At 42.2% G+C, this 60,948-nt stretch overlaps 1 protein-coding gene across 2 annotated transcripts; it reads left to right on the forward strand.

Moving 5' to 3' along the window:
• The first annotated feature begins 13,355 nt into the window (after window positions 1-13,355).
• GCLC (glutamate-cysteine ligase catalytic subunit) lies at window positions 13,356-47,445 on the forward strand. Of its 2 annotated transcripts, XM_063125056.1 has the most exons (16): window positions 13,360-13,838; window positions 22,946-23,058; window positions 23,969-24,151; window positions 26,585-26,698; window positions 27,366-27,424; window positions 27,511-27,647; window positions 29,340-29,414; window positions 31,327-31,443; window positions 32,995-33,133; window positions 33,730-33,842; window positions 35,032-35,124; window positions 35,907-36,011; window positions 43,498-43,579; window positions 43,726-43,829; window positions 44,315-44,435; window positions 45,473-47,445. In XM_063125056.1, exons 1-16 carry the CDS (start codon window positions 13,689-13,691, stop codon window positions 45,679-45,681), a joined length of 1,914 nt encoding a protein of 637 aa, XP_062981126.1. In that variant the 5' UTR covers window positions 13,360-13,688; the 3' UTR covers window positions 45,682-47,445. The 2 variants fall into 2 exon arrangements, 1 of the variants encoding a protein (XP_062981126.1); XR_010025392.1 differs by lacking the exons at window positions 44,315-44,435; window positions 45,473-47,445 and adding an exon at window positions 36,562-36,620 and having other exon boundaries at window positions 13,356-13,838; window positions 43,726-43,811.
• Window positions 47,446-60,948: the final 13,503 nt, after the last annotated feature.

Raw genomic sequence — 60,948 nt, forward strand, 5'->3', positions numbered from 1 at the left:
TACTAAAAGAAAACCCACAGAGGAATATTAAAAGAAAAAGTTGGTTTTCAATCATTGGTACACGTTAACAAGTAAACCTTATGATATAGGCTCAGATCTGGAAAGCAAAATCCTTCCTGTTTGATTGACAACTGCATCTTCTGAAAAAAAGGACATTCATTGTAAGCATGATGAGTACTGAAATTAAGTGATGCCCCTCTTTCCAAGTCAAGAGATATTTTCACCAGCAGCGCCCTTATGTTGAATTTCACCATTTGCACAATATCTCTAGACACCAATATGCCAAGATACTTTATCACTTCTTGACGCCAAGGAAATGGCCATTTAGTACTTTGGTTGTTTTGATACTACCTGCAGGCATTAATTCAGATTTTGACTAATGAATAGTATAATCCAAAAAGTGTTTCAAAGTTATCAATTAATCTTATTAATTTCAGTATAGAAGAATCTAAACTAGTGGTAAATATAGATAACAACAAATCATCTCCATTTTGCATGAAGCCATTTTATACTCCACCTGCTTATGCACAAAACTGAAACTCTCTTTACTCTGCCTAATTGCTCACGCCAAGGGTTCCAAGCACAAATCAAATATCAAAGGAGGGAAAAGGACAGCCCTGCCTTGTACCCTGCTCCAGACTAAAAAAATCCGGAAAGAATTACATTGTCATCACTCGTGACACAGGAGAGAGAAAGATAAAATTCTAATCCTTCTTAAAAATTCCAATATAATTTGTCAAGCACTTTCTCAACATCAAGTGAAATAATTGCAGCCAAGTCCATTCTTTTAGAATTCAACGTAGTCAGATTTACTACAGGCCCTAAATTATTTCTGGTGAATAAATCCAGAGGCATTCTTGGAAATAAAGATCATGGTTGAGGCCAAAGTGTTGCTTTCCAACATGAAAGCCTCTCAGTTTTTTAAAGTCATTTAAAAAAAAAGAGGGGCAGGAAGTCGGAAGGGCACCATGGGAGGTTCTGCTGGTACATTGTTGCCCATGGGCACAATATTGGGGATACGAGCTCCAGTGCCCTTTCTACACTTATTATTATTATTATTATTATTATTATTATTATTATTATTATTATTATTTATTTATATAGCACCATCAATGTACATGGTGCTGTACAGCGTAAAACAGTAAATAGCAAGACCCTGCCGCATAGGCTTACATTCTATTAAAATCATAGTAAAGCGATAAGGAGGGGAAGAGAATGCAAACAGGCACAGGGTAGGGTAAACAGGCACAGGGTAGGGTAAAACTAACAGTATAAAGTCCAAACAGCATCAAGTTTTAAAAGCTTTAGAAAAAAGAAAAGGTTTTAGCTGAGCTTTAAAAGCTGCGATTGAACTTGTGGATCTCAGATGTTCTGGAAGAGCGTTCCAGGCGTAAGGGGCAGCAGAAGAAAATGGACGAAGCCGAGCAAGGGAAGTAGAGACCCTTGGGCAGGTGAGAAACATGGCGTCAGAGGAGCGAAGAGCACGAGCGGGGCAATAGTGTGAGATGAGAGAGGAGAGATAGGAAGGAGCTAGACCGTGAAAAGCTTTGAAGGTCAACAGGAGAAGTTTATATTGGATTCTGAAGTGAATTGGAAGCCAGTGAAGAGATTTCAGAAGTGGAGTTACATGGTCAGAGCGGCGAGCCAAGAAGATGATCTTAGCGGCAGAGTGGTGGACAGAAACTAACGGACTGATGTGAGAAGAAGGAAGGCCAGAGAGAACTAGTACTGATCTTTCCATATAATGGGGCGGGGGGCAATACATGGTCCCCAAGGCTTTGAATGTGGCCCTTGCCACCCCACCACTGCACTGCATTGCTGAATTTCAGCGGTACAGTGACAACAACCCCCAAAAAACCCCAGCAGTTTGCTGTCGAAATTCAGTGGTAAACGGCTATGGAGGTTCAAAATGTGCCAAATGTATCTTGATTTCAAGCTAAATGTGGCCCTTTTGAGTCTCTGTGGTAGTTTGCCATCATATATTTATTTATTTATACAAGCCTATTATAGTCACTTATGGTAGGAGTGGGGAACCTGTTGCCCTCCAGATGTTGTTGGACTAGATGTCCTATCATCCCTGATCATCAGCCATGTTGGTTGGGACTGATAGGAGTTAGAGTCGGAAAACATCTCAAGGGCCACAAGTGCTCCTGCCCTGGTTTATGACTTAAATAAAGAATAATACAGCCAGCTTTTGTAAAGCTTCCCTGCCTGGTTGCCTGCAGGCAATTTGTAGTCGCCAGAGATAACCAGACTACCTAGTGTTCTTCTGTAAACTGGACTTGCTATCTTGCACAATGTGGAAAACCTTGCATACTGGTTGTATTTGTAGCCAGTGTGAACTCCAAGGACAGGTTTACATGTGGCCGAGGAGATGGGTTTCTTTCTGGACAAGTCTAGACTAGTAATTAAGCAGTGATGGCATGTTTGTTCACCCTTGATCCGACTAGGATATAGTGAAATTCTGCATTGTACTCACTGACAACAAAAAGACAGGTGGAGCAGGAACAAAAACACATCCATAAGAAAATGCAGAGTTTGTCCTCCCTGCTCCCCAGAACGGGAAATAAGTTAATACTAGCAAACAATAAGAAGCAATCTTACTAGCACTGATTATTGACGCATGTGGCAATTCAATGTACACTACTGGCTGATTGATCTTTTATGTCATTATTTGAATCATGCATTTATTTGTTTAAGCTGTAAGGAGCAACAAAGGTTGCATGCTGGGAACGTGTGGCTGCCATTTTGAATATGCCCACCTCTCTGATCGGGGGTTGTGGCGTGGTGTGTGAACCCAGCCTTTCTGGGATATTCAAGGTTTAAACCACTAATTGAGGGTTATGCAAGGGTTGTTTAACCCTCAAATAACCCACAATATCCAGGTTCGCATGACATGCTGCAACCTCCAATTAGGGCTTCCATAAACAGTGGTTGAACTTGGCACTCACCACAGCTCATTATGGGTGTGTACCAATTAACACACCCATAATTAACACTCATCATTAACACACGATGACCCAGCTGTGTCATGCAAACCTGTTCAGAGCTTTTTTAATGGAACTTTACAAGGTGTCCAGATAATATCATCTTCCGTTTGTAACTCTCCTGTTTCCATCACTTCTTGTCTATTTTCTTACTGCATACAGCTATTAAGGAGAAAAAGACAGAACAGCTGCACAGTTTTGTTTGATAGGTAGCACTAGGAACCCTCTGGCTGGAAGCAGACAGAGATTTGGAGTTATTGTAGCATCATGTGAACCGTAGGCATGTTTGGTTCTGTTGCTATGCATGATTTGCAGTTCCATCTCCCAATACGTTGACCATTACCTTCTTAAAACATGACCCCTGAATGTCAGCCATTAGGGAAGGTGTGCTGCTACGCTGTGCTATGTGATCATATAGTCTCTAATAGACATGAGCTTCTGTATATAAACCTACTATACCTCCTCCCTTTTTGCTAATAAATTCTACTTTAGTGGGTTGTGCATGTGGTCCTGCTCCTCCTTCACAAGTGAACCAAATGTGTGTGGGCAGCAGGGTTGTATGCCACTCTTATCTTTTCAGGTATGCAGACTGAACACAGACTAGCATGAGATGGGTGCCTCCTGTCAGCCTGTCCTGGCTGCAAGGCATATAGGCCATACCTAATTCTGACCCATGGAACTCATCAGGCCCGCAGATGTATCTGCCCTCTTGACTTCAACAAGGTTGAGACATTCATATAGCCCTGATGGTACCAGACACTGTTTCCGCTTGCTTCACAATTACATAACTGTTTTTTCTAGAGTATCCATAACTATCTATTTATGGCTACCATCTCCAAGATCATTTCTTGCATCTGATTAATTGGGTTCTTGCCTATGAAAGCTCATGCCACAATAAATCTTTTAGGCTTTACACCTCCCGTTTAAGATGCTGCAGGACCTTTTCATGTTATAGCATTAAGCAATGAAGTACATTACAACGTTTGTCATTCATAATGTAAACTACCGTATTTCTTCGATTATAAGACGCCATTGATTGTAAGACGCACACTCATTTCAGTACTACCAACAGAAAAAAAAACCCTAAGACACACCCGCGATTCTAAGACGCACCCCATTTTTAGAGATGTTTATATGGGGGAAAAAGTGCGTCTTAGAATCGAAGAAATAGGGTAACCCCTTTTATTTTTGTAAATAAAAACCCTTATTTAATAGTAGCCTCCCCCTTAATTAAAAGAGTGCATATTCCTGGAAGTCTACAGTAACTGAGCCAAATACTTTCACTTAGATTTACTGCAGACACATGAAGAAGTGAACATTTAAAGCATAAACGTATGCATGTTTATGTGGAAATGAATTCTACTGTGTTGAGACTTACTTCCAACTAAGTTTGCATAGGACTGCATCCTTATGATGCAATTCTGTGCATCTTGTACACGGATGTAAATCCCACTGAGTTCAATGCGACTTCCTCCCAGGTAAATCTCCATAGGACTGCAGTCTAAGGCCTTAGCTAGACCAGGCAAAATCCCGGGGCGAACCTGGGATCGTCCCTGTGTGTCCAGATGGCACACAGGGGGTCCCGGGAACAGGGAGGGATCATCCCTCCCTTGCCCCAGGATATAGCCCTCCCTTTTGGGCCTGCTTTTTCCATGGTCTCGGGCTGAGCCCGAGACAGCTGAACGTCTGGCCCATTTCCGTGGCTTGACCCCGCTCTGCACAATTACTAGCACGGAGCCGGAAGCTGCGCCCCTTGGGGTTAGGGTGGGGGGAGCGGGGAAACCGAATTAAATTTTAAAAAAGACTTACTGTTCGCGCACAAGCGTTTGTGTGCTGCGTCCTCTTTAAAAAATTAAAAATGACAGGCGTGACGCCGCTCTTCCTGAGGTCGTCACACCTTACATATAAATGGGGGCAAGATCTCGCGTTAATCCCAACGTTGAGGTCTCCCCTCCTCTGTCCCAGACTTTCAGGTAGGTCTGGCTAAGGCCTTAGTCTCTCCTGGCAAAACGTTAAATGTCAGTCCTGTCATTTAAACCTTCCATTACTGTGTAGTTAACTATGGAAATGATCCTAAGACTGCTATTCCAGCTGGTTCATGAATTTGAATGCACTCCAGCTGGTGCAACTGAAGGCTGAGCTGCCTAAACCATTCTGTCTTCTTGAATAGACATCGTTTGTGTATGTTCCTGCACACAGTAAACAGTCTCATCTTGAAACCTCCTGGGCAGCACAGTCCTATGCATATAACTTAAGAGTCTCACTGCCTTCAGTAGAATTTACTTCCTAGTAAGCGGGTATAGGATGGCAGCCTGAGTCTGCCCTTTGCAAGTGACAAAGATTAATTAGGCTGCAATCCTGTGCACATTCAGACAGAAAAAAAGTTTTATAAGTCCCAGCATTCCTCAGTCAGCATAGCTGGCTGGCAAAAGCTGGAAGTTATAGGACTGATTACTTTTTTCTGTCTTAACGTGCATAGGAATGGCCGTTGCTAGACGAGGAGTTAGCCCGGTGTGAGGCCCGGGCTCCCTGTTGTGCATCCAGATGACGCACAGGGGATCCCAGGGTCAGGCCAGGCTAAGTCCTCCCTTGACCCGGGATAACCGGATCCGCTTATGGCCTGGCTTTTCCGCAGCCCCAGACTGAGGCCGGGGCTGTGGAAGGTCTAGCTACTTCCATGGCTTTTCCCGGCCGCTCGCTTACTCGCGAGTAGCCGGGAGAAGCCGAGCACTGTGCCCATCGGGCTGGGGGGGGGGGAATCACGGGGGGGGAGATGGGGGCCGGGGGAAAGAGCGGACCGGCAGGAGAGATGGGGGGAACAGCGGAGCAAGGGTGGGGAGACCGCGGATGGGGGGGCGCGTAGGGGGCATCAGACATGGCAGACGGGTGATCGGGTGGGCATGGCGAGCGGGGACGGGGGGAGCGGGCAGAGGGTGGGCATGGTGAGCGGGGACAGGGGAGCGGGCAGGGGGTGGGCATGGCGAGCGAGGATGGGGGAGCGGGCAGGGGGTGGGCATGGCGAGCGGGGACGGGGGGAGCGAGCGGGCAGGGGGGGCATCAGACATTGTGAGGGGGAAATCAGGGGCAGGGGGAGTGGGGAACCCTTTTTTTTAAAAAAAAAAAACTTACTTTTCCGTTGGTGCGCTCCTGCGCACATGGCCCTTTAAGTCCAAAAAAAAATGGAGGACGCGACGGGGCTTTCCTTTACCCTGTCGCGTGTTACGTGTAGAAAAGGGCAACGGCCCGCGCTGGCTGTAGTGCAGCGTCGCCCCTACTCCCCACCGGATTATCAGGTAGGTCTAGCAAGGCCCTATGAAATTAAGAACATGTTGGATTTAAATCTTAAAGGCTGTATTTGTATACATGGTTTACCCTTAGACAAAATGGTTGGCAAAGTCACTGTTTCTCAGCCTCAGGTTCCCATCTGGAAGATGGAAATTATTGTGACTTTGCTCACAGGAGGAAATGTCCTACAAGAGAAAATTGTTTTGAAAAGGGTTATGTTGGATTTTCACAACTTTTCATTTTTATATTGAAATCTGCACTTTCAGGGTGGGGAACAGGATTTGGTTGTTGTTGATGACAGATCTAAATAGTCCCCCCACTTTTTTCAAAAATCAATGTTTCATTTGAAATTGTATTATTATTAGCTGCCTTGACTGCTATTTTCAGAGGAAAGGCAGGATATAAAATTAATATATAATAAAAATACTTTGTGCTTCTTTTTTATTGTTGTTGCAATTCACATAATTGCACAGTCATTCAGAAACTATGCATGGGTCCTGCAACAGAATGTTGCAACGTGAAAAAAGCCACTCATGCCCTTTTTCAGCATATTCCATTCCATATCCAGTCAATCACCATTTTGTTGACCCCCACCCTTGCCCCAAACCTTTAGGAAGATTATATATATATATATATATATATATATATATATATATATATATACATACACACTTCAATTAACCTTTGGGTTCCCCCAAACTTGTTGATATCTCCCTCTTGGGTGTGTAGTGCTGTTTTGGTTACATACAGATCCACACTTGGAGAATGAGTTCACTTTTAGTATTTTGGATCTATAAAACACGATAGTGATGTGTGACGTCACCAGGACCCTAGCTGCACAGCAACTATAAATCACTGTCAAATGAGATTGAGTCACCCCAGATGATTCAGTGAACAGATTAATTTTCAGCTGGGTCTAAACGTCTTCCATTTTTCTTATGCTGTATGACATGAGTGCAACTAATCTGTGCATTTCAACAACATAGAAATGCAACATAGCAAACAGACATGTAGTTTTCTGAAATGCTGAGTGCATTGAGCATTTTGTTATACACTAAGTGACAGCATGGGTTATATTTCTGGGATTCGAGACACTGCTTTTAGTAGTCACTTGAGTAGTTTTATGAATGTATTCTTGGTATATGTTCAAGAGCTATTAGGTGGCTGCTCATCAGTATATGTGCTTTGCTTTTGTGAATACTTGTGCTTAGTGGTTAGCTGAGATCTTGTGTACAACTTATCATGTAAAATAATTTCATGACAAATAAATTGCAGAGACAAAAACACAACAGCGGCCTGGTATCATTATAAGTAACCTGCTGTGATCTAGGGATCTTGTGTGCCAACAGCACTATAAAAGCTTTTCTCTCTGGGAAAGGAGAAAGGAACAATACAGTGCTGAAATAATTGAAACCCTTGTATAAATGTAAAATAATTCCTGCAGAGAAGCTAATAGCAGCACACACAAAAAACCAAAACCCTTTGTCCTTTGTTGAAGTCTAAAAAAATATCACAGGGACTGAGTTATATAAGGAAAACTGTACCAGAAATGAAATGTATATTAAAATTTAGCCACACATTTCTTTGTGAAGAAACCGTGTTGTGCCGTTTCATCTGGAAAGGGCCTGAAATGGTTGGGAGTCAAATTTTTAAACAAGCACAGAGGAGAAAGATTTCTCTCTCCCAGAATTCAGGGCTTCAGCTGTAGAGAACTTTTAGGTGGTGGTGATTTTCGCATTGGTTTTGAATGCCAGCTGCATTGCAAGCCTCAAGGCAATTTTGTCAATTCCCCTGGCTAGGTTAAATGGCAGACTAGGGACTAGCTGCTATTGCTAAACTCATTCTAGTGTGCAACTCCTGTGGCTGCCTTTAAGGTCAGGCCCACAAATCAGCAAGGTAGGGCAGCCCTGAAGGAGCAAGCTGACAGGCCAGGCTTTTCACCACATATATTTGTGGTGCTATGCATGTACACAGGGGGAACCCACACAAAGAGGGGAGGGGACTTCAGGTAACTTTCCTGCGGCCCAAAAAGTCCTGGAGCTGGCTCTGGAAGAACCTGTTAATTAGAAACAATCTTATTTTGCCTAGGCAGGTGGAGGAAAGTAGGGATGTGCTCCGCTCCGATTAGAAGCATAGAAGCAGAAGCGAATTGGCCTGCTCCGCCTTGCCCAGAGGCAGAGTAGAAGCGGACCGGGGACCCCTAGAAGCAAGGTGAAGAGAAGCGCCCATTTTCGGAGTGCTTCTCTTTCCGCGGACCGATCCGATCACCATTTTGAAACATTTCGCCCATAGGATTGCATTGCGGAAAAGAAAAGGGGATAACTGTGTTGTTTTTGAAGCTATCTTTCTGAAACTTCTTGTGCTTAGAGAGTCATGGCTGGGGGTCATTTTGAGCCTACTCTCAGCTCTCTGCGTGGTGTAGTTCGCTTGCTAGAATTTTTAAAAAAGTAGGGTAAAGGCAGGAAAAAGATTACCTTTTCGAAGGGCTGAGGGGCAGAGTCAACTCCCGGTCATGATTACATGATCCCAAAGTTGGAGGAGGGGATAGGCAAAACGGGTAACTTGGGATTCTGGGAACTTCTCTTTCTTAGTCTGAACGGACTTTTCCCAGTGTTTTTTAAAACAGTAGCCCCACCAAATGCACAAACACAACCTGAAATCATATACTAAGCCAATAATAAGAGATAGAAACAGCACTGCTACCCACCCTAACTTTGGGGAACAACTGTGGTGCAAGGGGATGAGCTCCCCTAGGGCATCCCATGTGGATGTGCCCTCACTCTCTCCTGTACTTGGAGGGCCATGAGAGCCCTCCAAAGAGAGTAACCCGGTGGAGCAATGCCTATCATGAGTTGAAGTGAGAGCTTTGCTTCTTAAAAGATTTTTTCTTAGACAGGACCAGTTAAATTGGCCGATGATTCCCTATCTGAGCACGTCCACCCCCCCCCTTTATTACTGGTAAAAGACAGATATAGCCTTTTTTTAAAAGTTCTTCTTGTTGTTTATTCAGCAACACTGCTGCTTTTAATTCCACCCCTCCTTTGTTTATTTATTTATTTATTTATTCATTCCATTTTATATGCATTACTGGCTTATCCTTGGCTCACTTCCTTATGCCCCCAGAAATGTCTGCTGCCTGCCTGCCTTCGCTCCCTCCTCCCCTGCCCGCCTCGCAGGGATGGTTTGTGTCTGGCTTTGACTCAGGGGAGAAGTCCTTCCTGCACTCTATTAGACTTTTGGAAGTTCCAAACCCATTTTTCAAGTGTGGAAGAAGATTCATTTAGGTTGATCTCTACTCCCCAATTCATGGCATGTTGGGATTTCCTTTGAAATGGCCCCATTGAGCTGTCTGCATGTTTAAGCCCCGCCAAAAATCAGGGGATGATGGGATTGCCTTGTACCTTGGCATGATTGTGGGTCTAGATGGCATCTGTGAGTGTGCCCACTTCCCTTTTTTTATCTGTCCAAATGTCAGAGAACAGTCCACGTCTGCAAATGGGGTGCCCGATTTTCATAAATTCCCCAAAAATCAGGGGATGATGGGACTGCCTTGAGTCTTGGCGTGCATGTGTATCCCTGGATAAGCTATCATGGTGGTGAGTTTGAGGTTTTTAACGTGCACATTGACGGAGCTATCAAAGGGTGTGAATGGGGTGCCCGATTTTCATAAATTCCCCCCAAATCAGGGGATGATGGGACTGCCTTGAGTCTTGGCGTGCATGTGTATCCCTGGATAAGCTATCATGGTGGCGAGTTTGAGGTTTTTAACGTGCACATTGACGGAGCTATCGAAAGGGGTGTGAATGGGGTGCCCGATTTTCATAAATTCCCCAAAAATCAGGGGATGATAGGACTGCCTTGAGTCTGGGCGTGCATGTGTATACCTCCATGAGGTGTCATGGTGCCAAACTTGAGGTTTCTAACTTTAACAGAAAAAAAGTTGTATACTTTTTTAGCTTAATGCAAGCCTATGGGGGGGGGAACGGAGCTCCGATCCGGATCCGGAGCTCCGCAGCGGAGCGGAGCAGACATAGGCGGAGCGGGGGCGGAGCGAAGCGGCCCAATCCGCAAATTGCGGATCTGGAAGAGAAGCGGAGTGGGGGTCCGTGCACACCCCTAGAGGAAAGCGGGGTTTATATGAAGAGATGGCCCAAAACATGTTGGCATCTTGATACAAATGGTACAGCCCATGATGAGAAAAATATAATATAAATTAAATAATTGGCCATTAAATAATTGACCATTTAATGGTAGCCCAAAATCTGCTGCCTGAGACTGCCTTCTGAGCCCTGGCCTGTACAGATACTACACCTGTCTCTGCTCTGAGGAAGGGAGCTGGGGTCCCTGGAGGTACTGCCAGCAATAATCTCAGAAATTTATTTTGACAAATCTCCAACTCCTTCAATTTTATACTTTATTCCACAAATCTTAATCCCATATTAGATATGAGAGTTGTCAGTTGTCTGATCAGATGATTTCCTCATTCTATAGCTGAGTAATCATTGTATGTTCTTTTTGTCAGGATGACATGGCTTTTTTTTTTTGTCCCAGGACATTGCATAACTAGCATATAATCACCTTGCTATCTGTTGTGTGCTGAGGATCAAGCACTCACTTGCTTTGTCACAGTGTTCTTACCCCCCAAAAAAGGTGTGAAACTTAAATAAGTAGGTTAACTGCTGGGTAGGAGTTGCCACTCCCGTGAAGTTTACTAGAAGAGAGATTTAGACTGCAATGTAAATGTATCTACTAGTCAGTGAGATTCACTTCTGAGTAAAATAGGACCTTTTTCTGTCCAAACATGAATAAGATTGCACCCTTAATTAAGGTGACCATATGAAAAAGAGGACAGGGCTCCTGTATCTTTAACAGTTGTATCGAAAAGGGAATTTCAGCAGGTGTCATTTGTATGCATATTGCACCTGGCGAAATTTCCTCTTCATCACACCAGTTAAAGCTGCAGGTGCCCTGCTCTCTTTTAAATCTGGTCACTCTAGAATAGCTCCTGCACTTTAACTATTGTGATAAAGAAGGAATTTCACCAGGTTCTCCATATATACAAATGACACCTGCTGAAATTCCCTTTTCTATGCAATTGTTAAAGATACAGGAGCCCTGTCCTCCTTTTCATATGGTCACCCTAGTTTAATAAATAAAACAAATATAGTCTCTCCACTCTCATGTATTCATGGATTGGCTACTGCTGGAGGAATTACCTTAACACAGGAATAGGAAACTTCCAACCCGTGGGGGTCTCCTCATTTGGCCCACCAGCTTCTTTCCCAGGCACCAGCCCCTCTCTCCAAGCAGGGCTGGCGCTACCATTAGGCCAACTAAGCAGCCGCCTAGGGTGCAGACCTCAGAGGGATGCAGTACAGCCTTTTAAGGGTCACAGTTTTATACAAATTAGCTGTTTTAAGAAAAAGCATAATAAAAGGAAAATATAATAGTTCAGTAACTTTGCTTGAACAGCTGAATTGAAGTTGGCAATTTTGGTGTAAGTAGCTTGCCTTGCCTAGGGCACAAAATCGCCTGGCACAGCCCTGTCTGCAAGCAAAAGGTCTAATCTCTGACCAGCAGCTGATCAGAGATAAGATGTTTCCCCTCCTCAGTGCTGAGAGAGGCTCCATTTCTCAGTGCCAAGCAGCAAAAAGTTATTATTTTAGATCAGCTCCAATCAGCAGCTGGTTTACAGTTTCATATAAAAACTAAAACTGGAATCTCATATAACGGAAATTTAAATTTAGGTTTGGAATTGGTAGTACTAGAATTATATATCCTATACATGTTTAAACAGAAAAAAAAGTCTTACAACTGGGGAATGCTGACTGGAAAATGCTAGTTCTAGGACTTTATTTCTGTCTAAACATGCATAGTATTGTATCCTCAGTGGTTAATTTTATTTTGGGGGTTGACAGCCTGTTTTAATGGGATCAGTTTCTTATTGATTCATGTTTAATTAATTATATTTTTATTCTACTTGATATACTGCCCATCTTCCCTGTTTTATATTGTGATGACCTAAAGTTACATATAAGCAGTAGATCAGAATAGAACAGATTCTCTGTCAATGGCTGTGCCTGGGCTTTTGTTTTGTTTCTTTGAAAGAGCTGCCTGCACTATTTCTTAATTGGCCCACTGTCACACCCTGGCTGAAATATTATCTTCAAGGTGCAGGTTTTAAAAAGCATGTTTATCTTTATATGCAAGGTGCAAAGTTCATCTTTTTACTCCCCCTTACAAAGCTGTACTTGATATGTGCAAATAAGCAGGATTCAGGAAGATCTCTGTAGGCCTAAGTTTTTCATCTTTTATATTGACTTCTGACAGTCATGGTTATTTGATTTGGTATCACCTCTGAATATATGATTCTGTAACTTTGTGCCTTGCCTGTATCCCTGGCATCCTTTCCCAGCAGTTTATTGTTACTATTGTTCTGCTATTGATTTTTAAGCTTTCAAAACAAAACATTGCAGTATTATTTTATTCATATGGGGGGGAATCTTGTCTCTAAATGCTTCCGATATAGCTATGCATTTCTATTATGGGAATTTAGTACTCTCTGTGTGGGGTTGTTCTCTTTTGTTTCTGAAATGGAAGGCTTTATTACTGGTTTTGAGTTTTGTTACGCGCTGCCTTGGAAGGATTTGTATCCTGAAAAGTGGGAAATTAATAATTAACGGGTTTTGCTTATACTATTCTGACAGAACAAAGAACGGCTTATGATCGTGTGGGTGGGTGGTGGACGCTGCCAGGGCGGACAAAGAGAACTGAGGCGATCGCAACGGCAGGTAACCTCCCCCTTCCACCGATGTCGGTTAAAAAGAAGCCGGGGGGGGCGGGGGCGGGAGCGGGGGAGAGAGAAGACTCGGCAGAGAAAGTGCTGAGTCACCGCCTGACGCCTTGACTCTATCGCTTGCTCGTTCCCTCTTTCTCCCCCCCGCCCCGCCGTCTTCTCCTTCGCTCGCGCGCGCAAGGTGGAAAGCGCGCACGCGCGCGCGCATAACCACGCCTCCCTTCGATCACGTGCCCCGCTGCTGCCGGGACGGTGACCACCACCGCCGCGCTCCTCTCTCTCTCTCCCCGCTGTACACACACACACACACAGAGCCCAGCCGGCCTCCTTCGGCGTTCTCCAGTTTCCCCCTCAGCCGTAAGGCGAGCGAGCGGCCGCTCTCTCTCCTACGGGAGCCGCGGAGGGACGAACGGGTTGACGGGGCGGGGAAAGAAGTAGTGTCCCTTCATTTGTGTCCTGTGAGCGGCTGGATTCTTCTTCCGTCTTTGCCGCCGCCGCCTGAGGGGTTCTTGCCGGTGCCCCGCACAGTGACGGCGGCCGCTGCTTTTCTCCCTGCCCTCAGCCGCTGCCTCTGGCCCGCCGCGCTCTCCCGGCTCCGCTCGTCCGTCCGCTCGAGGGCTATGGGGCTTCTGTCGCAGGGCTCCCCGCTGAGCTGGGAGAAGACGCAGCGGCACGCCGACCACGTGCGCAAACACGGCATCCTCCAGTTCTTGTACATCTACCGAGCGGTCGGGGAGCGGCACAAGGACGTGCTCAAGTGGGGGGACGAGGTGAGTGGCAGGAAACAAAGGGGGTCCTCGGGGAAACCCCTCAGGCGCGGGTGGAAGCTAGTCGTGGGTCATCCAGGGAAAGGGGTCTGATGAGCTCCTGGTGCTTTTACCGCGGGGTAGCGGTGGGGAGAGTCGGTACTGGCTTGCAGAATGTGTTTATACAACAGCCTTGGGAGGTAGGCCGCTGTCACCTTGGCTCGCAGGTCAATGCCGGACCTGGAACAAGACCGGAGGTGCAGGCGTACATGCTTTGGCCAATGGCATGACGTTGTGTATGTTGACAGGGAAGTGAGTTCCATTGATTTAAGTGGGGTTTACTACAAAATAAAGCGTGTGTGGAATTGGGAGTTTACACACGCACACGCACAAAAGCCCAGTTCAACTCCTTCTGCTTATTCACACCAGTCTCTGGAGTTGAATTTAGAGTGCTGTCTTTCACTTTCAGTTCTGCATTAATAGCTTTCACAACAGAGACATCCCAGACGAAATGAATGCCTTAGCATCACTTATGAACATCTGCTTTAGCTCATCTCATGTGAAAGATACTGCTTTAAGCAGTATCTTTCCACACTATGACTGCTTAACAGAAATAGTGATTGTTTACTAATTATGGAGTTACATATGTATGCCGGTTGTGGACCGTCTCCTGAAGGATTCAGTAGGAGAAAGGGCCTGATATAGGTAGTTATATGTATGAATCTGTCTATGGCCAGTGCTCTTCCAATGATGCAGTTTTTACAGTAGTTGAAGTTTACAATGACTGAAGTGGTCTATATTTTTTACAGCACCAGTAGTATAAACTGCAAAATAAAACTAAGCTTATATCTGAGGCCTGTGTGTTACAGCTGTTAGTGTTTAGTGGATTTATGCCAAAAAACTTAACTTCAGCAATACTTAGTAAATACTTAGTAAAACAGGGAATGCCAGCTTTTCCCTGTTTTATATTTTACACTAGTCCAATTCATTACATGTTTATGATACCAAAATGCAAAAAGGAGGATTGGGGGTGGCACAGAGAATCATGATTTCTAGAATTTTCTCATCAGTTGATGCTGATGGATGGTATGAACATCTGGCGTTAGTAGTGCGTTAATAATTAAATGAATGTATACTTGGAAAAAATTGCCATGCAGTTTTGTAACAAACATGCCTATGATAATTGTTTCTTGCATTATTAAAGATTGCTTTCATAAGACATCTCCAGACTTGTACTGCCTAAAGGTGATGGTACCTCACAGAAATTGAAGATGATTGCTCATAAAAAGTTGTTACATTGAATAACATCCAAAATCCCTTTTTGTTGATTGTTTTTTTTTTATTAAGCCTATGTAACATAGATACATATCACAAGTTTGTAAGTGAAAATGAGATATTGCTAATTGATTTCAATCCCAAGAAGGGGGCTACTTTTGACATTTTTCATCTTCACTTGGTCATAAAAATGTTTTTATAAGAATTTTCTATGTTTGCTTCATTCTTAGAGACTTAGCTGCTATTTTGAATATTCAAGCTGTGACTGGTTATGTGTGAACCCAGTGAAGGTTGGTTGTTGGAATGCTTGATAAGCCACCCATAGTCCTAAAGCAGCCCATGGGTTGCCAAGCACCCCAACAACTCCCCCTTGCCGGGATCGCACATAACAACAAGCTACGCTGTGCCCCTGCCACGGTTTGAATATTCAAAATGGTGGTGCCACCATGACAAGAATTCTCAGAGGGAAACAGTGCCTGACAGTGCCTTCTTGTCATGTGCGAAACAGGTCTCAGTACTGTCTGCACACTGTAGGAGGTCTCCAGAGTTTCACATGGCAGTATATCTATGTGTTTCCTCCCAAAGTCAATATTTAAGAGCATAGAATAGATGTAGAATTGCATGGTTACCTGAAGCTTGTCTTGCGTCCCAATGAGCTGATAAAGAATAACACTTGAAAAATTGCATACAGTGTACATAAACGTTACGTAAAACGTAACTTCTCTTATCAAGGAAGGAGACCTATTAGTTACCATTAAAGTCAAAGTTTATTCTTGCCCTGGGACATAAGTAGAGGGAATTTCAATGTTTGTAATTAAGATTAACACGAGCCAACAGGTCTGAGCTTGATTTAAGATATGATTATTACTTTGGCTGTAACCACATTTATAGTTCCAATTTTCTCTGTTCCAGTAAATCCATATATGCTAGGCTATGTATGCCTGTTCTGCCATATATATTTATGACATATCCAGAGTGCACTCAAGATGTTTTGGGTCAGTAAGTCCCATAATTTCTTGCCATTGGCAATACTGGCAGAGGCTGATGGGAGTTACAATCGAAAACATCTGGAGAGCATCAGAAAGCATTATTTGCTGTGGTTAAAGCTGTAGTTTAAGGTGTCTTCTGAACAGGGCCATTTTAGACTTGGCATATATTCATCCCAATCCTATGCACGCTAATTCAGAAGTAAGTCCATTGCATTCAGTTGGTTTTTCTCCCTGATAAGTATGTATAGGATTGAAGCCTTAGTTGATTCATTGTAAAAGACCCAACCTTAATCTGTGGAGATAGGTAAGTCTAAAAAAAAAAAAAAGAAGAAGAAAGAAAAAAGGTACACATCCTGGACAGATTTGAGCATGTAAAATCCTACTCATTTCAGTAATAGTTTCTGCCTTGAGGCTAACTTGGTTTTGGAGTGGTAGTTCAGATGAGCATTAGCTTATATGTATGTTCTTCTGAAAAGGCAATCTATCCTGAGACTTTATAATAAACATTTTTTTAAAAAAACTGGCTTAGGTATCACTTATTGAGCATCTGTTATGAAATGGAAAAAGCTATTTTTATTGTAATACTGCTCTTAAACATTTATGAACAATGTGTTTTTAAAGACCTATTAATGTTTGTTTTTTAACCTTTTTATATTCTGTCATACAAGTAAGATATGCAGACAGCTTTTTTTAATGCTATTTATGCTGTACTCTTTTCCTGTTGCCATTTTAGAAATGTTTTATTGAAATCTTATTTTAACTTTTCAATGACAGCATTCTATTTTATTTTTTTGACATACTTTAAGAGAGAAATCCTATGATCCCTGGAGAGCATCCCAGAGACCATAGGATTCTTTGAAGTCCCCCCTTGGAGGCCCTAACCACTGCTGCAGCCTCGGAAGGGGACTCTAGAATCTGATCCCTGCCCCACATACAGCTGCTGCAGAGAGAACAGCGCTGGCTGCTTCTTGAGTCCTCAAAAAGAGGGGAAAGGCGGCATTCCAGTGGGCAGTGAGGGGAGAGGCTGGTATATGAGAAATCCTATGGCTCCTCCAGCCTTGGCCTAGCCCCCGCCAGCACGCCCCCTCTAAGGCCCATCTAGAGGGGAAAAATGTATAAGGGAGGTGAAAATAGAATGTAAGCCTATGCGGCAGGGTCTTGCTATTTACTGTTTTACGCTGTACAGCACCATGTACATTGATGGTGCTATATAAATAAATAATAATAATAAAATCACCTCTGTCCTCCTCCTGACCTGACAGTAACAGCCCAGCAGGGCATTGTGTATTCGGAAGCCTCCAACATTGGTGGCTTCCGTCTAACGAGGGCTCAACCCATAGAAATTTGCCCTTAACTTCCTTTCAGTATGAAAAATGGCTTCTATTATTTGTAGTTTCCCTGTTAGCTCAGTAGTGTACATTCAAAGTGCTTTGATAAGAATATTCTGTAAATATTTTTGTAGCACAAATTGTGAGCCTGTTTCTTCTATAGTGGTTGAATCTTAACTTTTCCATGTTTGTTCCTTTCAGTAGTCTGGTCTGCATTTCATCCAATATTCCTGTGATTTGGTTGTTGCTGCTTTTTTAAAAACAACAACAACACACACAGGAATTCACTTCTTTTTAATCCTTACCTCAAATATTGTTCTGATACTCCCTCCAGGGGATCTAGAATGTATTGCTTGGAAGTTGTAGGAAAGTTTGCTTGCTGTTTGTGTTTTCTTCCTTTTCGCCCCTTTGGTCCATTTCTAATTTTTCTAATACTTTCTAGATTAAATTTCATTGTTTTTATTTGTTTACCTTTTATATACTCATTTCTGTAGTAGAGTTAAGTAGCTATTTGCAGTGTTTTCTATACCTTGTCTTTTCCTTTTTAAAATGTTCCTCAGCCTCAGAAAAATTGAAGAGATCCTTTTTTATTTAAAGGCTAATCCTCAGTTACTGTGCTTGACATCCAAAATGTTGGTTTAGCAGTTTTCTGCAATATTTGAAGAATTTCTGCACCTTGTCTCATTTGTCTGAGCCTCACTTCTAATTGTTAATCTTTGTGAGAAAAGAGAACTGTGCCTGAACCTGGTGTCCTCCAGATGGTAGGGTCTTGTCTTCAACTCCCATCAGCCCCAGCCAGCATGACCAATGGTCAGGAATTCTGGGAATTGTATTCCAAAACATCTGGAGGGCATCAGGTTGGAGAATGCTCCTCTGGAAGATCATCCTATTCTTTTCCTCATTGCCCAACAGGAGGCACAGTCCTTCTGCTCTAGAATCCCACCCACCACCACCAAAAACCCCTCCAGCCCAGTGTGTTTAGTATCTTTACTTTGTGCTTCCTGCACTGAGCCCCAGGGGGGTTGGACTCGATGGCCTTATAGGCCCCTTCCAACTCTACTATTCTACGAGTCTATGATTCTGTTTACTAGGCAAGTTCTACACAAACACTGTATTCCTATTTACACCCTTTCATGGCACAGTTTTATTTGTGACTTAAGTTCCTCTTGTTTAGAGGTAATGGTGGCAAATCTTCCGTTTATCCACTTAATAGGGCTTCTTATTTCATTATTATCTGTTATTGTCAGCATCAAATTCCTAGACTTCCACCTCACTAGACAACAGCTTGTAAAAAATCCAGCTGATTGTAATCTATTTTTTTACTCAGATCAGTTCCATTGATTTCATTGAGGCTCACTTCTAGATTACTATGGTCAGTAAGACCAGACTTTCAGCCTGTAAAACCACATAACGCAATAGCAATTTAAATCTTCATTGTTTTTAAAGCAAGTCAAGCTCTTCTGGAAACCCAACGAAAGGACTCAACTATTCAATCTACAGGATGAGAAACCTATTATTCTACCCTGGATAAGTTATTTTCATATTCTTCTACCTTGACGCAATGAAAGGTGTTTAGGCTAGTTTGTTGACAGCACCCTATCTGGAGCCATGTTTCCAGCCTGCAAATGGAGGATTTATGATGAAGCACACTGCATTCAAACCTTTTGGCCAAGTATAAGAAGTAACATGACTGCCATTTCCTACAGGGAGGGAATTGTTTAGGTCATGGTTACCTGGAAATCATAATGAATCCCCTTTAAGGATTGTGCCCAACAGGCACAATTTTCAGGCTTTGATGTTCATGCATAGGCCTCTATGTTCAGGTCTTTTCTGTTCTCTTCTATCAGCGGAGGGATGTTCTCTACAGACAGTGGGAAGTCCATGATGCATTTCCCTTTAGTGAAGAGAACAGGAAGCCCCTCCGTTTTTTCTTTGAATCATGCTCATAGTGTATTATGTATAGGTTTCCTAAACCTTGGTATGAAATTCCTAATTAACATTGCCAGGGAAATTAAACTGTCAAATATTTAGTTTAACTGTTGTTATAAAAAGTTTTATAGTGCAGGAAAGTGAAATATAAATAAAAGCATTTTAAGGTCCTTTTTCTGGTGCCATGCTTGCATTTACAGACTGAAGAAAAGGAGGGGCTTTCTCAGTTCAGCTATTGGGGTACTGAGTCTCTGAAAGAATAAACATCTTATGTTAACTCCCAGTACCTTACTTTGAAAGTCATTTTTGCCTCTCTGCAGACTTTGGGTAGAATCCAATTAAAGTCCTACTTAGAGTAGACCTGTTGAAATGAATAGACTTAAGTTAATCTATTTAAATATTCATTTCAATGGGTCTAATCTAAGTAGGACTTTATTTGGATTTTACCCTCGTATTTCACATATTGAAACTTCTAAAGAAGGCAGCATGTTTTTATTACAGATGTTCTGGTGGCCCCTGTCAAATGCAGCATGATTGTTCTTGAGTGTGGTCTGATTTAAACTCCCTTCAGACACGATGCGTTTGAACAGGGTGAACATTGATACACTTGAAGAGTGTGAATGTCTTGGGAGGGCTTCTGCCCTGAAAGGTGGACAAGGAATGTTTAAATATAATAAACATGTCTGCACTTTGAATGTGGATGACAGGGACGAGGCCAGCAACATGGTCCCAGTTCTTGTTCTGTGCTTGCCTCCCCCCCCCTCAAACTTGGTGCATGTAATGCGTGAAGGAGGCTTTTAATTTATTCATGTTTCTGCATTGTACATGAGAAACAACGCTTATTTGTTTTTTTAAAAAATGGCAGCTTAGTATAATCATTTAAACACTTGCATAGCTGAATTTGTTAGAACAATGTGTGGTGTGGAATAACTTGCCAATGTGTGGACTGTTATGCTCACCTTTGTGCCTTCATGCTCCTCAAACTTTGTTGCTGCATACCCATTTGTCACGGAAGAACTTTAAAACACCCATGCTGCCCTCACATGGTATCCTGCACACACTTGTTAATCAGAATCATTAATTACTTAGAAATAAATACCATTGAGATCAATATAAGATCCCTTGACAATGCATGTTTAGGACTGCAGCCTTAGGATACTTAAATGTACTGAAACTGATAAGATTTAAATAGTGTTGCTCTGTACAGACTATCACAGCCTTTGTTTTTTGCCAGTTGGTTGTATTAACAAGCACCCTGTAAATGAGAATTTGTTTCATAAAGTGTGTACTTGCAATTGTATGTCTTTAATATCCTAGACAGAATAAATAGATCTTTGCAGATTACTAGAAAATTGAAATTGTTAATGCATTAATGCACAGTTTCTGAATAACTGATTTTTATGTCACTGATCTGTTTTCGAAACAAAGTTTTGACTCAAAAGGCAGAATCTGAAAATGTCATGTTAGCAAGGCTGCTAACAGGGATGGAGTTTGGAAGTGTTGCTAGATGGTGGAGGTGAAGAGGTAGAAATTTTGGGAAATTGGTGCAATTTATTTTTAATTACTTGAGTTTGGAAGGGTGTGGTGTATTTTTAATTAAACTAAGAGCAGTACTACACATTAAACTTGCCAAGGGATGTTCCTGGAAGCAATGTTTCCATCTCTGCTGTAACATCTAGGAGCAGGCTGTATACCCTAGTATAGAATCATAGAATAGTAGAGTTGTTGGAAGCGGCCTATAAGGCCATCGAGTCCAACCCCTATCACTTTGTGAGTTTTCCTGCTTGTGCTGTGTTACTGGCTGGGCAATGGCAAAAGTACTCCATAACTGAGGTCCATTTAAGCTCCCTTTCAGCAATGGAAACGCTTGATTTCTCTAAGGCCTTAGCTAGATGGGGCTTTATCCCAGGGCGAACCCCGGGATCATCCCTGTGTGTCCATATGACGCACAGGGGATCCCGGGATCACGTAGGGATCATCTCTCCCTTGCCCAGGATAGAGCCCTACACTTTTGGCCTGGTTTTTCCACGATCACGGGCTGAGCCCAGGACCGCGGAACGTGTGGCCCATTGCCGCGGGTTGACCCAGCCCCACACGATTCCTCGCACAGAGCCGGGAGCCGCACATAGGGCGGAGTGCTCCTCAGGAGCACTGCACCCATCGGGGGTAGGGTGGAGCGGGGAAATGATTTAAAAAAAAAAAAAAAAAAAACTTTAACTTTCGGTGCTCGAGTGCTTATGCACCCCTTCCTCTTTAAAAAAAATGGCAGGCGCACCACCTCTCCTCCTGAGGTTGTTGCGCCTCATGAGTAAATGGAGGAGGGATCTCGCGATAATCACATCGTGGAATCTTCCCTCCTCCGTCGCATGATAAAAGGTAGGTCTAGCTAAGGCCTAAGTTAGACACAGCTTATTTTGATTGTATAATGCCTGGGATTCCTTGCTTGTCAGAATTAAAATGCAAACTTTTTTGGCTATTGGGCGGTATAGAAATGAAATAAATAATAAATATAGATTAAGTCCTATTGAACTCAGTGGAATTTGACATGGTTGGACTGCAAAGTTTGTAAATTCTATCATGCATTGGAGGAGTTAAATAGGAAGATAGCTTTTTTCATGAAACAAAGAACAAAAACAATTTGTAGCATAATCAAATTTGATATAAAATTGTACAAGCATCTCTTTAAACTGTGCTGTTAAGTCTTTTGTTTGTTGATTAATTTAAACATAGTAAACATGACTTTTTAATAGCCTGTTTTATAGTATTGCCCTGCTCTGTGGTACACTGTTCAAAGAAAAGTACTCTTTGTTCTCTAATCTATCACATTTTTTTCTTTAGCTGTGTACAAATGACTATAATCTCTAGGTTTAGTTCTCCATAATGAATCTAAACCCTACTTCCTGGTTTGTGGTATGTATTGCACATCCTTTAGTTATGTCAGACCACATGACATGGATTACAGTATGTCGTTCCACTACAAGTAGAGGGGAAATAGCCCAAAAAAATATCTACGGCTGGTCCTGCACATACAAGCCACAGATTCACCTGGCTATATATAGCCAGGTGTTATGTGTCATAATTCTCCACAGAATTGCTCTGTCTGTGTGAGGGTTTTTAAAACTAGAATGGACCTTTCATCTGGATCTTGGCCATGTGCTTATATGACTGGCTAGTGCACCTATGAAGCAGCGGCTCTCTCGTTAGTTGCAATGTGTGTTTTGAGTAGCAACTTAAAAGGATAATATTTGTACCAAATGAATGCTCAGAATAAGGCAATGGAACAGATTGGACTGATTCCCTTGGGAAAGAAATTCTGATGGGTTTTCATCCTTAATCAAAAATACCCTGAGGTGATGGAAAACCACAGTGGCAGCTGCTGAGTTCTGTCATTCATGATTAGTATATTGTGGACTTTAGAGAATTGCACATTTGGAGTCTTATACATGAAAAACAAAAGTCAAACATTAACGTTATTCCCACTTACAGAATTTTACCATGAAACTAGATGCTTTTGCAAAAGATGGCTTGTCTGCCATATTATAGTCTGTTTTGACATTTTTCCAGTCTGGTGTGCTTAATATTTTTTGTGTGTTCTTGTGTTGTATATTAGGTGGAATACATGTTGGTAGCTTTTGATCATAAAAACAAGAGAGCACAATTGTCCTTAACTGGTGGAGAAGTTCTTCACACTTTGCAAGAAAAGGGTGAAAAGGTAAACCCAAAGTAAGTAGCAGCTGCTCTTAGATTACACACTAATTTTCTGATATTTAGGGCTTTCTAACCTGGATGTAATAGGGATGTACGAGTCAGTCTATATCCAGTCCAGATCAATTTTGCACGTACTGAAACATAAATCGATTTTGTCCAATTTCTATATCATTCTGCCATAAAATAAACCAAAATCACCCACAAAAAGTGTGATTTTATTTTTGTACATGGCTTTTTCTCCCTTTGGTACATACCTTTCCCTAATATATACATTTTTGTATGCAACTTTTGAGCAGAAAACTGCATTGCAAAACTTGGAGAAGTGCAAAATTTGTAGGATAACTTCTGTTCCACATATTTGTCCAGGAAGTACAAGTGAGGTTGGTTCACTTAAAAATGTGGATCCAACAAAATCCTCCAGCATTCACAGTATGTACTCAAGACTAGAAACTTGAGGCCTTTATTTTCATAACTGAAAGATAATTGGGAATGTCATAAGAGATCAGTGCATATTTTCATATTCGCGATCAACTTGTGGTTATATAATCTTTGGAATAGTTTGGAACTAATGTATGCACCTTTCAAATATATTATTGAAATTCCTAATCGCGTAGCCAAGAAATGTGTAAAATGTGGTTTGTATGTTTTTTGACAGATGTTTGTGATGAGAACTGTGTGTTTTATATGTAGTCATCAACATTGGTATCTTTGACCTGAGAGCCTGTTTTGCATGCCACAGTACTGCTAATGGGGTTGAGTAGTATTTCTCACAATGTGCTGGTGATCCCCTATAAATCTAATGTGGATTTAACCCATTCTGGGCAAACTGGTCTAGTTGAGCAAGAATTCCCCACGCTGTCATAAGTTATTGGGAGATTCCAAGTTAAATTCATGTTGTAGAAATTTCTCATTACTTTTCTCACAGCCATCCAACTCTGTGGAGGCCTGAATACGGAAGCTACATGATAGAAGGGACTCCTGGGCAGCCGTATGGAGGAACAATGTCTGAGTTTAACACTGTACAAGACAACATGAGGAAGCGACGTCAGGAAGCTGCTTCTGTGCTGAAAAAAAATGAAGCTATTTGCACTGTCACAACATTTCCAAGGTTACTCTGTTTTTTTTTAATATGGCTTGAAAATAGGATTCCTTAAGATGTCTGTGAATCAAATGAAGGCTGCATAACTGAAACAATTGTGTGTTATTTTTACTTAGAGATGAAAGGTTTACCTTACGGCATTTTCCAACCAGTGTCATGGCCATTTAGTTTGCATCTATATGTATGTGTCATTGCAGATGTTTCCCAATCTAGATGTTTCCTGCAGGTACAAGGGCTGAAGTGTACACATGGGGCTCTCCTTTCTGCAAATAATTCCTTGTTCACTTCGGTGGAGCAAGTAATTCCTCACTCTCACACACTTTTTTTTATTCTATTTAAAATATTTGTAGACTACCTTTAAAGGGAAAGGCCCTCGCAGGTTGGCTTAATAAAATTCTATACAACAATAAAACAGCAAAAATTAATGAAACTAATAAACACCAGCAGTAGTCATAAACATCTAACCAAGTAAGTACTAAAAACTAACACAGATTGCAGTTATTAATTATGGCATTTTTATGCTGCTCCTCAGCCCCAAAAAAGGCTCCCAAAGCAGCTTGCAACCAGTCAGTAGAAGTCAATCCCTGCTCGCAGGCTTACAATCTACTGCAGCTATAAACCAACAGTGAAGTATAAACCCAATAGAAACTGACTCTTCAGAGCTTTCCTAATAGGCTACAATGATGTGGTTCCGATCTGATGGATCATGTATGGCAACTTGCTCCAGATTCATGGTGCCATTGTGGAAAATGCCCTCTCACTTGTACTCCCCAACCTGACCGCGTTCAAAGGTGGGCAAGCGAGAAAGGCCTCTTGTTGATCTTAAAGTGCAGGTAGGCTGATATGGGCAAGGTTGGTCCTTCAAATTAACTTGGACCCAAGCCATTTAATGCTTTAGAGGTTAAAGTTGGCACTTTAAATTAGGCTCAGAGATGCCAGTAATGAGTGCACCTAGTGGAGTATAGGTTTCATGTGATCTACCTACCTCGCCCCTGCCAGTATTCTAGTAGCCACATTCTGCACCAGTTGAAAAAATAATTTTTAAAGGCAGGTCCATATAGAGCACATTTATTTATTTTATTACGTTTTTATACTGCCCAATAGCCAAAGCTCTCTGGGCGGTTCACAACAATTAAAAGCATAAAAAGCATAAAAAAGCATATAGTAGTCCAGTCTGTATGTCACTAGCACATGGATAATTGAGGAAAGGTCCATCCTTTCCAGATAGGGCTGTAGCTTTTTACCAGACTAAGCCACCGCAACCACCTTAGCTTCTCCAGGAGGATTCTCAAACGACACATATAATCCTTCAAGGGAAGTGCCGTGCCATCTAAGACCAGTTATAAACCTCCATTCATAGTTGGTTCCCCTACACACACAATACCTCCATTTTGTCTCAGCTTTTTCACCGTTGTCCACCTCAAACCACCTCCAGATACCTTTTCAAGAGTTCCACAGCTTTCTTGTAGTGTTTAGACAGAAACAAGAGGTATCATCCATATACTGGTGACACTTAAGCCCAAAGCGCCCAACTTTCCTGGCAGTTTCATCTAGATGTTGAAAATGTGGGACTAGATGGAATCTTGTGGCATCTCATAAACTAGTGACCAAGGGGTAGAACAAAAGTCCCCAAGCACTACCTTTTGAACAGTTCTTCCAGGAAGAAGTGGAACCACAGTAACAGTCTCCTAATCCCAACCCAGATATGTAATCCAGAAGGATGTCATAGTCCTTGATATCCAAAACAGCTGAGAAGTCCAGGAGAATCAGCAGTGTTCCACTCCCCCATCCATTCCCCATAGTATCATCCACCAGGATGACAGGTGGAATGGTCCTAAATCAGTATCATCCAACACTGGTTGGAGTTGAGAAGCCAATCCACTGAATAAGAAAACCTCTTTGTGTATATATAGGAGCTTTGTGTCTGCTTCAGGCTCTTTATATGAGGGGTCTTGTTTTCCAGAAACATTCCCAGCTGATGCTGGCATGAAATTGCTTCTCACAACGCTTTCCCCCTTCATAGTTAAAGATACTAAATGTGTGTACAACATCTGGGAAGAGAGTGAAACGTATTTAAATATAAATTAGTACCTGAACCAAAAATTAGGACCTTCTTTCTACTCAGGAGGAGGAGGACATTCTGTAGTGGGTGACTCCGATCCACTTCTGAGGCAGGACCAGGACTAGCCAAAACCTGTGGATTCCTATCTCTTTACTGATTTGAGGATTAGTGCATAGATACAGAGTACCTGTAATTATTTCCCCTGCTGTCTATGGGGGGAAATGTGTTTTTAGACTTCTTTAAAAAGAATTCTTTGGTTTTAGCTTAATTCTAACATATTTCTATTAACATTTTAAGGTTAGCTAAATGAGGCTTTATCTGTTTGTCATTTCGAATTTGATTAGAAAGATACTTAATCACAACTTGCTTGGAATTCACAGATTAGGTTGTCCAGGATTTACGATACCAGAGTATGACCCAACACCTGTTGAGACAGGCGCATCCAAGTCTCTCTTTTTTCCAGATGAAGCCATCAACAAGCATCCTAGATTTAGGTAAGTACGTGGAAATGGGGGAAAGCTATCTTTTCTCTGCACATATAATGCAGTCATAGAATGTTTCCCTTTCAGTAGAATATAAAGCTCATCAGACTACTCTGTGCTTTTGAAAATAGAGAAAGATATAGTGTACGTTCATTTATACTTGTAAACACCAGCTTTACATTTCGTATAAGCTGCACTTCTTTGCTCAGTAATAAGTAGAAATTTTGTGGCTGGTATTTGAGTTCTACAATAGTCAAGTAATCTCTGTTCAGTCATGCCAGGTATACTGGGGTAGAACTTGCTATGGTAAATATAAGACAGGCCTTTTTGGAAGCACCCCCATCCCCCACCCCCCCAAAATTAGCTAGCCTTGTGCTGACAATTGCAGCAGCTTGAAAGTTTAGGTTATAGTGTAGACAGTTTGGTAAACTCTGTTGCCTAGATTTTATTTCTCAGCTTTCTACAGGCTCTTAATGATGGCCACATCTGGATAACATTGATGTTTCAGAGAATTCTTTGAATAAAGCAGTAATGCAAATACCACCATAGTTGAATATGAAGAATGATATGAAGGGAAATTCCTGAAAGAAAAAACAATCTTAAATAAAAAAAAATTCTAATGAATGTCTGCACGCTGCTCTTTGAGACTGCATTTCAAAAGGATTCGTTTTCATTTTAGTACTTTAACAAGAAACATTCGGCACAGAAGAGGAGAAAAAGTAGTGATAAATGTTCCAAGTGAGTGAATCAACCATTTACCTTTCAAAAAAGAGATACAGGTTATTAGCAACAGACGTAACTTCTTGTTGATATGTCTCACGCAGTATTCAAGGACAAAAATACTCCATCACCATTTATAGAAACATTCCCTAATGATGATGGTGAAGCAGCAAGAGCCGCCAAGCCTGACCACGTATATATGGACGCAATGGGTTTTGGAATGGGCAATTGTTGTCTTCAGGTAAACTCATGAAATAAACGCTGGAGCAATGCAATAGTTGTGCTAACTTTTTTGGGGGGGGTAAAGCTTCTGTATAATATTAATTCCTATCTCAGTTGCCTGTATTTTTCAATAATGTCCTATACTGTTTTTCTCTTCACTTCCCTTACTTCTGATCTGCTATTTTGAAGTTGATAAACTAGCACTGTTATTTGTAAAATAGCTAAGGGAGCTATCCTGTGTCCCCTAGAACCTGCGTCCCCCCATAGCTGGCACAGAGAGTACTGTGCCGGCTACCTCTCCACGCTGGCAAAATGGAGCAAGGAGATGGGGGAAAAGGAGGTGTTCCCAGAGGTGGGGAGGGGAGGAGACTGGGGACGACATGGGCTATGAGGTATCCCCAGCTTCCTTCTTTCCCCCTCCCTAAAGTCTTGGCTTGACTAGCTGAAAAGCAGAGCATGAGGTGCAAGGCGCCTCCCGCTCTTTATTGAATACACATAAACTTCTCAGTTTGGAGGCTTACGAGTACCCAGGATTGTGCTGTTAATCTATCAAATTTCGCTTAATTTAGGTAAATATAAATTAGGCTGAGACCAGGATTCCTGAAGAATAGCCATTTGTGCTTGACAGTATTATACAGTCTTCAGAGGCTTTTCTCTGGGTTTCCATGAATTCTGAGGTGTGGGAGGTGGTTATTGGGGAAAGGCCCTTCTCAGTAGTGGTGCTGCGATTGTAGAATGCTCTTCCTGGGCAATTTTGCCTGGCATTTATGTTGATGTCATTTTGGTACCTTTTAATTTTCACGAGCTTTTTAATGTAAATTTTAATTGCTCTGAAATCCCTGCACTGCTCCTTTTAGTTTTTCGATCTTTCTGCTTTTGTTCTTTCATGTTTGTTTTTGAGAGTGCTGTTCTATGCACTCATAGGAAAATGCCACTGAGTTCAATTAGATTACTCCCAAGTAAGTATGTACAGGATTGTAGCTCTGATACAATTATTGTACTTTTGATTTAGTATTATAAGCTACTCTGGAAACCCTGTTCAAAGGGTGGACTGTGCATTCCTATACTTATTTTTCGGAACAAAAGAACACAGAAGTGTAACTCTAACTTAGAAATGGGAATGATAAATATATGGAAAACTAAATTAGAGAAGTAGCTTGAAATTATAGTTTGCCCGTGTGTTTGGATATTCAGATTGCATTTTCATAAGGATGCTTGTAAATTATAGTTCCTTGTGGTGTTAGAGTTGAGCTGTAGAGTTGAGTTTTATGTGTCCACCCCAGTGTGTGTGGTGGGTGGGAGGGCAGTGGAGCTGGAACCTATACTCCTATTTGGTCTCCCAGACTTCTGGATGAAGAAACCTCTGCCCAGGGACAGAAAAAGCTACGTGATAAATGGTAGGAAGAGATGGAAAGAAGTAAGGATCCTCTGTTTCCTTGAAGTTGTTGTATATCCTAGTAATTAGCATCCCTGGGGGCAAAGTGAACAGAGAAGTTCTTTGGAGAGAATGTTCAGAGCTAACTCTCGCTGCTAAATCTCCCATTACAGACATAACTCCCAACCTGTTACAACATGCCCTGTGGTTCATTAAAATACTTGTATGAACCTGGCTTTTACCTTTTTAGTGTCCAGAAGAAGTTGCTTCTTATGTTTGTGACCGTGACAATGCAATTTTTTGTTCAATCCTGTTGGATTTTGTATTCTCATACAGGTTACATTCCAGGCTTGCAGCATTTCTGAAGCACGATACCTTTATGATCAACTAGCAACGATCTGTCCCATTGTGGTAAGTGGTAGGATTTTATCTCGGCACACATTGCTGTCAGGATCAGGCCTGTTCTCCCTAGTGTGGGGGAAGGGGTTTCAGGCTATCAATCGAAATCAGATTCTGAACCACAAGAAACAGGACTAGAAATTTACCAGCCAACACAGGAAGTAGGGGAGGAGATTCTTCCAGGCGCTTCAGGAGCCAGGGATGGACTTTATTGGAGAGAATGCTAACAACTCAGAGTCTGTGGGAACTCAGGTTTCCCCAGAGGGGGAAGAGACTTCAGAGTTGACCAATCCCAGAATCCACTGCAGGCTCAAGTGGGCAGAGCTGAAAGCAGGGAAGAGGCAATCAGCTCGGCTAGCTACTTGCCAAAGACTTCTTCAGAAGAATCCCCCCTGAAGTAAAAGTGGCTCAGGGAAAAACGTTCCCTTTTGTTAAAAGGACAACTGCCTAGTTTACTTAGCCAAGTTTTTGCTTGGAGGAAAGCAAAAACTTTCCTGCACTCTCTTCAGGTGCAAAGAGATGTTTATTTGCTGGAAAAAGTTTTGTGGATTACTTGACAGACCTCTTTATTGTCTCGCATCACATTGGGAGGGCTTGGAATCACGACCATTACTTTATTCAGATACGCACACCATAACTGAAAACATTGTTGTAAAATGGGTAGAGCTTATGTGTACATTAGTTTTAAAACATGATAACATAGTGTATCTGTTACAGCAACTTTTAAAACAAAAGGTTCCAAGTTATGCAGGCCTTAAAACAATAATCTTACATTGTCATGAACGAGGATAATTCCTCTGTAGAAATAACTTAAACATAGGTGTTTGTGAAAATATCAGTAAAAGTGAATGGCTTGCTTTCAGTACTGCATGCAAAAAGTATAAGAAGCATTGTTTGTAAACCGGGGATGTGCAGAAAGTAGATCTCTAGATGTTTGGACCAACTCCCAGTATTTCTTACCATTGGGCATGCTGGCAGGGGCTTCTGGGAGTTGAAGTACAATCAATCTGGCCATCTACCTTCTGCCCATCGCTGTTGTAAACTCTTGTATAAGTGGAAGAAATTCTGCATGAGACAGTGCAATGTAGTGTTTGTCGCAAAATGCCACATGTACCTCATCAGACTTTCCTTTGCTCTAACAGTCTCAGTAATGAACAGTGCTCTGCACAGCCATCCTGAATACTGCCAGCTTAGGCTATGTTGTTCGCAAGGGTGATGGAGGGCAATGTAGGAGGATTTGTGGGAACATTTGCAAGATGTGTGCAACATCTTGCACTAACAGGATTGTCACTTCGAATTTCAGCATGCTTTTCTTAACACACTTCTGTTACAATGACGAAAAATGGTGAAGAGGTTTCATGCCATTGGAAAGGCAACACTAGATGCAACCCAATTCAAAGCAAAACTAGAGCAGCTGAAATTGTGTGCCTCCCTCATGTGAAGTTTTGTGAAGAGCACAACACACACAAAACAGATGATTGAGTTTTTGAATAGAATGGGGCAGCCTTCTCCACCCTGGTGCCTTCCAGTTGTTTTGAACTACAACCCTCAGCATCCAAAACATCTGGAAGGCACCAGGGTGGAGAAGGCTGGAATGAAGCACGATAGTAAATACTTCTCATGTAACTGCCTACGTACACGTTTCTTCCTGAAACATATATAACGCACCAGGAGCACACTTAATGAGAGATTGCAAGACAGATTAAGAAGAGAGAGAGAGAGTAGATTAGAAGATGTAGACCGGAATGCAAAATTGTGTGGGTTAGCAAAAACATACTGTTACTGTAATGAGATAACGGTTCTAGTAAACGTTTTCAGTTGTCGAAGGCGAACAGAGCATCTTGTGTTTCAGTATAAATCATCTTTAGATTTATATGCTGCCATTTTAGTAACATAGTATTATGTATTCTCTGATATGCTTTAGATGGCATTAAGTGCTGCAGCTCCATTCTACAGAGGCCATGTGACAGATATTGATTGTCGTTGGGGAGTAATATCTGCATCAGTAGACGACAGAACAAGAGAGGAGAGGGGATTAGAGGTAGGTGATGCCTAGAGCAGTCATACAGTCTGTATAGTAGCTGCTTGTACAATATACATCTTTAGTTCTGAAGTTTTCAGATCTATACTTTATTAACCGTGCTTGGAATTCTCATAGCTTGTTTTCTCACACAAAATTGACCAAACTTTATTATCTTATGCTAAAACATGCTGTTAAGAATGAACACGAAGTTAGAGGCACTGCCAAAGTTTGTATTTTACCAAAGAATTCTAGAATAAAAAAAAATTAAATGTATAACTTGCATAATCTTACTTTCAAGACTTTGGGTGGCTTGGGGAATGAGCAAGAGAAATGGAAGAGTAAGAATGCCGCGATTAGGTGGTCAGTGAGATCAGAATGGGAAAGGAATTATGGTTGGTGAGAGGAGGGTATGCAAGTTACTCACATCTCACCACCTGACACCAGAATCACTTCCCCAAAACATCTGTTTCATTTCTGAACTCTCTGAAAGCACTGCCTACATCAGGGGTAGGAAGCGTGGTGCCCTCCAATTCTTTCTGATCCGTTTCAGCAAGCATGGGCAGTGGCCAGGGATTATGGCAGTTGTGGTCAAAAACATTTGGGGGGCACCATATTGCCTAAGCATGCCCTATATGTTCTCAAGCTTTCATTCCACACATTTGACTGCTAGATTTTTGTTCAATGAAAGCTCTGTTGGAATTCAGTGCCAAATACCAGGTTCTACTTTTGCACAGCCAACCTTAGCCAACTGGTAACTTCACTTAATATTTTTGGTTTTGATTTTGTTATGGTGGTTTTACTGTTCTCAGTTTTTATTGGAGCAAGTTTGTTTTAATTGTTGTTAATTGCCTTGGAGGCCCTAAGGCCTCCAGTTGCAGGGGAACATGGGTGTGTGTGGGGGGGTGCTGTTGCACTGTGTCGTGCTTGTGGGTTGCTGGTTGACAGCTGGTTGGCTACTTTGTGAACAAAGTTCTGGACTAGATGGACCTTTGGTCTGATCCAGTAGGGCTTTTCTTATGTTCTTAAGGCACCACATAAGTATTTCAATAAATAAAATAAACTTTGACATGCACAGGGTAGACAAAGTTCTTTGTGCAGCAGGACTCTATTTGTGTTACTGTGATTTAAATTTTTAAAACATCAAATTTATCCACATGGGCAAAATCCAATATTGCACAAGTGAACTAGCAGGGGTGTGGTGGGCGGCTAATGGCTAGTAACTTCTATCTTATACTTCTATTATTATTATTATTATTATTTATTTATATAGCACCATCGATGTACATGGTGCTGTACAGATAACACAGTAAATAGCAAGACCCTGCTGCATAGGCTTACAATCTAATAAAGTTGTAGTAAACAATAAGGAGGGAAAGAGAATGCAAACAGGCACAGGGAAGCTCCTTTCTTATAGTTAGGGTACAATGATTTTACCTTAATTTAGACTTAAAAGTACTGAAAAGCACATTTCCAGTTTGAATAAAAGTGGTACTATTATTCAGTGTGTACAGCATCTATTGTCAGTTAATATTTATAAGCACTATATCTTTTTCTTCTTAAATCACATAGCCATTGAAGAACAACCGTTACAGAATCAATAAATCCAGATACGATTCCATAGACAGTTATCTCTCTGAATGTGGTGAAAAGTACAATGACATTGATTTGACAGTAGATAAAGAAATCTATGAGCACCTAGTAAAAGAAGGTAAGTATTTGAATCGGTGACAGTTGGGTCTTGGTATTCTGACTTGATTTCTGTTTGAACAGGACATAATCCTTAAGAAAGGACTTCTTGTGATTAACGTTGCAATAGCTGTACTTGAAATATAGTGGCTCTCCAGTACTGTGTGTGCTAACTGATTTTCAGAAGAGACCTCCACATCTAGAAAGAAAATCGTTTTCCTAAGCAATAAGTATTCTTATGTATGGGCCACCATCCAGGAAGTGTATTTCCCTTTAAAAGCTCCGTTTCATGTGTTTGTGGTGATTGAGCCATTTCTGCTCATACCATGCTTGGTAAGGTAACTCTTCCAGCAGGCCTACCCAGTCGAATTTTAAGATGTCTGGCTGTTATTTTAATAATGTATAAGTTTTATATATTTTTAATTAGTTTTATGTATTTTATAATATTTCTGTGTTCAATGTTGTTCCCCGCCTCGATCCAGAGGGAGAGGCGGGTAAGAAATAAATATGTTGTTGTTATTATTATTACATGCAGATATGTATTCACTTAATCTTCGTATGTGATAGGACAGTTTTCTTTTTGATATTGGCTAATGTCCCAACCTATTGGTTTTGTAGGCATTGACCATCTTTTGGCACAACACATTGCTCACTTATTTATTCGTGATCCGTTGACTCTGTTTGAAGAGAAAATTCACCTGGATGATGCAAATGAATCCGATCACTTTGAGGTTGTATCTTTATTTTAGTTTCCTTATATTAAAAGCTACATATTTGTGCTGAATATACTATAGACTATTCCTTAAATTACAAGCGTGTCAGTGTTGGAAGTGTAAAAGTACTTCATTGCCCATTTTCAAGGCAGGGGAAAGTTCTAGATTCCAGTTGTCAAGTTCCAGCAGAAGTGCAAAGTGCAACAAAGAACATCTAAACACATGGATTCAGAGCATAAGCCAGTGTTGGGAGAGTTCTGTTATAACTGATCTGGCACTATGAAAAAGTGGAACAAGCAGTCTGCCAAAGGTTGTCCTCACTTATGTAGTGAAGCATTGGTAGTGGAAAACCACAAAATGTCTGCAAACATCATTGTCCAAGTACAAATGGGTCTGTGCTGTGTAGTACTATAATTGGATACTACCCACTGTCTATGTCTGTGTTCCTCCAAATGTTCAGAAATGTTCACATTGGGATTCTGTTTGATTTAGAGGAAGCCCACTATAATTTGGGCATCTGAATCAGCCCAATTTGGTTCTGGAGTTGGGCAAATTCAAAGCATTATTTTAATCAAACGTAAAAGCTATGTGGTTTAATAATTGTTTAAGCTAATACTGAAAGATCCCTATACACATTCCTGCGTTTTAGAAGTATTTAGTTATGCTTTGTAGGGAATTTTTTTGAGCGTTACCTTGCCTCAATATTGAAGGAAGGGCATCAGGTTGACAAATACAGACAAGACAATTCAGGCATCATGCTAAGCATAGGAAGATGCCTTAGTATTGTCAACACTGACTGGCGGCAACTCTCCAGGGTTTCAAGCAGGTTTCTTTTCTAGCCTGACCTGGTGACGATCATTGATAATAATTTGTTCTATTGAGCAGCTATAACCTTGAGGCCTTTTATTATTGCGTTTTAACTTTATTCTGTCTTTCAGCTAGCATTTGGGATATTATGCATCCCATAGTTAATAATGTTAGAGAAATATGAGAATGAATTAGCATGAAGTGTTCTGAATGTCTTTGGATATATGGTCTCTTCTGTGCTTCATTAGCCCAAGTGCTGTGGCTCGACAATTTAATAGCTTATTGCTTTTATCATGCCTTTCTGACATTCAGGTCACTTCAATGTCTTGGGTGTAGGGATTTTAACTTTTCTGAAAGCAGTTAGAATGTGGGGTTTTAATGTATACTTTGCCTCTTATAGAATATTCAGTCAACAAATTGGCAGACAATGAGATTTAAGCCACCACCTCCAAATTCAGATATTGGATGGAGAGTTGAGTTCAGACCCATGGAGGTAAGGGATATGCATGTTCAATAGATTATGCTATAAATAAAAATCTCAGAACAGAGTTGGAAGTGTCCATGACACTATATTCATGCTTATTGTTTGTCTTTTCAAAGCAAGGGTGGAGAACCTTTTTTGGGCTAGGTGTTAAAGTCTTGGGAGCTGGGGTGGGGGATGGCAGCAAGAACAGAAGCGATACTTACATTTTCCCAATAAGAATATGAAACATGGCTCAATTCTATACGCGTCTACTCAGGAGTATGCCCCAGTGCAACAAGCACCTTTTGTAACTGCAAAGTACTGTTCAGCTCTAAGCAAGTCTACCCAGTACAACAGCTCTCAATTCTGCCCCCCCCAAAAAAGCAGCTCAATTCTGTGCACAATATTTAAAGTTTACTTGCCTTTAAATAAAGTCTTATCCCCAATCATTAATCAGCATTAACAGCAGAATGCGCCTGTAGGCCAGATAAGGAACCCCTGAGGGTCGCATCTGGCCCCTAGGCCAAAGGTTCGCCTTCAGTGTTGAGCAGAGATTCCATGTTTAGAAAGTCATGGGATCTCTGGTTTAGTCAGTACCTTCTCCCCATTGTGAAAGAGGGCATTAGCCAAAATCTCGTCCCAATCGCTTCTCTCCCAGGTAAAATTCCAGAACAAAGTGGCATTTGTACATATTGAATAGACCGTGTGTCAGATTTTAAGAGATTTCAAATTGTAAACTTGCTGTGCAGCTGTTTGTGGTTTTCCCCCCAATGCACTTGTTAATCTTGTTTCTGATCATTCTCAATACCTAGGTGCAATTAACAGACTTTGAAAATTCTGCATATGTTGTGTTCGTTGTGTTGCTCACCCGAGTCATCCTCTCATACAAACTGGATTTTCTAATCCCTTTGTCCAAGGTAAGAATGTCTTTCTCTTCCTCCATCTAGTGTGTTAAATTGTGATGTTCAGAAGGAGGGAAAGTGTTCATATTCTCCTACCTATTTAGTTTATTAGGTGAGAATTGAGTTAAAGTACCTATTGTCCCCTTTCTGTCAGAGTTAATTTATTTTATATCTATATGATTTTCTAATTGCTTTTTGCTTGACATTTGAAAATTAAGTTTCATAAATTGTGTGGGACTCAAGGTTGTGTGGGTGGAAGGCCCACATGCAAAACTGATCTTCTCCACCCCTGAAAAGGTTCTCTGGAGGGTCAGAGCAGCTGCTGAAACAGTGCAGGCTGTTTTGTACAATTAGGAGTTGCCTAAAATTGGGTGGAGAAACTCAATTTCTTCCTCTACCTCCCCCCTGCCAGTCTTGCCCAGTACCTGCTCACACCGCAGCCTTCTGTGCCATGACCCACATTGTTTCAGAGGACAAAGATCAGGTGCATGAGAGACCATCCACTCTCACAACCTTTGGTGCCCGATCTGTTGTATTTAAATGCTTGTTCTTTTCTTGTCTGTAGTTCATTCCAGCAACACTAATTGTGATACCTAGTAATGCTTCCTCTGAAACTTTTAACAGGTACATTTTTAATAAGTTGCAATGGAAATTAAACTACAAGTACCCATTAAAATTAATGTATTTGGCCTGTACGGCATAGTTGCCCTTCCCCTCTCACTGTCTCAAAAAGGATACACTGCACTGGGAACCAAGCTCTTAATGTTGAGAAGCAACCTCCGCGGAGTGGGTTTGCTTAAGGCCAAACTACACATTACACTTAACGCAGGCTGCTACCAAATACAGCTTCCCTGTGTCAGGTTTTCTTCAATTCGTCCACAGCCCCTGCCCCATCCCAGTGAAAGGCATCATGCTCCTGGCAGCAGCAGCAGCCATTGGGGAGGTTCTCCTGGTTTTCTAACCCTAAGTAGCCTTTAGCAGTGGTTGCTCATGTTCGCAGTTGTACTTGTCAGCTTCCAGCAGACTCAAACTTTCAAAAAATGTCATCGCTCTGGGCGGGCCTCCTCCGCTGTTGGCTGTGCACCTCACTATTCTTTCGCACGGTCCCTTTTCTTCTCAAGCCGCCGCCCTGCCTAAGAGGCCACAGTCCCTGAGTGTTCAGCCTTGTCAGCCTCAGGGACAGCAAGGGGAGAAGTTCTGAGTGGGGTCGAGTGGGCAGCGCTTACCCTCACAAGTTCTGAGTGGGGTCGATCAAAAATGGGCAGCGCTTACCCTCACAATTGGACTCCACATTCTTAAAAAATAAATGTGATATGGATTGGGGTGGCAGTTATGCAGTGTGATGATGTGAGTGAGGTAGTGGGCCTAAACATTACAGGGAGAATGGGAGAGAACTGGATAGAGGGCTGCTGCCAGAAATGTCAGTCCTGTGTTGAGAATGAGATGTATTTCCACCTTTAGAGAAGAGATTCTGCCATGCTGTACACTAAATGCCTCCTTTCTAAGGCTGCCACATGATGTATTGCATTCAAGATGTAAACACATGTTGGAAAAGCTGCATTTAAAATCAGAGTGGCTAACTTGTTAATAATTAGGGCTGTGCATGGTCCGTCCCCCCCGATTCACCTCAGAGGCCAGTTTGGAGCCACCGAAATAGCCCCAATTCAACTCGGGTGCTTTGGAGGTTGCCTGCCTCGGTGCTGAAGATTCAGGCCTCCTGAGGCGACTCAGCCTTGCAAGTCCTTGGGTACCAACTGCGCAGCTGGCACCCAGGAAAGCAAGTAGCAAGGCCGGACATGAGTCCTTTGAACTCACCTCCCTCTCTCCGCTCTCCATGCTCACCTGCTGCCATCACTGCCGCCTTGCTCCTGCCGCCGCCGCCGCCTTGCTCCCGCCTCCACCACATGGCTGCCGCATCTGAGAACCAGGCTGCAATTTTAAGATATCGTGGGGCTCCTTAGATATGGATTTTTGTTTTATTTATATTTATTTATTTATTTATTTATTTATTTATTTGTATTGTATTCCTTTATTTACAGTCAACAGACCAATATAAAACAAGAAGATACACCATTATATAAAACAATACAGAGTAGGGATAAAAAGAAGGAGTGTTACAAAATCACTAAAGATACTAGATGGTTATTTGTTGGTTTCTGAAAAGGGAACAGAATTGGATTATTGGGGCCTAGCATAGTGAAAAAGGGAGGGATATATAGATAATAAAATTGCTAATCTGTGGATTTAAACGCAATCAACATCCATAAGCGATCTGGTGCGGATGGCCAAATTCAGGAATTTGGCCACCTGCTCAGTGGTAGATTTACTGGAGCCCTGAAGTAGACTAATCAGGAGTGACTCAGGGGATCGTCCAGGGAGACGTTGCATAATAGGACATAATAGGTCTTTTCTTGCCTGTTGGTAAAAATTGCAATGGAAGAGCACATGCAAAATGGATTCCACCTCGATGTTATTACATGGGCAGTATCTGTTTTTGGATGGAATTTTCTTATATCTGCCCTCCAGCAACTTGGAGGGGAGGACGTTAAATCTTGCTAGGGTGAATGCTTTCCTGTATTTGGGAATGGTTAACCAACCCAGGTATGGCATTCCGTCTTTGCAAGAAGGGACTGGGAGACCCAATGATTGGGGGGAACATGGTCCCCAGGCAGTTCCCCGGAGCTCTTGGTGGTCTATATCCAGTAGTCTCTGTTTGGTGATCTGTTTAGCGCTGTCCAAGTCCAGAGATAGCAGGAAAAAAGGGGATAGCCCTATTGAGGTTACTTTTTGCACCACTGCCCTAGACCAGTGAGATTCGGAGGGTTCTAACAGGACTTTGGTAACCAAGGAGTTGGGGGTGAGCATTAGGTGACAGCGGAGCCAGTAGTGTATGGTGAATATCCAAGCTTGGCATTTAAGTGTACTTAGTCCAGCCTCCAAGTTGAGGGCAGCACCAGAAACACATCTAGGGACTTCAAATATAAGCCTGAGGTAGAGATGTTGCACTCCTTCAAGAGAACTTTTGAAGTGTGGGAACCATATTGGAGCTCCAAATAGAGTCTGAGACACTATTTTAGCTTTGTAAACCTGGATGGCTGCCGGTAGATATTTCCCACCTTTCGCATAGAAGAATCGGGATAACGCACCAATAGTTTGTTCAGCTTTACTCTTGGTGTGTTTGCCATGTGCCCTCCAGTTTTGAGCTTCATGAAACCATATGCCCAGGTATTTATATGCGTCAATTTGGTTGATTCTGTTTCCCCCCATGGACCAGGGGAATCTTACCTTCCTCCTGGCAAAAACTACCACTTTGGTTTTTGAATAGTTAATTGTCAGCAGGTTTTTCTCGCAGTATTTGGCAAAACCATTTAGTAGTCTCTTGAGGCCCAGTCGAGTCTGGGAGATCAAAACGGCATCGTCAGCATAGAGAAGAACGAAAACTTTTGTTGAACCAATCTTGGGTGCATGCGATGGTAATGAAGCCAACCAGACAGGGAGGTCTGCCAGATAAAGGTTGAACAAGATGGGGGCGAGAACACATCCTTGTCTGACACCAAGTGAAGTGACAATCTCATTTGTGAGATGTCCTTCTCTACTGCAACGAACCTGGGCAGATGTTTTATGATGCAGAGATTGAATCAGGAACAGAAGCCTGCTTTCGATAGAAAGCTGTTCCAGTTTGCTCCAAAGATGGGCTCGGCATATTGAATCGAAGGCAGATTTGAGATCAATAAAAGCGGTGAATAATTTGCCTCCACTGGGTGTAGAATATTTATGAACCAGGTGAGCCAGTACCAGGCAATGGTCAAGAGTAGAGCAGCCTGCTTTAAAGCCAATCTGTTCTTCTCCCAATATATTGTTATCAAGGATCCATGTTTTTAGTTTCAAGGCCAAGAAACTGGCATAGACCTTACCAACTACAGATAAGAGGCTAATGGGTCGATAGTTGGATGGGTCATTTTTGGGTCCTTTTTTATATATTGGAATGACAATGGCTTTTAGTCAGGTTGCGGGAATTAACCCAGTTTTATTTATTAAGGAGAAAAGAGGTGCTAGCAGGGCAGTCCACCAGCTGATGTTGCTTTTCAGCATCTCTGAAGGGATGCCATCTGGTCCAGGAGCCTTACCTGACTTTAACTGTAGTATTAAGTCCTCTACAGTGCTGATATTGACATTGGGCCAGTTAGGGGAGTCAGGTGGCAGTCTCGGATCAGAATTTGATATGTGGCTGTCATTAAAGGCGATATGGAGATGATTCTCCCAGATTTCAGCCGGTATATGGCATTCCATGCTGCCATTGCTGTTACCTAGGGCACCTGATACTATCTGCCAAAAGGTTTTACAATTGTTGGAAATGGAAGCCCCTATCAGTAGTTGCCAGGTTTCCCTGTCTGCCTCTCTTTTTTTGTGTTGCAGGAGCTTCTTGTATTTTTTCTTTAACTCATAGTATGTGCGTGGTAGTTGGCGTTCATTGTTCTCACGGTAGGAGCGGTAGGTGAGCTGAATTTTTCTTTTAAGGTTTACACAGTCCCAATCAAACCATTTATTAGTACGAGCTCTCTTGCATTTGGGGTTGCTGAGGTTGTTTAGGAGGGAGGAGTACAAGTCCTGCATTAGCTCCTCGTAGGCTAAGATTCCCAACTCAGGGGGCGCGTCTACTAAAATCTGTGCGATAGTGTTCCTATAGCTGGGAGAGAGGACTAGCCGATCAAAAGCCTGTGCCGTTTTGTCTGTCCATTTGAGCTTTTTAGCACACACAGCAAAGGGTGGGCTGGAGAGTGGAAAATGTTTCGCTTCCATCCTAATAGGCCCTGGAATATGGAGAGAAAGAAAAAATCGTGGGGCTCTGATTAGTACTTCTATGGCCACCGTAGTTTGTGGCCATAGAGGTACTAAACAGTTTAATACCTCTATGGCCACAAACTACGGTGGCCATAGAGGTGCTAATCAGACACACACACATGGTGATATCTTAAAATTGCGGCCTGGTTCTCAGATATGGCGATAGCGGCAGGAGCAATGCAGCAGTGGCGATGGCGGCGGTGATGGCAGCAGGAGCGATGCGGCGGTGTTGGCGGCAGGTGAGCAGGGAGTGCTGCTCCGAAGTGGCGCAAGGTGCCTCGAAGCTTCGGTGCCAATTGGGTTCGGGGGGCCTCGGGCTGACTCGGAACCAAGTTGAGGCGGGCCAAATCAGCCCGCCTCGGTTTCGGGGATTCTGCCTGGGGCGATGCACAACCCTATTAATAATGGGATGGATGCAAAGGTTACTTTCCTCTTCCAGAAGGAATTATTTGGATCCAAAAGCGGTGTAACGTTTTTGGTGATTCCCTCCTTCCTGCTGTGTACCCATGCCACTGCACATCATTGTATTCATGGAGAGGAAGTTAGGAAACCATTGTATTTACATTCAGAATGTGTTAGTGTTAGGTGATGTGATCTTGCTAATCTACCTTTTTGGAAGAAGAAATATAAAAGTATTTGCTCATTAGCATTGTTGCCAGTTAGTCTGTTATCAGGATTCTTGTGATACTTTTTTTCTTAAAGTTCCATCTCCTGGATCTATCATAGGTGAGCATTTGAGTTTCCTTCTTTAAAAAAGAAACATATACCTGAACAAAAATTCAGGATACAATATGTAGTGGATTGCACTTGTGGCAGTGAAGCTTCAGAAACTGATTGACCTGGGCAGGATCTACACTACTGCTTTAAAGCGCTTTATAAGAGTTATAAAGCGCTTTAACTGCTTTAAAGCGCTATAAAACTGTTATAAAGCGCTTTAAAGCAGTAGTGTAGATCCGGCCCTGGGTAGTATGGAATATTCACTTGTTGAAAGGGCTAAATAGTTTGCAGCTCAACTTCTTTGAGGGAATGGGAAATTGTCTGTTTGGCTGGAATTAAAACCTCACATGTGATGAGCTGAGAGCTAAGATGAAGAAGTGTCTTACTCTCCTAAGATGTAGGACGGCCTACTACCAAGGAAACTGAAGGAAAGGTGCAGAGTCGGCAAGTTACGGAGAGAGACAAAGAGCAGGGGTAGAGGGAGGATGAGGCTTGAGGGAAAAGGCAAGGAATTGAGACAGGAGAAGGCTCCGGAGAAACTTCATAGCACTTAAAGTGCCAAGAAGCTACATGCTGTGAGAAAGAAGAGTGCCAGGGAGGCTGAGAAAGGAACACCGTAGACACAGCGGCCTGGAAAGCAGAGACGAGAGACGACTTAGTTGAAGGGAGGAGCCAGGGAAAAAGTCCCGGAAGCAAACATAAGGGAAGGCTCTGTTTCAAGTGCCACTGCCATCTGAGGTGGGCAAGTGTCATCCATGGTGGTCCCTTCTCTGTAGAACATCTTCCTTAGGGGGAGCTTCGGCTATTGGGCGGTATAAAAATGCAATAAATATTATTATTAATAATAATAATAACAACAACAACTAAGATCAACCTGGCTAGCTTGCTGGCAGCCTTCAGGGGGATGGTAAAAACCTTTTGTTCAGAAAGGCTTTTCCATTGACAAATGGCAACAGACAAATCACATTAAGCTTCTGGTTTTAATTGAATTTATATTTTATTTATGTCCTGCCCTATCCTGTGAGCTCATGGTGGCTTACATCAGTTTCCTTAGTATCAATCTCTGTTCCTTAGTATCAATCTCTGTCCCTCAAAGAGCTCAGAATAAGTTTTTGACAAAAGATAACCCACAAGTAGGCTATCTTCTTGGAATATAAATTTTAGAATGAGTACTTTTTTCAAAGTGTATGTATGCATCTTGCTCAATTACGGAACAAAAATCTTTCTCCCCCCCCCCCTTATTGATTCCTCTCTCGCTTCCTAGTTGACTGAAACCAGTGAATCAACTTAACACAACATTGAAGAATCTCAGGGTTCTCTAGAATGGTGTAGCGACACTGCTTGACAATGTGAACATAGGAAGCTGCCTTATAACTCGTCAGACCATTGGTCCATCTAGCCTAGCATTGTCCCCTCTGAGTGGTAGGATTTCTCAATCAGAGGCCTTTCACATCACCTGTCACCTGAGCCTTTCAACTGGAGATGTTAGAGATTGAATCTAGAACTTTCTGCATGCAAAGGATGTGAAAGGGAAAACATGCCATTTACCCAACTTTTGAGATGATCACTGGTTCTGTGTGAATGTTAACTTCTGAAACACTCCTACAATTGTTTCTGAGTGGGGTTCAGCCAGTTCGCATCTGTTTAAATTAGTAAGTGAATAGCTCAAAGCTGGTTCAAATGGCTTGTGAACAATGGTGTGGAGAGAACTGTTTGAGCCATCAGTCATTAGCATGAAAAGCAGCTGTTGTGGAGGATCTCCTGCTGGGATCACAGACTTGGCTGCTGTTTCATCCTAGTGTTTTTACGCATTCAGAAAACGAGCAGTGAAAACGAACCCATTGAAACAAAGTTTCCCAAATCCCACAAAACTAGAGTGCAAACACTTCCCTCCCCCCTGAGGAATCCAGTATAACTTTTCCCCCCAATCTCCCTTTATTAGGTGGATGAGAACATGAAAGTAGCTCAGAAACGGGATGCTGTCCGGCAGGGCATGTTTTATTTCAGAAAAGACATTTGTAAAGGTATGCTGCTGCTTGTTTGCAGTCTGATTTTACTAGACACTTAAGTGTAAAATAAAGATGAAACTAATTACCTTCCCTGGATGTTCTGTGTTCTCTCTCTCTCTCTCTCTCTCTCTCTTCCTCTCCCCCCATCTACCTTTGAAAAGGTGGCAATGCTGTAGTGGATGGATGTGGCCCAGCTCAAAATGGTACAGAAACAGATGCTGAAGAGTATACCTTAATGAGCATAGATACAATAATCAATGGAAAGGTAAGGACAACTTTCTGAATTTCGGACAGGGCAGCAATAAGTTCTTAAAACCACCACGGTTTACAGGGAAGGATACACTCTTTCCTAATATAATGTCTTGGTGTTCTGGTTCTTGGTCCAGTCAGTTGCACTCAGTGCAGTATCCACCCACCATTCTCGAGTTTTCTAGTGTTGGTTTATCAATACATTAAGAGTTTAAGGCAACTTTTTAATTTCCTTAACTGTCTCTCAGTGATTTGATGGAGGGAGGGGTTAAAAGTCAGGCTGCAGACCTAAAGCAGGCAGGTAGTAGACTCTGATTTGGGTTTCTGTCTGCTGAGGATGAGACAAGAGAGGATGCTATTGCATTGCCCAGTTTGACTTGGTCTTTAGAGGATCTTGAAGTACTTGTTATCTTAAGGAATTACAATAGTGTGAGAACCCTTTGAAAAAAGAAATCAGGGGTTTCAAGTATTTTTATTTCAACAATGGTCTATGTCTTACAGGAGGGAGTATTTCCTGGATTAATTCCAATTTTAAACTCTTATCTTGAAAATATGGAAGTGGATGTGGATACAAGGTGCAGCATTCTAAACTACCTGAAACTAATAAAAAAGAGAGCATCAGGTATAAAAACCACTGTTGATTTAGCTAATGATGTGAATTTTCTGAAACATTTTGAATTGGAAAGTTGTCCTAAATACAGTAGCATTTTTGGGAGCATATTTTGATTATTTCTGCTTTTGGTTTTAATTTATCCCATTCCGTATATTACAAATATTTAAGTGTATGATAGTCACCTGAAAAGGTTAATTAAAACTTTGTCAAATTTTATTGATATTTGTCCATTCTTTGTTGCTACTTATATGGAAAAATACATGCAGGAATAGAAGTGTTTTGCAGGAAAAAATATTAGTGGAAAACTTTTTGTGCATCACTTAATATTGTTGAGAATAGAAACTTGATAGACTTTGTTTTACAGTATGGTGTGTTTAATATCTAAGTGGCGCTGAAGTCTTAGGCCTTAGCTAGATGGGGCGAAATCCCGGGGCAATCCCTGGGACCATCCATGTGCGTCCACATGACGCACAGGGGATCCCAGGATCAGGGAGGGATGATCCCTCCCTTGCCCCGGGATCTCACCCTACCCTTTAGGCCTGGTTTTTCCATGGTCTTGGGCTGAGCCCAAGACTGTGGAACGTGCGGCTGGCACCACGGTTTGTCCCAGCTCCTCATGGTTCCTCGTGAGGAGCTGGGACACGCACACAGGGCGCAGAGATCCTCAGGAGCTCTGTGCCCATCAGGTATGAGGTGGGGGGGATTTTTTTTTGGAGCTCGTGCGCTCCAGTCTCTTTAAAAATTTAAAAAATGGCAGGCGCGACCCTATTAAAAAAATTGTGAGATCTTCACCCCTCCGTCCCGCTAGACCGCTAGATCTAGCTAAGGCCTTAGACTCAGTGAATACTGTATTTGCATAGTTTGCTTTCTACACACTGGATGGTTGTGGAATCCAGTACCTTGTATTCAATATTGAGTTGAAAGAAGGTTTTGTAAAGTAAGCCAAATCTTAAATACAAAGTAAAAGGATGGGACTGTATTCATACAAGATGTAAGGAAATGTGAATGTGTACAATGTGTGACTTTCCCTCCACTTACCCCACCAGGAGAATTAATGACAGCTGCTCGTTGGATGCGAGAGTTTGTTGCAAACCATCCAGAATACAAACATGATAGTGTGATCACAGAAGAAATGAACTACAGCTTGATGTGGAAATGCAACCAAATTGCAGAAGAGCAAGTTGAGTGCCCAGAGCTGCTTGGAGTAGGCTTTAACAAAGTAAAATACAGTGGAACTAAAACTAGCACTTTTTGATGGAAGGCTTTAATCTGGCATGCAAAGTATGAAACATTCTCTGCTGTAGCGCTAGCTACATTACTGGTGAATTCTGCAGTTTCATAGTGTGAAGACCAAAATGGGTCTACTGCACTATAAGGTGGGCCAATCTGCCTAAATATCCTGTTAAAACTTCCTACAATAGGCATATTCTTATATTTAAGGTTTATACTGTGTACATGTAAATAGTAAAATATTTTTGATTTAACATCAATGTATTTTAATAACATACTGAAAGTCATTGTGAACCAGCTTATAACTTTTATATGCTTATTCTGGAAAAAAAATTCACTGTTATCAAACAGCTTTGTAAAGGTACTGTGTTGGTACTTGTATATTATCCGCATTCCAGACATTGAATGTTTACTCTGCCTTTTGTTACCTGGAATGCACTGAATAATCTACTGTATTTTAAAGAACAATTCAGAACCTGATTCACATAGATATTATTCCCATTCTGCTTTGAGAAAATGGTGCAGTCCCAGTCCTGCTGAAATTAGTGGCTGAAGTCTGTCATCACTGGATTCAGATTTACAGTCAAGGAGCCCAGTTCATAAAGTAGATGTTGGTCCTCCTGCTGTCAGTTAATATAATACATCCCAAGTGCTTCCCCTTAACTAAGTTGGGGAATAAATCAGTTTATTCCTAGATACTTGTTTGCCTTTGCCAAAAGTCAGGGGTATCATGCATGTATGATTATCTTGATTCGTAATAGCCTGAGCCCCTGAGGCACAGCCAAATAAGCTAACATGTGAGGAGCAAATTTATTAATTAGCACCACCATGTTCTTTAGTCAAAGTTTATAGATGGTATTTTGGTTTTATTCTTGAGTATTCTCCCCCCCTTTAAGATAACATGGTTGAAATATTATTTCTGATTTCCAAGACCCTGTTGCCATGGTGGAAGAGCAGGCAGACATCTCACTTTACTCCCCACTTCTACTGTATTTGTAATGTGTGATGCAGGCACCCCTTCCAATACACGCAGGAGCTTAAATCACACAATTCTCCCTTAAAAAGCAAATCCATAAACATCTGGAGCTTCAATTTAGCTAAATGTTTGGATTTGTGTGGCACAAAAATAAGAGACCAAACAAATGGTAGGAAAACCGCAATGCACAGCCAGCAAGACATGATTTAAAAATAATTCTGTAATGTTTCATGCTTCCTTTTCAGTGACAGCTTTTCTGTGATTTAGCTTCATTTTCCTCTTAACTATGAGCTGTATCCTCTCTAATTTATTACAATTATCTCAAGAGGAATCATGAAATGCACTAATACACCTGTGAATCGGGAATCAGAAACATAAAGGAATTGTATAGAGTTTAAAATCAGTTGTTGGCGACTGTATATATACCTGAGATTTATAGGGGAAAGGTGAGGCTTTAAAATATTAGCTACCTATGGTAAGGGTACAGTAAGTAACTTTTCCTGTATGAAAGATTATAAAATCCTTAATAGCAAGCAAATACAAATATCCTAAGGTGTAATGACTTACAAAGAACCAATGCAAAAATTGCAGTAAAACTGCATCAAGAACTTTTTGCCTGTAGAGAGATTAGAACTCGTGCAGTGTTCATAGGTGTGCTTGTTTCAGGGTGCAAATGGGGTGGCCCAGGCTCACTCATCTGTGGAATGAACAATATATGCCATATATTGTGGATGTCTGAGTGTAAAGCTATTTCATTTACATATTTTCCACAGAAACTGAAAGAAATAAACTTTTAAAAAAATGCAAAGCAAATGTGTCAGATGGTCCTTTCAGTTTTGTTCACCCTATCCTTGGCTGTTTCTTTAGCATAGCCTACTCCAGCAGGTGTAGGGAAACAGTAGGAAGGTGGAGAGGTTGTGAACCTTGGACAATAAGGAAGTGATCTTAGGTACACATGTGAAGGAGGATGGGTTACGTAAATGAGGAAGTGGAAGAGAGGTTTATTCTACCTAAGTACAGGAACTTCTGTGCTGTTTTGAGGTTGGCGGAGAGGAGAAAGGTGCTAGCTTGCCATGAAAACTGTGACCTAGAGGGCTATGCAGAAGTAATAGTACAAGAAAAAGTCTGGAGAGCTGCTCAGTCTCACATTTGATTTGAAATAACTAGCGGTCACTATGAAATATTCCTCCATATAATTGAAATGTAGTTTTTTCTAAATATTCTTGAACTTGTCCCAGACCCAATGCAAATGTCAGGACAGAGACACAAATATGATGTTTTTCAGTTCCTTGAAAAACACCCATGCCAGATTTAAACATGCACACAAAATTTCAGCAGTTATACCTATCCTTTGAGGCACATGAAATATAGGCCTGGGATTCAAATAGCATTCAAAGATCAGGTGATGTCACTTTAAGCCACGATGAGTTAATAAACTACTGTTATCCCCCACCTGATGAGACAAATAAACTATTGCTGCATAATCGGAGACATCTCCACGCCCCCTGTCCTCCTGCAGTCCTACTGCCCCAGCAGTAGTGCTGTTTCACCCATTGATAAAATTGCAGCAGCCTCTTTTAAACTTCCACAATATCCCAATGAGAAGGGAGATGTTACTCCAGCGCTTCCAGCATCACCCTGACAATGGGAGGAGGGTGGCTCTAAAGCGCTGGAAGTATGCAAGATTGGGACCAACCTTCATTCACAGCTTACCCTGGTTGGGAGGTACCCAATGCATCATCAAAACTCTGCATAATTACACACAATTATGTGTAGGCAAATCATGAAAATAACTGCTTGTCAGGAAGAGTTAGGGTGGGGTCAGGCTGCTGCCACCTGGAGGAGAGGACAGCAACAGTTTTGACTGCTTTTGTGGCCAAAATAACCCACTGTGTGACCACCACACAACACGATAACCTATGATGAGTTCAATAATCCACTCTGCAGACCATGGGTTTTCAGAGTGGGTTATTTTGGCCAAATAAACCATTGTAGATTTTTTTTTAAAAAAGAAGTATACTGCCTTTGATGCTGGAAGTAATTCATTATGTGAAGAAGTACCTCCTTTTGTCTCTGTTGTGAATCTCCATTTCGCTTCATTGGATGACCCTGGGTTCTAATAAATATGAGGAGGAAAAGCTCCCTTTCCACTTCCTTCACAGCATGCATAATTCTGTACACCTCTGTTGCATTTCTTCTTACTCGTGTTTTTTTTTTCTAAGCTAAAAAGGCCCAAACACTGTAACGTCTCCTGCTCCTGCCTTTTGATTATTTTGGTTGCTTTTGTAGCACCTTTTCTAGCTCTACAGTCATCTTTTAAAGGTGTGATAACCAGAACTGTACACTGTATTCCAAGTGCATTTACACCATAGATTGTACAAAGGCATTATGGTATTGGGAATTATATTTTGGGTTCCTTCCCTAACGATACCCTTCATGGAATATGCCTTTTCCACCACACTTGAGTCAACATGTTCAGCGATCTATCCACCTCAACCCCAAGATCCCTTTCTGGTCCACAACACAGAAGTGAAGCTAGGATTTATTTATTTTTTATTATTATTATTATTTTGCTCCAGTGCATCACTTTATACTTGTTTACTACAACAAACAACATTTGCCATTTTAATGGCCATTCCCCCCAGTTTGGAGACATTCACAATGTCAATGCAACCTTCCATACCTTCATAATATTCTGGGATGGCTGGTAGTGCTGCCAAATCATTATGACTTCTAGCACGCTAGCACAATAATCTGTGAGCACAATAATATGCATTTTGTTGCCTGTGCAATGAGTCATGAGATTATATCATATTTATATCCCACCTTTTTTCCTCTTTCAAGGAACCCAAGGTGACTTACATAGTCCTCCTCTCCATTTAACTGTCACAATAACCCTGTAAGGTAGGTGAGGCTGAAAGTCAGTGACTAGTCCAAAGGCATCCAATGAGCTTCATGGCCATTTGGGGACTAGAATCCAGATCTTCCAAGTCCCAGTCCAATTCTATAACCACTACATTCAACTTCTCTCTAAAAGATGTAATTGCAAAGAGAAATTAAGATGTAATTTCAAAATGCAGTTAACTGAGTAAACTCCTTCAAATTAATAATTCTTTTTTGCAGAATTTTTAAATGATGAGATATCCTGCAGCTTCAAAATAATTGATTGGGAGGTGGGATGCTGCTACATATTATGCGGAGGGTCAACCTACATGTTACTTTAATTTAGTTGAGAGACTTTAATATTTTGAATAAGTGAGTATGACCCCACTTTGGATCGGGACAAGTGCTCACTGGGAGGGAAGAATTAAACCATCCCCCTGCACCCATTCGTTTCCCAAAATTCCACCCCCAGCAGGGATTTATGGATAAAGCAAAGGTTTAATCCTCCCCTCTCAATGCATGCTGCTATTGACCTGAATTGGGGCAGTACAGACTTACTCTAAAGTAAAATAAATAAATAAATAATAGGCTCAGCTACACACAATGCTATTAACATAACCTGTCGTTTGACTGAGCACATCATCAAATGGGTGGGTTTTCACATTTCCCTACTGTCGCTATGGCCTTCTGCTGCTGTCCCACAATAGCGACAGTCTCTACACAGGGAGAGAAAGAGGAAGCTGCAACAACAACCATGTGACCCATTCAGAGGCCGTTTTTATCGCGCCACTTTTCCTGCACACAGCAAGAAATGGTGGCACATTCCGTTTGGAGGAAAAAAAGATGGATTCAACGAGGTCTATTTTGTAATGGAAAAACAAGCAAAAGGCACGTAGGAGGAGGTTGCCGCCTAAAGGATGCACAAACATCTGTAAGTGGGCAGTAGCGAGCGTGCGATAAAACCCTCATCTGAGGACACTCCGAGTTATCTTTTTTTAGTTGTGATAAGGGATTATGATTCTCAGAATATCCAGCTGGTGGCAGCAGTGCTTTTCTTAACATTATAATAGAACTGAACACCTCCCAAAGCGTAACTTTTGAATGCAATGGACAAATCCAGGGATAAAAGTAGAGAATATACTTTTTTTAAAAAAAAGATGCATGTGGAATCATTTCCACTTGTTCCTTAATTTTCAACATGAGGTCCCCTTTTTCAATTATTCATAATGATGTGGGTTAGAAATGTTTAAAATAAAAGGCTGGGGCTTTAATACAGCACCCCAAATCATGAGACTTGCACTGAAAACATAGAATCAAGGAATCCAAATCCCCAGTGTTTACTATTATTTAAAACTAGGATTCTGAAAAGTGTGCGGAAGGTAGAAAGCTGTAAGGGAAAGGTTAGAGACTGATTTCTTCCTAGCCTGTTTGGGGCGAGGGGACCATCTCCCTATGTTGTGGCTTTCTCTGTGCTGTCCCTCCCAAATCCCGTGATAGGTAACTGCATGGAGAAATATAATGAGTAAAAGAGGACAATATGACTACACTTCGCTGTGAATCCTATGATCACAGCAGCTCTAAAGCAACCTGGGCAGGAGCTATACTACTGCTTCATAATGGTATTGAAGTGCACTGACAACTGTTGGGGCCCTTGACACATTCCATATACCATTTTCAATCTGGCCCTGATTTAGATTGTTGCCTTATACTTCCAGAGCATTGGTCCATCTAGCCCAGTATTCTTGACACTGAATCTCCAGGGTTTCAGGCGGATTCCTTCTGTCCCTACCTGGGATTGAACATGCGGCCTTCCTTATGCAAAGCCGGTGCTCTGACACTAAGCTACGCTCCCTCTGAGCTCTACTTTGAAAGCAGAGAGTGTACCTGCATGATGATAGTTCTCAGCTAGTTGGCACCTTACATTTATTCACTGGCATGAGTGCTGTCCTTAACTGTCCTTTAGATCTGGCCAATTCCAGTTGTGGATTCTGTGTGCCCTTCCTCCCATAAGAGTGGATCTTACTTGGGCTCAATATGGCCACCACACTGTTTGCTCGTGACGTGTTTGTTCCCTGGCATGTCGACCACTGGAGCTCTAAATGGTGCTGGGCAGTAGTCCTTCCGTTTCCCCCCCCCCCCCCCACTACTCTTTGATGGCTTCCAGATTTGGGACAAGATGTACAATGCTGCTAATGTAGGGTGACCATATTTTGGAATCCAAAAAGGAGGACAACATGGTCGCCCCCAAGGGGGCGTGTCCAGTACCTAGGGTGTGTGCCCACCCGAACATAGCCTTTGTCACATGTCTGATTTTACAGCACACATTTAAGACAAATCTGTTCTACATAACATTTTAATGTTAAAATCACTGAAATAAAGAACAAGTGAGAGATTCAATGTATCTGAAATTAACTTCACTCACTCCTACTTTTGTAGGTTTTGCTGTACTTTGAAGCTTTTGCTATACTCTGTGTGTTACATTCTCCCCTTCCCTCAAATATATTTTCTGACTGTATCTTCACTCATTGCAAGCTGCTGTTGTTGTTAACAGGGTTTGCTACTGCCCCCAGATCTGTTTCAAATTTGGTACAGCTAATGCGCTACCTAAAAGCTATCATGGTGCCAACTTTCAGCTCTTTATCTTTAAAAATGACAGTTTGAAAATAATAATTTTAAAACCTCAATTTTTAAAAAATTCCTAAAAAACCAATGGATGAACGGATCTGTTTCAAATTTGGTGTGGCTAAAGCTCTACCTAAATCCTTTCATGGTGCAAAGTTTCATCTCTTTATCTTTAAAAATGACAATTTAAAAAATAATAATTTTAAAACCTCAATTTTTAAAAAATTCCTAAAAAATCAATGGATGAATGGATCTGTTTCAAATTTGGTATGACTAAAGCCCTTCCTAAAAGCTACAATTGGGCCAAGTTTCATGTCTTTATCTTAAAAACTGACAGCGTTATAAGCATTTTTGTTAATTCCCATTAGAGCTGCTCTTTGAAAAAAAAATCCGGATTTCTCCTCCCCCTCCCAGATTTGCCATTAAAAACCCGGACAAATCCGGGCAAATTCAGTCATATGGTCACCCTAGCTAATGCGCACTTTTTGTTTTGTTTTTAATGTCAATTGTGGGAGCTCAAAGGGTTTTCTCTTGGAAGAGGCAGTAAGTGAACCACCACTCAAAATTACTTCCAATGACTTATCAGTGGGAGAGAAACTATGGCAGGATCTACACTACTGCTTTATAATAGTATAGGCAACTGTTGGGGCCAATGACACACTCCATATACAGTTTTCAAACTGTTTTCAAAGTGTTTATCCTGCCTGGTGTAGATCTGGCCTAAAAGACGTGTTTTGTGTACTAATGAGACTTGTGCTAGCTCAGCTTCCATTTTTGATTGCTATAGTATCAAATGAACCTTTGTAAATAGACACTGTGCAAGGGTAGTTTTCCTGAGGAGGTACTGCCTTTTGTGAGACTTATCACCTCCCCTGCCATAAATAACAGCCTGTTGTTGGCAGAAAAAGCTGGTCTGACAGGTCAAGCCATAGCTCCATAATATCCTAGTGGTGTATGAGCCCTGGAGGAAGCTTGTGCCCTTTCAATGTGAACTCTTGGGATTTTTACATGCTGTACAGCTGTGTTGTCCTGCACCAACCATGAAGGTAGGGAACCTTTTTCAGCTGAGAGCCAAACTCTTATTTCAGGGAAGCTCTTGGGTTGCATTGCAGTGGTAGATGGGGCTGAAGGCATAGAGTGTGGCGCCAAAGTCCAAAAGTCAAGGCCAAAAATACAAAAAGAGCCAGTGTGGTGTAGTGGCTAAGGTGTCAGACTGGGATCCGGGAGATCCGGGTTCTAGACCCCACTCAGCCATGGAAACCCACTGGGTGACTTTGGGCCAGTCACAGACTCTCAGCCCAACCCACCGCACAGGGTTGTTGTTGTGAGGATAAAGTGGAGAGGAGGAGGAGGAGGAGGATTATGTATGTCGCCTTTTGTTCAATGGAGGAAAAAAGGCGGGGTATAAATGCAATAACAATAAATAAATAAATAAATAAATAACCCGACACATTATAGTTTAAAGCTCATACTGACCATAATAAAGCCTTAGAAGAAGCATTTCAACTCTTAGAACGGGGAAAGACCTGCACAGAAGCTAGGATCTTGCATTGGGGGAAGGAGCCTGGGGAGGGGGCAGTATCTGAAAACCCCCGGGGGGGGGGCAAATTGGCACCCAGACCTGCTGCTCCTCCTGCCCTAAGGACTGGTTCACACATTCTTCCGTTTTATTTGGAATATTGCCTGACCATCAGACCTAAAATTGAAGCAAGGCAGGGCTTAGGCCCAGAACTCAAGTGCTCTGCCACACATGGGTTTATCACGTCAGCGTGCTTTTGAAACAAAAATATACTAAGCGCTTGTAATATTTTTCTTCTTCATTACCAAGTCCATAAGGAAGCTGTGAAACCAAGCTCTGAAATGTTTGTACATCTGATGCCTGAAAAATGAGCCAGTCAAGAGTCTCTTGAGGAGCAGGAAGGGAAGGGGAAAGAGAGGGAAATCATTCTACAGCGCAGGGACTAAAGAACGTGAACCGCACCCTGTAGAGTTACTCACTCCAGCCAAAAGTTACAGGCTGTTCTTTATTTCAGCGTTGCTTAGAACGGGCCTGTTTTTGACAAGATACACAGAATTTAGTTATGAACGGAAGACATTTGCGGGCCCTAGAAGGTGATGAAAAAATGGCTTTAGGGCAAGTTCTTACATAACTCTATACACATAATTTTACTTCTACCATGCTCTCTATGGTTGTGTGTGTTTGAATGTACATCTGATCTGTTGGACTTTGGGTGGGTAAAGTTAATAATTTTTTACCACTCATTTTACTTAGATGTCGGCATCTAATAAAGTGGTAAAATGCTCCTTGTTTCTTTGCAAGATTAGAAAGACAAACAAGCTACCCCAGGGTGAGACAGTTCTCTGAGGCACTGCATCAACTACATAAGCTTTATAGAAAGGATGGTAGTCAATTATTGGGTAGATACTTCTTTGGGTTCACACAGCCATAGTGCTAAATCTCACAGAAGCCAAAACAGGAGAGAGTTTGATGTGTCATATTTTTCCTGCCTGGTGGAAAACACCTGGCTATAATTATGGTTAGAGTTGCCAACTTCTGGTTTCAAACATTCTAGCTTTCTGGACAAAGTGTCTTCCCCTTGTGAAGGAAACGCTGAAGAAGAAAAACACGAGTTGGCTCAAAGTGCCAACCTATAGAGTGAATACATTGCGTGCAGCAATAATAAAACGCTCAGTAATAAAACGCTTACTCCTCCGTTTACTGCAACTCATAAGGTTGCATGACTCTTGTCCAATAAGAGTTGTATCAAAGGAAGAATTCCCATGCTACAAGTGAGCTGGCCATGAGCGCAACCATGATACATGCATGGTTATATAGCTGATTTCTGCTATTCCTGGAATATATAAAACTGGTCCCAAGGAGTCTGTCACCTCTTTATAGGGAAGATTGGAAAGATTCCAAATGCACACAAACCAGAGCTTGATGTCACACACAGACCCAGATTCCCACCCACCTCTTAAATGTACTGCACACAAGATTATATGGCATAATTTTGGATGTGTACAATTTCCACTCCAAAGGCTGGGTTGAACCTAGGTGCAGATGTGTGTTGCATTTTGTGGGAACGTCCTTCTGAAGTCTGCACTTAGCACTAGGGATTCGGAAATCTACTGCTTTTTTGTAAATGAAACAGAAGGTTCCTGAACACACAGAGTTGTATCCAATTGTAGTCATTTTGTTGACTGAAAGTGTCTGCAAGCAGAAAGGGAAGGGAAGTGATTTTTTCTGCTTCCCCCTGCAGCCTCCACGCGCGCGCGCCCCATCTGCTCCAGAGGCTTAAGAACCCTTCAAGTAGATTTGGGGGTTCTGGGGAAAGGAGGACAGGGCTCCTGTATCTTTAACAGTTGTATTGAAAAGGGAATTTTAGCAGGTGTCATTCGTATGCATGCAGCACCCGATGAAATTCCCTGTTCATCACAACAGTTAAAGCTGTAGGAGCCCTGCCTAGCATGATCAGATACAAAAGAGGGCAGGGCTCCTGCAGCTTTATCTGTTGTGATGAAGAGGGAATTTCATTAGGTCTTCATGCATACAAATGACACCTGCTGAAATTCCCTTTTCAATACAACTGTTAAAGATACAGGAGCCCTGTCCAGCTTTTCATACAGTTACCCTATCTATGGGGCACTATCCAACACACTGCCCTTGTGCTAATAGGAATGGCTGCTAATGCAACGGAAGGGAGCTATACTGACTTGTCCCATGCCAGAAGGGTTAGTTTGAGCTAGTTTCCAGGGTTGCACTATGAAGTGCTGGCTTCTGGTTGTGCTTCCTGCTAGCACAACATGAATGGAACTGCTGGTCTGCCAGCATTGGATATACTGCCCTATGGGATTTGCAGCCCAATCTTCTCCATGTCTACCCAGAATCCCACTTTGCTCAATGGGGCTTCCTCTCAAGGAATGACTAGGCATGACCAGCTTTTGGTGGAACCGGCCCAAACTCTGATGAGCCCAATGAGCCTTAAAAATACCAAATAACCATTTTCTCCCTGGCCCCATTATTCAATTGTTAAGAAAGTTTTGACGATCCAGGTATTAATTTCCTTAGGTACTGTATCTTGCCCAAGGTCAGAGAACAAACAATTGACTACACAAAGAGTTTGTAATTGCATTACCCTGTCCTAGATGTTACACAATGAAGTTTCCTTCTGTGGTTACCCAGAAAAAAGGACTACAAATTTGTTTAAAAGATACAAATAATTTCAACTACAATAAAAGAATTCATGCATTATTCTGGGGAGAGTTTTTTTGGGTTTTTTTAAAAATCTGTGTGGTTTGAAGCTTTTGTGTTTCTAAGAATGTTGTGCAATTCCTCTAATTTTCTTTGTCTTTTTAAAAAGCAGTCACCATGTTCTGGAACTAAAAGGCATCCACCGTACTTTTACATAGAAAGATAAAGGCATCCTTCAGTTCAACATGCCAGTTCTCATCAGTCTTATCTTAATTTTCCCTGACCTCATTTCTCATGGACTGAATAAATGCTGAAGAATGTGAAGATTCAGAGGCAGGAGCCTTGGGTATTAAAAAGGCTACAGCTGGAATACAAGGAGGCATGCCCCGTGGAATTCTGACTTTCTGTTGCTGTCTAAACAGCTGCCTGAATATAGATACTGATTTTCCTACTTTACAGATACTTTAGACACTGTTTAGGTGAATATCCAATATTTCACCAGTGTCTCTCTGAGTTTGTTGGCAAGCACAAAATTTGTCTGGAATACCCAGGTACATGTTGAGAGTAACCAAATTTCAGATGTTCCAGGTCAAAGTAGAACCAAATCTTAGGAATATGGGAAACTGCCTTACAGTGGACCAGTTTGCATGATATTACAGCCCACCAGTGAGGCTGCAGTACATGCAGGCTGCCGTTTTGCATATCCAACCCCCGACCGGGGGTCGTCATGCTGTGCGAACCCAGCCACAGTTGATTACACGAAGGTTAAACAATACTTGCCTAACCCTTGGTTTGTTGTAGGGTTATGCAAGGGTTGTTTAACCCTCATGTAACAAAGGGTAGCCGGGTTTACTCGACATAAAAACTCTTTAGTCGGGATTTGAATATGAAAATGGTGCCCACAGGTGCCGTGGTTCATCATGGGTTAAATAACCCACAGTGAGCCAAGGCGTGTTATGCAAACCACATCACTGAGACAGACCATCTGAATCTATATGCACTTCACATATCCCCATCCATCTCTTCACTTCATTTCATTACAAGATACTTCGAGCCTTTCTACACAAGGCATTTATTGGATGCTCATGATTCCTCAAATGGTAGTTTGTGAATGCTTTACATGACATTTTCATCCTCCAGGGCCTCTCTTGTGCTTTGCAACTATTGTAGCAGGGTGGGTGGGTGTTTTCTAATGAGGAAAATCTGGTATTTCTGTGAATGGCAGAATGTATTCGCACAATTCTGCTATTCAGTGCCACCTGGTGATTGTGTAATGGAAGGTATAGAAAGGCAGACAAAGAAAAACCCCAGGAAAAAAAAACACATGAAAAGGAGCCAATCTTAATCCCACAAAGAATCTGGAAGCAGAAACCTCAGTAAAGGTGCAGGTTAAAAGCCTCCTATAGGAAAGCCCTTCTTCTCTGAGCATGGGTAACTTAAAAACAGTGGAAGTTATTTATTTTATTTTATTTAAGCATTTTTATGCTGCCATTCAGCCAAAAAAGGCTCTCATGGCGGCTTACAAAAGTATTTCTTGACAGTCCCTGCCCACAGGCTTACAATCTAAAAGACATGACACAAAAGGAAAGGGGATTGGGAGGGAGGAGGAAGGAGTAAGGCAACTGGTCCATCTAGCTCAGTATTGTCAATAATGATTGGCAGCATCTCTTCAGGGGGCTGTCTATATACGAGGAAAGCCCCACGGTGGCTGCAGATCTGCGCAGCATCAGTTAGACGACCCAGATGTAGCTTCATACCCACCATGGGGCTTTCCACAAAGTTGCAGATTGAAAATGTATGGCTCTTCTGCCATCTCACGTCGCTCTGGGGCCAATCAGGAGTGGTGCCTGGTGGAAGGTGACCGGCGATTGGTTGCCTTCCACCAGGAAGAGGGTGGGGGTGACTCCAGCACCCAGATGGCTGCCCAGAAACCCCATGCTCTCTCTTTGACATTGGGATTACCCGATGACACTCCAGGAGAGGGAAAATGCAGGGTTTTGGAGGGAGGTGGTGCCAAGCCAGTGCCGTGAAAACTGCCTCCAGGGTTTCAGGCAGGATTCTTTCCTAGACCCACCTGGAGGTGCTGGGGATTGAACCGGGGACCTTCTGCATGCAAAGCAGATGCTCTACCACCAAGCTACAATCCCTAAGTGCCCATGTTTGGAACTCCCAGCATCTGCTATCTGTTACAAAAAGCTGCTGGAAGAGGAGAGGGTCCTAACCCTTTCACCCCCTGCCACCTCCCTCAGCCAAATCCCCCCTTCCCCCCAGCCACAAACAGAAGCTTTACCTCAGTGGATGATAATAGCTTTGGAGGTAATTTGGATTAGGGTCCTCTATAGCTAGGAGCTTGTGGGGGAGGACAAATTTGTATTAGAGGTTTGCAGCATGGAGGCAAGTGGTTAGACACCCCCTCCTCCTGGATCATGGCCCCAATCTAAATTGCCCTCCCAGCTGCTTTCATTTTAGCAGAATAAAACCCATGTAGTTTGACACTCTCACTGTAACATAGCTGATTAGCCATCTAACAAGCTGTCAGTTTTATTGGTTCCCAGGGACCAGCATTCAAGTAGATGCACATTTGTTTGTTTGTCTTATCCCGCCCCCTGGAGCATATTTGGTGATCTGGATTTCTTTTCCTTGAATTATTTTGGGCAAGAGTCCTGTGTTTTTCTGCCCGTGTTTTGAGAAACAGACATCACCTCTGCCCACCCCCACCCATTCTCATGGCAGCCGAATGTCTGTGAAACGTAAAGCCCACATCGAAGCCTTGCAGGAACTGATCCAGGTACAACACCAAGAAGATATGGGAGAAGATGTGGTCTAGTGGAGGCAGGGCTCACAGGGATGCAGTACTGGGACTTTTTTAATAGCAGGGTTGCTGATGCCATCTGCCCCCCCCCCCAGACTTCCCTGTTCCCTCTGAGCTTAGCTGTAATCCTCAGAGTACCTTGCAGTGGGGCAGTGGCGGTGTGCAGGGAAAATGAATTTTCTCAACAACGACATATAGTATCTCTGCTGAAATGCCAAGCATATTGAGGTGGCCTGATCCTGAATGGGAAACTAAGACCCTTTAACTTTTCAATGTAGCCTCCTCTTGGTGGGAAACTGCTAGAACTGGCTTGTTGGCATGGATCAACACAGCTGCCAGAATTTTTGGCCTCTCCTTGTGGGTGTGGCTATGGGGACTGTCATGATGAGCATCTGCTCTGCAGAATTTACCACTACACCACAGAGGAGAAGTGTTCCACCACAGAGGAATGCCCTTTGGTTCTACTGCTGCACTTAAGCCCGCAATCATATCATGACAGCTGTAAACCTCCAAACTCAGAGGCTTATGGACATCCAGTGGAGAATGGGAGGAGTGGTAGAGGAGATCTTTGCCTCTGCACTCCTCTCACTGTGCATTTTGGCTAGATGGAATTTTTCACCCATCTTGCTGGGGCTCTGTGGAGTGAGAGGGAAGGCAGCTGGGGAGGCCCAGGGATCCTCGGGCCGCTCCCCACTCTCTTTCCCTCCTGTCTGAGGTTGCCTTTTCAACCTTGGAAAGGCATCTGGCACAGTTCCCTCTGTGCCAGCTGTGAAGAAGAGGAGAAGGAGCTGGTGGAGAACTCAGATTCCTGGCTCCAAGGTCGGACCGCTGTCTCCGAACTCAGAGCCAGGAATCCCAACTATCATGTGCCACCCCAGACTCTATGTAGGATTGCCATATGATTGTTCCCTTAGCTGACAAGATACAGAGGAGCTCCTCTTTGTGTAATAGTGCAATATAAAAGAGGGGATTTCAGCTGGGACAGCTTTTCTGATCCCTCTATGGCAAGCTGCATCTGCCAAATACTTTCTACACTGATAGTTAAAGTGCAGGAGCTTTGGCCTCTCTTGTATCTGTTCTCCGCAGTTGCAACTGCTGTCACTTTCCAACGAGGTCTCCTCTTCCTCTTCCTCTTCCTCCTCCTGCTTTGCAATGTGGCTGGAAGTAACAGAGCACTGAGATTCTGGTGTCCAGGAGCATTTCTGGCTGTACTCCGCGTTGGGAGGGAGACATCTAATTTGATCTGGCCGCCCTCCGCCAAGTTTGCTTCAATTTTGAGGCTTTTCAGTGATGGCCCTGAAAGGACCAGTTAACCCCATTGTCTTTAAGGAATATTATCCGTACGTGTTGGATCAGTTTCCTCCATTAATTAGTTTCAGTCTCACCGGAATGGCCGTTTTATCACTTAAAAGAATGGACTCATTCCAAAGGATTGGAAAGGAATACATCTTCTGTATGAGCTCCTTTTGTCTCAGATGGATTTGCATGCAGTCAATAACGAGGCTGTTCAACCGGAGCTGAAAAACAGCCTGACAATGCCAGGCTCTGAATGGATCCTCTGTCAAAAGCATGAGCCAATGAATCTATCCGGCTCATAAGAACTCCAGTTGGTTTCCAAAGTCCTGAACGTATCTTTAGGATTTCCTTATTGGCTTTGCCTGCTATGGCTCCACTCTCAAGTTTTGATGTATGCTTGTGAACATATATCAGATACTGAGGAGGGGTTATCTACTGGTTTTAAACAAATCAGCAACAATAATTAAAAATCTATTTAAAAAAAAAAAAAAGTTTGGTGAATAAGAAAAGA

This window comes from Elgaria multicarinata, chromosome 4 (genome assembly GCF_023053635.1).
Source record: "Elgaria multicarinata webbii isolate HBS135686 ecotype San Diego chromosome 4, rElgMul1.1.pri, whole genome shotgun sequence".
NCBI classification, from domain to species: Eukaryota; Metazoa; Chordata; class Lepidosauria; order Squamata; family Anguidae; genus Elgaria; species Elgaria multicarinata.

Excerpts from the sequence above, each read along its gene's own strand:
- GCLC (XM_063125056.1), top strand. The coding sequence starts at position 13,689 with ATGGGGCTTCTGTCGCAGGGCTCCCCGCTGAGCTGGGAGAAGACGCAG. Across the intron at positions 13,839-22,945 it reads TGCTCAAGTGGGGGGACGAG|GTGGAATACATGTTGGTAGC; the intron begins GTGAGTGGCAGG and ends GTTGTATATTAG. Across the intron at positions 27,425-27,510 it reads AGTAGTGATAAATGTTCCAA|TATTCAAGGACAAAAATACT; the intron begins GTGAGTGAATCA and ends TGTCTCACGCAG.